This window comes from Hydra vulgaris, chromosome 01 (assembly GCF_038396675.1).
Source record: "Hydra vulgaris chromosome 01, alternate assembly HydraT2T_AEP".
Taxonomy (NCBI): Eukaryota; Metazoa; Cnidaria; class Hydrozoa; order Anthoathecata; family Hydridae; genus Hydra; species Hydra vulgaris.
Genome location: NC_088920.1, coordinates 71661672 through 71716320, shown reverse-complemented (window position 1 = coordinate 71716320; position 54649 = coordinate 71661672). Strand labels below are relative to the sequence as shown.

At 27.8% G+C, this 54649-nt stretch overlaps 2 protein-coding genes across 2 annotated transcripts; both read left to right on the top strand.

Annotated features, from left to right (window-relative positions):
- Positions 1–3051: 3051 nt before the first annotated feature.
- On the top strand, positions 3052–21773 carry LOC136075578 (uncharacterized). Its single transcript, XM_065789096.1, has 3 exons — positions 3052–3394; positions 3502–3569; positions 17283–21773. Exons 2-3 carry the CDS (start codon positions 3566–3568, stop codon positions 20309–20311), a joined length of 3033 nt encoding a protein of 1010 aa, XP_065645168.1. The 5' UTR covers positions 3052–3394; positions 3502–3565; the 3' UTR covers positions 20312–21773.
- LOC136074695 (uncharacterized) lies at positions 20345–21968 on the top strand. The gene is made up of 5 exons (XM_065787036.1): positions 20345–20537; positions 20664–20789; positions 21042–21167; positions 21294–21671; positions 21949–21968. Exons 1-5 carry the CDS (start codon positions 20345–20347, stop codon positions 21966–21968), a joined length of 843 nt encoding a protein of 280 aa, XP_065643108.1.
- Positions 21969–54649: the final 32681 nt, after the last annotated feature.

Below are 54649 nucleotides of genomic sequence, written 5' to 3'. Positions count from 1 at the left end.
GATAAAACTCAATTTTTTTCAGCCAATCGTAATCGCAATAATTTAGATCTTCCTATATTTATGAACGGTAATATCTTCTGATGTTTCTTGGAAACCATGTATCAAATTCTTAGCAAAATTAGCATCTGTTAAGAATGCAACTTTTTATCGAGCTCAACACTTTCTTACTCCGGATTCTATTCTCTATCTCTATAAATCTCAAATCTGTCATTGTATGGAATACTGTAGTCAAATCTGAGGCGGATCTCCCTTCTAGTGATGCCCTTTCCCTTTTAAACAAGCTGCAGGATCGCATTGAAACATAGTTGGATCTGCTCATGCAGCTAACCTCCAACCATTATCATATCATCGTAATGTTGCTTCTCTTTGTCTTTTCTACAAATACTAAAATAGGCACTGCTCCAAAGAGCTAGCGTCTCTTGTGCCGTCTACTAAAATTCTCGTGTTACTCGTCATTCAAATAAGTCTCATCCTTTTTTCTGTGACTGTTCTTATGTGCCCCATAAACTCTTATTCCTCTAGTTTTTTTTCCTCGAACATCAGGTCTTCAGAATTCGCTTCTTTCATCTTGCTTTCCTAATTCATACATTTTGCAATCCTTTAAGTTGTCTGTCAATCTTTATCTTGCTCTACAATCTTCATCTTTTCTCTTTCAGTAACTTCCAAATCTAATTAGTGGTTGATTGCAGCCTTGTTGAAAGCAAAGATGTTTAAAAAAAAAATTGTTGAGTCTGTGAAAGAGTCTTATGAGAACTTGAAGCAAATTTTAGAGTTGCATTGATTTGAAAGTGTTGCTTTTACTGCAGCTGTAGACATTAGGGTCAACTGCATCCACATATTCCCGCTCTTAGTGTGAAACTTCAAAGAATAATTTTGTAAACCAAGATATGATAGAACAATTAAGGACACTTGGGAGGATTAGTTCCAATGCCAATAAATATCAGAACGATCTCATTCGTTGTGTTCATCTACGAAAATAATTTTCAAGAGGTTTTGGGTTTTGGAGTGAGCGAGCATCCGAATCAGTTCATTCAGATTTTAGTCGGTTATGGGAAACAAGTGTTTGAAAAAGAAATTTTGTTCATCCAGAGTACAGCAACAAACTAAATAATTGTATAATTGGGTATTGCTAAAGGCATCTCTAAAAGTCGATAGTGAAAAACTAGTCAAAATTTGTAACTTCGTTGAAAATAAAAAACCGTGTTAAAATAATAACAAATTTCAAATTTTTGATGTAAAGCTATTAAGTTTTTTGGTAGTGTTCTATTTAAAATTATCTCTGGGTAACTAATATTTAAGATAACATTATATTGTTCTTTGTATATGAGTCTGATTTGGGTAATTGATGAAAATTAAAAAAAAATATTTGAATTCTAAATAGCCCAGAACATTTTTTTCAAAATAAAGCAGCCAAAAAATATAGTTTCTTCAAGGATTTTGATAGAAATACTAAAATGACTATAACTTTCTTGGACGTTGCAAAAAAAATTTCAAAATTTTAAAAAATCATGTTCATGCATATACCTAAGACCTCGTGCAAAAATTTTCCAAGGAAATTTTTTTCACCTTATTTGTAATTCCATGCTTATGTGTAATATATACTTCTTCAGGTGTCCTTTGAGAAGTTCTTTGTTTTCCAGGTGGGGAAATAAAGGTAATCCTATAGACAGCACACTCACTAGTACTATTAAAAACTTTTTCAGCCATAATTGATGAATAAGAAGGAAATTTAGTATAGCAGCCACAATCGTATGTTTTTGCCTTATATGACTTTGCCTTATTCTTCCAGTATATGCCTCTGAAACAAAAAATATGAAAGAACTTGATTTAACTGATCAAGGAGCTTCATTGTATTGTGACGCTTGTACTCAGACCATGTTACACTTTGCAGTTCTAAATCTTTTTGTGTTTCTATAAAAATATCACAGCAGTCAAATATTCCTAACAGACTATTTTTAAAACAATCAGTGTGGTTTAAGCAAACCTTTTATTTGTCTGGAAAGTAAGCAAATAATTAAAAACATTGTGATATGCTTATTTTTTAACCGGTACCAAGAGAAAGATAAAATCTGTCAACTAGGTCGTTGCTTAAAAGTCGAAGAAATAATTTCACCGGATAAGTGAAAATTCATCTTGTAAACATAATTCTTTGCATCAACAACGTTTTTTTGGTGTCTTTTTGTTCGGGTTTTTTTAGATTCCAGTTTTGTAATTAAATAGAAAATGCTAAAAACAATCACGAAATGTTTGTATAAAAGCTACATTTCTTGTCAATTGTTAATAACTGTTTGTAGGCTTTACAATTTAATTTTAGTAACTTTTCAATAGCTTATTTTAATTATTATAATTAAACGAAATTATTTTTTTTACATATTACATGTGTAATGATCACAATCGAACAACACGAAAAAGTAAATAGCGTTTTAATTATATGAAAGCCGCTAAGTACTGCGTAAAAATTTAAGGTAAGTATACTGTTTTTTATTATAACCCCTTAAAGCCAGTTTAAAAAATCTAAGCAACTTGAACTTCACTGCTCGCAACTTAGAAATCTTCGGTATGCTCATATTTCCTATACCTATATATGAGCACCTCATATTGTGCTCATATACCCGAATCTATCCTATAGAAGATTTTCACTATATTCTTTTAGGGGTCGTTCATAACGGACGTCATTCAGAATTTAAATACTAGCAAAAAGTAGGAGTTTATTAGCTCTCATCCGCTGTGATTTTAATTGCACATAAAGCGCAATAATACTCTAAAAATCTCTGCCCACGAGAGCCAACATTCTCCTCCTTCTTTCCATTAGTTAAACTTAACGTGGCGTTTTTTATGGATAACCAGAGACGATTTTGTGGATTTTACCTTTTTTTTTTTTTTTAAGAAGCCAGTTGGTACTTTTTGAGGATTCACCCCCTCCCCTCCCTCATTTTATTCGTAGAATCGCCTCTGTGGATAACGACTTACATAAAGTCAATAACCAACTCTAAAACTTAATATAGTAAATCATTTACACGTGATTATTAACAATGTAATTTACATACTCTTAGTTGAAGTGTCAAATTTCGCATCATGAGTTTTTCACCTTTAATGGTAAAAATGTTCATCATTGTTTTATGAAAAGTCAAACATGCATTGTATTTTCGACAAATAAAAACATCTAAACAAACAAGGCTTTGCCTTCAGATATTAAATACTTCATGTAATTTTATTTTTCAAAGTTGAAAACGTTAACTTTACAAATAAACTCAAATGTTAAAAATGTATATGTTAATAAGTATAGTTATAAAGTTTTTGGTGCACATACCTAATTGTTTGTGAAGATTAAAGTTTTTGGTGCACATATCTAGTTGTTTGTGAAGATTAAAAAAGAAGTTTGTTTTTATTTTGTGTGAGTTAATATTATCTAATATTTAGATTTTTGTAAAGTTTTTATAGCTGTTAAGTTTATTCGAACTAATTTGATAACATTTATTAATAGTTTATATCATTTTTTAGCACAACTGCGTTTCAAAACTAAATTAAACCAAATCAAGAAGATTGTCATAAAAACAGCTGTTTTATGGGTAATTTTTTAAATAAACGTCCGTTTTTTTAATAATATGTTTCAATGATGCTTTCATTTATCAGTAGTAGTAGTATAAATTGTTGCCGGCATCGTTAATGCTCGTGAAAGCAATCGTTTTAAGTCTATACGTTTCATGTTGATCAGTACTGTATACTTTATTTTAGCACAGCTGTTGTTCAAATTTACTAATTAAAAATTGTTAATGACTTTGATGAAATTGAAGTGACTAAAAAAAGTAGTAAACGCCATTATTAATAACAAAGATACAAATGATGAACATAAAACTGTGAATGTATGATATGACATAATAAAAAAATACCTTTACATCTCAACAAATTTTTGGCATAAAAAAAAGTAAAATAAAAAAGAAAAAGGAAAGTTTTTTACTACTTTTTAATAAATGTAGAAAATACTTTTACATAATACGTGAAATATTTTCGAAGTCTGATTTGGACCTCTTTGTTGAAATGACTAGTAGAAGTATCTTCGGCATATTCGTGTAGATCAGACACGAATAAAATGTTACAAAACATGCAAAAAGTTAGCAATAATATTTATACAAAAGTTTATGTGGACATATAAATCAAATTAGCGGTATTTTGAAGTTGGGAAGATCATTTCTAGTCAAATTTAGATTTTAAGAACTCTAATAGGCGCACTATTGTTTACCTACTATACTTTAGGTAGAAACTGTTTTTACGTGGAACATTTTAATTAAATCTAACTTAGAGAGAATTTAGGTTTAATTCAATATATAATTTATATATATTTAAATTTAAAATTTAATTAACTCAGTATATAATTTTTTTTTCTTATATATACATATTTTTTTTTTTTTTTTTTAATGTTTTATATATTTACAATCAAGACATTACATTTAAAAAAATTGGCCAGAGCAAGAAGAAGACATTGACAGATTTATCAACAAATATTTTGTGTAAAAGATAACTACATCTGTCCAACACAGAGACGTGGTGGCACCTAAAAAGCAGGTACGAATTTCTAGAAGAGGGGCCCAGTGAAGTACTTTTAACGTGAGAAAACTAACTGATCAAGGAAAATTATATTTATACTAAAAAAATTGTAATAAATAAATGAAGAAAATGTAGAAATTGGGACAATTTCCACATTTTCTTATGTTCCACTAACAAGAGAACACGATCGCCAACATAGTTTACAGCATAAAATTGTAAGTGGTGAGGAAAGAAGGCAAAGTTATGTTATCCTTCTCAGCAACCTTTCTGTAGATCTCCACAAAATCAACCATTTCAGTAGTGAATTCCTTTAAACTGATACCAATTTTGAATTTTTTAAGCACTGATTGAATTTTTTCTTGTGAATTAGAGTTATGAAAATTATGACTAATATCTTCACTCATATTATTCAATAAAAGATGTCTATGCTTTCTAAAAATTTCCGCTGTAAAGAAAATTTGTCAACAAGAATTGCAGTTGCTGAATCCACTAGAGTATAAAACACTTCTGCCAGCCACCGATCTTTAGCCTGAGTAAGTCGCTCAACTTCTGTTGCATCGAAGTCCAGTCGTTTCTTTCTGCCAGTCCTATTCTCATCAAATATTTGCTGTTCAAGCTGAGCTTCAGTTGCAACTTTAACATTAGATAAAATAGCATTTTGGTCAGCACTGTCTCTTGATACTTGAAGCTTTTCCAGCGATACATCGACAGTCATTATAGCAAACAAAAAATCAAGTGTTTTTTCTTGAAGAATTTTATTTAGGGGACCCAAGATAGTAAAAATTTCTTTGAAGAGACATAAAGTCACAATTGTTTCATATGACTGAAATCGGGATAAAAGACTTTGTGCTTCACTTCGAATATACATTTTAAGTTCCATGTCATTTGAAATTTGTTCAAGGCAATCGATTACTGCCTGGTATAGTGTCAGCAGTTGGTCGGTAGCATTTTGTAAGGCACTGAAACGAACGCTTTGGGTAGCAGCCAGTTCAATAGATTGATTCACATCCTCAAGAAAAGATTTGCACTTCTCAAAAATATTATTTCGTTTCCTTGAGTTTCCGTATAGAAAAGTCTTTAGTTTCTGCACATTACCAGGCTTGTTTTCTGTTCCAAAAAAGTGAACAGAAACAACAGAAGATTTTGCACAAACTTTCATAACCAGATTTGTTCCATAAATTCCACAATAAATATTTGTTGCCATGGAAGAACACTGCTTCAAATGTGTTGCAACTCCTTTGTTTATTCCTTGCATATTGCTTGCACCATCAAAAGACATACCTATACACTTTTAAATATCTACGTTAACTGATTTGATTTCATCTTTGATTTTTTCACTTTTTCCTTCACCAGTTGTTGTTCCAGTTTGAACCATTGAAATCAGATGTTCCTTTAAAACGGCCTCTTCTGCAGCAAGTGTAACATAACGTAATACAATAGAAGTTTGGTCGTTGAGTGTAAAATCATTGTTGCCATCAGCTGATGTTGAAAAGAATACTGAGTTATTAACCTCTTCTGAAATACCCTTCTTGACTATCTGAGTCATAGTATAAATTAGCTTTTTTTGTGTATATTAGAAAGAAGCGTAATTCTAGCAGCCCTTCCAGTAGATTGTTTTTGAGTACTGTGAACATTTGAAAGTTTTTCATTCAGCTCATCATACTGACTGAGTAAATTTAACAACTTTAAAAATTTAACCGCGCCACATTGAAAGATTTCACTTTTTTCAGAGTCATTGTAAAAATTGGCTTCTTCATTTCCACGTAAAGAAATACTCTATGCGATCAAATACCTAATAGCATCAATAACTTGTGTTAGGTATTGATGTAGTTTCTCCGCTTCTTTACGTTTCATGTTCAGATGTCTCGTGGTTTCAATATTTAATATTTTATCTATTGTGGAGTCTGATAATGCATGGACCATAGCTTCAGCAGCATTTCGATGGTTTTTCTGGGTGCAATGCTTTGTTATGATGTGACGTAAGTTTGACCAATTATCAAACCCATAACGTAAAAAATTTCTGTCCTCTCTTGATCCAAAGCATAAACAAGCAATAGTAGAGAGTAAGTTAGCCATGACTTTTTCTTCACAACTTCAATGTTATTAATTTTAACTGATTCAGTGTGATACTTAGATAACCTTGAATGTTTTGTTGGCTGATTTGGCCCTAATACATTAAATTGCTTTTTATCAATCGTCTTTGCATTTTTTAGCTCTAGAAATTTTGCTGGATTATTTTCAGTGACATTTACAACGTTATCTGGTTACTTCTAAATAATCTTCAATGGTAAAGCCGCTGAATAATCTTTATTGGTCCGCCGCTAAATAATCTTTATTGGTCCGCCGCTGCATATTTATCAATGTAAAGCAAATGAATTCATGGATTTTATATATTTATTGTTTTGAACTTTTCACTAACAATTTTCTCTTTTTTTTTTATTGATGGGATGGTTAATTTCAGATAAAGAGGAGACATTGTTTAATCGTTCTTCACTAAAATGGTTGTTTTCGGGATTCTTTTAGTTTAACAATACATCTGCCTCTACCTTCTTTTGTTTCAGTCGCCATACATATCGTTCTGTTCTTTTTTTTAGCCTAGATGTTCGTTGTTCTGCTGATTCATTTGCTCTAGCTCGAAATTTCCGTTCTCTTTCTCGAGCAAGACAATCGATCATATTCAGTTTCCAGATTCTTTTTTATATTTAGCTTTCTTCTTTATATTTCTACGTTTATAAGATATTTTTTTTATTTATTTACTTTAGAAACATTAATTATTATTTTTAATTACTATTTATAAATAAAGTATTAAAACGTTACTTACTTTTTTACAGTATAAAATCTATCAATTTCAGGTCAACAACGTTTTTTGTTATTATTATTCATCATCGGTTTTATTTATTTATGCTAAACAAAGTTTGTTGTTTTTTGTTTCTTTTAATTACTTTTCTTAACGATTTCTTTTATTTGCGCTAAACTAAAGTTTAGCGTATTTCTTTTATTATTACCGCTGACAAAGTATTTGTTTTGAGCGGACACCAAACAAACAAACAAACAAACCGACGTGAAAGCAAGTTAAATTAAATGTTGTAAAAAATGCCCTGATAGAAACTTATAGAACTGAAATAAATTTTTTCTGTTTAAGGATTGGGGGCCCAGTTTCCTGAGCCAGATTAAGGGCCCATTACAAGTCCTCGTACCCTCGCACTGGGCCACCACGTCTCTGGTCCAACAACATATGTGGAGTAGTGCAAGATCAACTGCACACTTTTTTCCAAGATCATCTGTATTTTTCTTTTACTCTAATAACATCTGTTCACTATCATCTGAAAATTCAACGACCCCAAACAACATCTTTAGAAAAGATGTAACTTTTTTTTTTTTTTTTTTTTTTTTTTTTGTTCTTCATTACAATATTTATTACAATTTAAAAAAAAACAAACTTTATTACAATAATAAAAGTTAACAAGTCAAGATATCGTTAAGAAATAAATAATAAAAATAAATGTAAAGAAGGTGGATACTCAAAGAAGACCATCAGGTCTTGTCACAGAGAAACCGCTATTGAAAATATTTGAACGTTTTTTTATTCTTGTTATTTATTTATTTTTGCTCAATTTTTTTTATTACAAAATTAAATTTAATTATAAAAGTATATAAAGTTCATAATATAATATTATAAATTAAAATAAAAATAAACATACAATATTACAATAGAAGAGTTCTAAAACTTAAAAACTAAAACATGTTTTTAATTGCTTGTGGATAAAAAAACAAACAAAAAAATAAATAGAAAAGAATATACATTAAATATATACATATACTAATAGAGATAAGGGATTTTCAAAAATTTAAATATTCAAAAGTAGATTATTATATTTTCAGTTGAAAAAATGAGTTTTTTAAGATTTTGTTTAAAAGAATCAAAATTACATTTGAGAAAATTACTTGAGAAAAATCTTTAGAAGTATTTAAAACTATACTATTCCATAAAAATTGAACTTTACTCATTTTTAAAGAACTTTTTTTTCTAAACACAATTAGTTAAATATATCTTAGAAATAACAATTTTGCATATAAACCGATTTGAAAAAAACAATATTCTTTATCATAAACAATTTGGTTTTTGCAGTAACCATTCACGGAACATGCAGTAATTGATCTTGCCAGCCAAATTTTAAATGATTTTGACAACAACAGTTACACACTCGGAATTTTTCTAGATCTATCAAATGCATTTGATACAGTCAACCACAAGATTCTTTTTTATAAACTACGCAATTATGGAGTAGTTTACTCCAACTTAAAGTGGCTGCAATGTTATTTACAAAATCGTAAACAAGGATTACCATATGACTTAACATGTTCCCCATTTGAATCAATAAGGATCAATACTTAGACCTTTGCTGTTTTTAATTTACATTAATGATATTTATTTGTCTTTAAAAATACTTAATTATATTATTTTTGCTGATGGCACTAATGTTTTCTTTTCTGACTCAAATTTAAAAAATATTTTTGTAAACACAGTAAACACAGAAATAATGTAATAATAATTGTAAATACAGAAATAATATATCTTAATGAGTGGTTTATAGCAAATAAACTTTTATTAAATATTGAAAAAACGAAATAGAACCTTCCACTTAAATTATCTGAATTAACAATTAACAATATTAAAATAAAAAGAGTATTTTCAATGAAAATACACAGGATAATTTTCGATGAACATTTAAATTGGAAAAGCCAAGTAAAGCTAGTCGAGAACAAAGTTTCAAAGACTCTGGGGATTATGTACAAGACAAAACATCTTTTATACAAATTATATTTAAAAAATTTATACTTTTCATTTATACATAGTCATATTAACTATTGTAATATTGCCTGGGTAAACAATCATTCATCTTTCCTAAAAAATTAATTACACAAAACAAAAGCAAGCAAGTCGATTAGTTTTGGGCGCAGATAGATACGAAAGTGCCGAGCCGTTATTCAAGAAAATAAATGCTCTAAACGTAAACGAACTAAATATATACCATAACTTGTTATTTATGTTTAAACTTTAAAATGAAATGATTTCACAATATTTTTTAAAAGTTTCATTCGAATTAATCATAAATATGAAACCAGACACTCAATGAGTAATTACTACATCCCACTAACATCACTCAAAAAATCTGACTTCTCGACTTTATGCCGGGGATCACGCTTGTGGAATTCGGTTCTTGACGAAAATATGAAAAAAATAAAATCTATAGATACATTTAAAAGAACTATAAAAAAACACTTACTAAATTTAAACATTACGTACGTTCTATCATTTATTTTTAATTTATTTTATTCATTTTTAGTATTGTGTTGAATATGTATACGCATATGTACCGATATGTAATTTTTTTTTTTTTAATATTGTATACGAATATGTACTGATTTGTAATTTTTATTTGTTATTTTTAATAATTTTTTTCAATTTTTTTTTCTTTTTTTCTTTCTTTTTTAACTTTAAATTCTTTTTAAACCTTTAAATTTTTTTTCAAACTTATTAATTTCACTCTTTTATATAATATTGGAAGATATAAAATTTTATTGTATTTTCCTGTATTTCACGAAGGGGCTTGATGATAAGACAATTTGACTTCTACCTGCCCCAGTCAGCTTGTAGCTATATACATTTGTTTAAATTTATAGATAATATTGTAAAATGTGTAAAATGACGAAATAAATAATAATAAAAAAATATAGTTTTCTTAAGAATTCCATCTCGTAGCACATTCTCACATCTTTCCCTAAAATATTTTTTATTATGTATACTGACAATACTAACAGATTTTAAAGGTAGAAGGGGTGACTGTTTTGCCAACCAAGCCCAAAAAAAAACTTTTTTCATGACTAAACCTAAAAAAAAAAAAAAGAAGTCCTCGGTAGCTGACATTTGCTAACTGCGAACAATAGATCCAAATTTGCCGGCTCTGGATACTAACTTGTTGTTTAATCACTCCAATCAAAATACTCTGCTTAAAACTAAGAACTTCAAACTCAAAAATTTAATCTCTGGTTTAAAGCAAATAAATTTCGTTTTTTCTTATACTTTTATTATAAGAAAACCTGTGTAAAATATAATTACGTTATATAAATATGCTTATAAATAAATAAATAAAAATGAGATTTTGACCATATATGTAAATACTTTTCGTAATAAACACGTATTTGTCTTTTTTATTGCAATACTTTTATTGTATTTCTTATTATAAAGAGATGTATTTATTTTGTATATATATATTTATATATTGTATTTACATAATATTTGCTCTTTTATTGATTCTGTCCATAAGATCTGAATTTTTATTACATATAAGTTTATTACATATGTATTTTTATTACATTTGGGTTCTTCTTCAGATTTATATATTTAGTTTATATATAAAATTTTATATAAATATAAAAAATTTTTTATAGCGCGAAAGTTCTTTTTATGTCTTAAAAAACTAAGGAACATGTCAAAATGTTTTAAACTTGTAAAATGTTCTGATGATAAGATCGTCATTATCTTCATTCAAAAGCCTTGTTTGTTTTTGTAAACAAGCAAAAAAATAAAAATATATTCCATAATATTTGTTTTTAATGGAAAAAAGTATTTTATAAAAATGCAAAATTAATATGACATTTATTTAAGGTGGTACATTTAAAAAAAAAAATTCAGCAATATGATTTAAAGTTATATCTTTCTGGTATAGTATTCAAAAAGAAAAACAAAAAAAAAAAAAATTTTTTTTATATATATTAAAAAAAAAATTATTTTCATAATTAGTACTTTTTGAGCAAAAAAGGGGGTAATTACTATTAAGGGGGTAATTACTATCAAGAATAACTTTAAAACAAAGAATATCTAAAAGCTCAAAGTTGTTACTCGTAATGTTAAAATTAAGTAGCACATGCTGGCATTTAAAAAATATATCATAAATATTTTACGGATATTGCTTTGAGACATTTTTGATTTTTAATTAATTTTAAATAAGGGGGCAAACTTTAAAAATAGTAATAAAAGTTAAAATTTCTTTTAAATGTCAGAACTTAAACAATAATTACTTAGGAGCAGTTGTGCAAAATTTTAAAACAATTGATAGAATAAATAATTTACAACCTTCAACTGAGAAAAAATAAGACAATTTGTAAAAGCAGTAAATAAAGAAAAATATCATATAAATAGTATATAAAAATAATTCATAACTCTCTTTTTCCATAAATGTCACTCTCTTTTTCATTAGTCTTATCATCAAACCTTTTTCTGTTGGCTCTTGACTTTTTTCTTCGTCTTTTTCCTGAATCGCTTGACTTTTTATTTACTTGATTAATACGCATTTTGTCTTTTTGAGTTAAACTTTGTAATTGAACTATATGAGAATCAATAATTAAGTTTTTAAAAACTTCCAAAATACCACTTGATCCATCGTTTAATAACAATACTGTTAACGCTACAACAGTGTCAATTATATTTAGACCAAAATAATGTTCAATGTTTCATTACCGGGTTTCGCATCCATTTAAAACAACCATGGCATTAATTTAAAACATCGTAACAATCAATTAAAACAATCGTGATTTTCAATCAAAACATTTAACGCAAGCGCAACCTCAACATTCTATATTATTCAAAAAAAAGGTTTTGTTTACATATTTATTTATTAGAAATATATAAATTTATATTTGATTAACATCATGTTAATTTACCATAATTTAGTGGAATTTATTTTAATTTTAAATGGATGTCATATTTGCTTTAAATGGATGCAAAACCCGGTATGTGTGTACGCCTTACTTAGAAAATACACCGAGAGGCTTGATGTTGAGAGATGTGTATTCTATAAAATAAGAATAGGGCAATGGTGTACAGCAAATATACGAGCAAAGAAATATTAAATGGAAAAAAGTAAAACAAATATGGCATCCATTTTAAATTAAAATAAATTCCATTAGAATAAAATAAATTATTACAATAATAATTAAAAAAAAAAAATAATATTTAATAAATAAATATATAAATAAAATCTCTTTTTTTTGAATAATTTAGAATGTTTAGATTGCGCGTGCGTTAAATGGTTTAATTTTGAAATCACGATTGTTATAATTGATTGCCACAATGTTTTAAATGAATGTCATGGTTGTTTTAAATGGATTTCATGTTTGTTTTAAATGGATGCAAAACCCGGTAACATTTTGAGTCTGAGCCAAGATCTTTCCGAGAAGAAAAAAATATTGGTTCAATCAAATTACTTATAGACTTAGGTTAAATATAATGTCTTTGTATTTAGAAGTATTGTTTATTTTATCCAACTCGTACTTACACCAAGATTCAATGGTACGAGGGCAAAATCACCTTTATTTTGACGAATAACCATGCCATACTAATTTTGAAGCGTGTTAATCACTTTATCAGTCATTCTTCCCTTATCAGTTAGTAGCTTACCATTACTTATTAGTTTTCCCTTGTAACTTTTATTGCTCTCAATTAACACTTTCATTGCTCTCAATTGTGATCCAACCACTTTTCTAAACATGTCCAACGCACTCACTCTTTAAAATTTTGTATCCAGGATAAGAATCTGCATTAAATATATTTTTAAATGATTTACTATTACCATCACCTTAGTATTTTGTATATCGTAACCTGTTTATTCTAACGGAACGTTTAAACATTGTAAGTGCACCAGCTGATTCTATTGCTCCAGCACTTTCTTTATGGATAATGTTAAAGCTATGTAAAGCATGCCAATTATAATAGGCTTGAGATTTTTATTTTTGACTCCCTGAACTTGCATCCTATATAATTTTTGAACCGTGTTTGGGTATCAACACATATACGGTTAGAAACAACACACATCACATCATTCAAGGATAATTATCCTCATTTCTCCCATGTACCGTCTACACTGAAAGTTACATTCCTTACTGTCTAGTCTTTCACGAACATGGGCGAATCAATTTGAATATTGTTTTCTATGCATTCTTATGATGATATTAACATTGAACTCTGGGCAGCTTTTACATATGACACTTGCAAATTAGCTGTAATACTATTTCATGAAGTTAAACTCATTAGTGGTGGCATTTTCATAACGCTACAAAATGTTTTCAAGCTGGTTAGACTTTTGCCAATTTCTTTAAATGCCACTGTCGCACATATTCCAGGAAAAAAAGTTTTATAGAATTTCTACAAACTTTTGGAACATATGGTCTATAGAAATTCTATAGAATTCGATAAAATTTCTACAGAATCTCTTTTAATTTCTATAAAAATTCCAATAGAACTTTTTTTTCTACTTTTTATTTTAAAGAAAATAAAGTTTTATAGCAATTTCTATAGAAATTAATAGACATTCTATAGAAATTTTATAGAATTCTATCGAATTTCTATAGACCATATGTTCAAAAAGTTTATAAAATACACTTTATTTATAAAATACACTAACATAATTTACATATATATATATATATATATATATATATATATATATATATATATATATATATATATATATATATATATATATATATATATATATATATATATATATATATATATATATATATATATATACTAAACTTCCAAGGTTCAAAAATCTAGTCGCGCAAAAATAATCTGAGAATTCTAGAAATTTGAAATTATTTCTTGGTTAAATTTTAAACCACGTCATTTTTTATGAAGGTCAAATAAAAACTGTGCCAGTCTTTTGCACCTTCGCATAAAAAAAAAGATTTATAATAATTTAAGGTGTTTTAAACCCTGATGTTTGTTTATAAAATAAGAAGTTTGGTTAACTGAGCAAATCAATTAGCATTACTTAAAATTAAAAACGCATCCTTATCCACTGGGTTTGAAATTGTCATTTATCTGTTTAAAATTTTACATTTAAATTTAATTTAATTTAAATTTATCAACTGAAAGGCAATTTCTTGAATAAAAGATTGTCCTTTATTTCTTCTCATAATGATTGATGGAACATTGCATTCATTGTATTCATTAAAAAAGGTATGTAAAACAAAATTAAATATTCTAGAAAACATATTTTTTCTTTTGCTACTCCTGCTACAGGTTCTCACATGATGTCACATGATATCACATGATGACTTTGAGAACTCATTAATTAAAATATTAAAATAATAGATCTAAATAGATAAAATGTTCAAATTTTTTCCAGGTTAAGTATAAAGTTTTTTTTACCAGGCCTTTTACAATATTTTCATAAATATGTTAAAAGGTCTTTTGCAATAATTTCTATACATGATTTTCCAGTTTTTTTTATCTTCCAGTCAAACTTGAGTTACGCTTTGAAAGTTTCAAAATACGCCTTAGAAATATCTTTAAAAAACAAGCTTCGAAGTATGTGACATTCCTAAAATAACTTTTGCGCTAATGAGACAAACCCAAACTTGGTTTTTTTAGTAGAGCATATTACATTCTATGTGAAGAATTTTATCTTTTCAAAAAATAAAATACTTCACTCAAATAATCCAGTAACATAGTCAACTTAGCTGCATTTTTAAAACACCCCGGCTAGACTTAAACCAGTTTCTTATTTAAATTATTCTTCTACTTTGCATAAAAATTATATGTAAAATAATAATAATAAAAATAATAATAATAATAATAATAATAATAATAATGATAATAATAATAACAATAATAATAGTAAATTGAAATGGGTTTATTTAACCAAATGTTACACTTGCTACACTTTAATTCCACCCTGCAAACAATATTTATTGCCTTACCTCTAAACGTTGGTCTTGTAATTGTTTACAAAGTTAAAAGTTTACAAAGTTAATATCTTGTTGAAAAATAATCATAACATTAGCAAAAGGTTCAAAACAAATTAAAACAACGTCTACGAAGTAATACAAATATAATGACCTAATTTTAAGAACATATTACATATAATGACCTAATTTTAAGAACTAATGTTGAGAACAGGGGGATAATTAGTCTAAAAATAAGCAATAATATTAAGGCATTTATCAACTTGCAAATGAGGTTTAAATCAGGTTAATTAATTATTCTTTTTCTAGGTGTTTCTAAGTGTTTCTCTTTCAGGTTAATTAAATAATCTCTAAGTGAACAATTTGAAGAACTTAAAAAAAAAAAAAAAAAAACTTCAAAAAATTGACCTAACTTTATCATCGAAACAACGGAGAATGTTTGCTGGGTACGTGATCATTTATGACTATAAGAAATACGTACAAGTACATCTTAACATTTCATTTAGATATGTAGGCTCTATGGTTTAATCTAGATTCGCAAATTTTCTTATTTAGAGCCTCAGAGTAAAATCAATGGGCAGTTCTAGTCCATCAATTATCTGCAATTCAATTTCCAAGAGTAAAATAGTATACAATGATACAGAGTACAAAAGTATACAATGGTCTGAAGGTGTACCGAGAAATCATTTTTCAGTACTTTAGCTGAAGTTTCATAAAATGTTTACTAAAACTTTTCAAGTTAAACTCATAACCAGAGTAAACTGCATATTTTCGGGAGTATATTAGGTTTACCATCAGGACCATGCAATATGCTGGAATTAATGTCCGTTAAAGGTTTATAAACTGCTTCTGGTGAAAAAATTACAATTTCAATATCTATCGAACCATTTACATTACTATTAATAAGTGTAGAGCAATTGTTATCATCTGTAAAATCATTTCCAAAGTGATTGTTAAACGCGTCAGCATTTTCTTGGTTACTAGAAGTTACCTTATTATTGTTATTATCTATTAAAGGATAACTATTATAAGAGTTATATAGTTTATTATTAATATAATTAAATATATTCTTTAACTATCTTAACTCAACTCTTAATTTGTGAATTTTTTTGCATTACAAACATAATTATTATGTTTATTAATTAAATAAATTATACACTTTTTAGAATTCGAAACCCCCCAAAAATATATATATATATATATATATATATATATATATATATATATATATATATATATATATATATATATATATATATATATATATATATGTATATATATATTATATATTATATATATATATATTATATATTATATATATATATATGTATATATATATATATATATATATATATATATATATATATATATATATATATATATATATATATATATATATATATATGTATGTATATATATATATATATATATATATATATATATATATATATATATATATATATATATATATATATATATATATATATATATAAAATCTATATACATTAAAAAAAGGATAATTTTATAAAATTCAAACATTTGTACTAGGGGTCAGTAAAACACATGCTATAAAAAATATTTTTCTCATGAGCCGAAATTTTAAAACTCAGAAATTTAAATTTAGTGCAAATTAAATTGTATTTTTACGTGTATTCTCTAGAGTAACAATAATTGCTTGACGTTTTTTCAAAATGTTAAGCTTACAAAGTACATTCAGTATTGTTTACGAAAACTTTTTAAAATTTGTAATCTTCTTATAGTATAACATAAAACTTTTTCAAATTTTTTTTTTTAAACTTTATGATTTTATATTTTTAAAGACTTTTTTGAGTTCGACGTATTACGCTAATAATAACGCGTTGTATTTGAAAAACTAGAAGAATTTAGTAAAAAATTGAAACATTTTAGTAAATAAACGATATTAAACTTATTTTAATTGAGATAATAAGTATTTATAATAGATCTAATCGTGCGTATATATTTAGGTGTTCAACCTTTTTCAGAAAATTTATTTTCACGCGAAAAACTACTTCGTGAAATTCATCAATGTTTTTTACAAGATGTAAATAAGTCAACTTTAGTATTATTTGGAATGTCGGGTGTCGGAAAGACACATATTGCCAGAAAATATTGTGAAATGTCTTATAACTTCTATAAAAACTTTGTTTGGATTGACGCAGCATTTGGAGTGTTACAAACTTCAATGAGAAACCAATGTCAAATATTAGGATTTGAAGTTCATGATTCGAAAGGTGAATATTTTAATATAAAAGTGATTGTTGAAAAAATTCACAACTATTATAAAAAGGAAAAGATTTTGTATATTTTTGACAATGTCGACGATGAAAGTGTTAAAAATTTATCAATGTACATTTCAAGAAAACCGAATTCGTTCACGTTGATTACCACCCAATGGAGAACGTGGTCGAATAATGTAAATAAAATACTAGTTGATGTTTTTTCTTCTGAAGAAGCATTTGATTATGTTAAAAATGATATTAAAGAAAACACAGATGAAAACATAAAAAACTTAATTAAAGAACTAGGTTATCATCCGTTTGCAATTACTCAGGCAATAAAATATATAAATATACATAAAATTTCAATAGAAAAATATATAGATCGATATAGATCAAAACCATCAGAAATATTAGACAATAATGACTTTCCAACCGAAGAAGAATCGAAGTCTACAATAAAAGCAATTAACTTAGTTTTAATAAAATTAGAAAAAACTCAACCTTTCCTATTTAAATTACTAAACTGTTTATCTCATTGCGACGGTCAAAACATCAGTCAACATTTAATAATCCAAATCTCAAATCAGTTGGAAATAAACGATGAATTTTTAATTGATAAAACCATTGGATTACTAATGAGTTATTCTTTACTAAACTGTTTTGAAGATAAAAAATATACAATACACGAACTTACACAGTTGACATGTAAATGTTTTCAAAAGAGAAATTCAACAACAAATACATATCTTGAGTTAATCGAAAACTATTTTAAAGTTGAATTGAATGAAGTAAAAGATCACGTGGATTACGGAAATCATTTTGTTTTTCATTTTATCTATTTGTTTCGTACTAACAAAACAAAATTTTCGAAAACCTTCCACAATATGACAACTTCTATTACAAAATTATTAGTATGTAAAGGTTTATTTGAAGAAGCAATCGAAATATTAAAAGTTATTCGAAATTTTAATGCAGAAACTTTTGGTGAAAATAACGAACTCACGCTTAATACAAAATTAAATATCTCACTCTGTTTGCACGATATGGGAAAATATAACGAAGCTTTAGAAATTAATTATTCTGTTGATAAAATACAAACTGAAATTTCAGGTATCAACCATCCGGATACAATGTCAACAAAACATAATATCGCAATCTGTTTGTACGATATGGGAAAATATAACGAAGCTTTAGAAATTAATTATTCTGTTGATAAAATAAAAACTGAAATTTTAGGTATCAACCATCCGGATACAATGTCAACAAAATATAATATCGCAATCTGTTTGTACAAAATGGGAAAATATAACGAAGCTTTAGAAATTAATTATTCTGTTGATAAAATACAAACTGAAATTTTAGGTATCAACCATCCGGATACAATGTCAACAAAACATAATATCGCAATCTGTTTGTACGATATGGGAAAATATAACGAAGCTTTAGAAATTAATTATTCTGTTGATAAAATAAAAACTGAAATTTTAGGTATCAACCATCCGTCTACAATGTTAACAAAAAATAATATCGCAGTCTGTTTGTACAAAATGGGAAAATATAACGAAGCTTTAGAAATTAGTTATTCTGTTGATAAAATACAAACTGAAATTTTAGGTATCAACCATCCGGATACAATGTTAACAAAACATAATATCGCAAACTGTTTGAACAGTATGGGAAAATATAACGAAGCTTTAGAAATTTATTATTCTGTTGATAAAATACAAACTGAAATTTTAGGTATCAACCATCCGTCTACAATGTCAACAAAAAATAATATCGCAAACTGTTTGTACAAAATGGGAAAATATAACGAAGCTTTGGAAATTAAATATTCTGTTGATAAAATACAAACTGAAATTTTAGGTATCAACCATCCGTCTACAATGTCAACAAAAAATAATATCGCAAACTGTTTGTACGATATGGGAAAATATAACGAAGCTTTAGAAATTTATTATTCTGTTGATAAAATACAAACTGAAACTTTAGGTATCAACCATCCGTCTACAATGGTAACAAAAAATAATATCGCAAACTGTTTAAGCGAAATGGGAAAATATAACGAAGCTTTAGAAATTTATTATTCTGTTGATAAAATAAAAACTGAAATTTTAGGTATCAACCATCCGTCTACAATGTCAACAAAAAATAATATCGCACTCTCATTGTACGATATGGGAAAATATTACAAAGCTTTAGAAATTAATTATTCTGTTGATAAAATTCAAACTAAAATTTTAGGTATCAACCATCCGGATACAATGTCAACAAAAAATAATATCGCAAGCTGTTTGAGCGAAATGGGAAAATATAACGAAGCTTTAGAAATTTATTATTCTGTTGATAAAATACAAACTGAAATTTTAGGTATCAACCATCCGGATACAATGTCAACAAAAAACAATATCGCAAGCTGTTTGAGCGATATGGGAAAATATAACGAAGCTTTAGAAATTAATTATTCTGTTGATAAAATAAAAACTGAAATTTTAGGTATCAACCATCCGTCTACAATGTCAACAAAAAATAATATCGCACTCTGTTTGTACAAAATGGGAAAATATAAAGAAGCTTTGGAAATTAAATATTCTGTTGATAAAATACAAACTGAAATTTTAGGTATTAACCATCCGGATACAATGTTAACAAAAAATAATATCGCAAACTGTTTGAGCGAAATGGGAAAATATAACGAAGCCTTAGAAATTTATTATTCTGTTGATAAAATACAAACTGAAATTTTAGGTATCAACCATCCGTCTACAATGTGAACAAAAAATAATATCGCATTCTCTTTGTACGATATGAGAAAATACAACAAAGCTTTAGAAATTAATTATTCTGTTGATAAAATAAAAACTAAAATTTTAGGTATCAACCATCCGGATACAATGTCAACAAAAAATAATATCGCAAGCTGTTTGAGCGAAATGGGAAAATATAACGAAGCTTTAGAAATTTATTATTCTGTCGATAAAATACAGACTGAAATTTTAGGTATCAACCATCCGGATACAATGTCAACAAAAAACAATATCGCAAGCTGTTTGAGCGATATGGGAAAATATAACGAAGCTTTAGAAATTTATTATTCTGTTGATAAAATACAAACTGAAATTTTAGGTATCAACCATCCGTCTACAATGTCAACAAAAAATAATATTGCACTCTGTTTGTACAAAATGGGAAAATATAAAGAAGCTTTGGAAATTAAATATTCTGTTGATAAAACAAAAACTGAAATTTTAGGTATCAACCATCCGTCTACAATGTCAACAAAAAATAATATCGCAGTCTCTTTGTACGATATGGGATAATATAACGAAGCTTTAGAAATTTATTATTCTGTTGATAAAATACAAACTGAAATTTTAGGTATCAACCATCCGGATACAATGTTAACAAAAAATAATATCGCAAACTGTTTGAGCGAAATGGGAAAATATAACGAAGCTTTAGAAATTTATTATTCTGTTGATAAAATACAAACTGAAATTTTAGGTATCAACCATCCGTCTACAATGTCAACAAAAAATAATATCGCACTCTGTTTGTACAAAATGGGAAAATATAAAGAAGCTTTGGAAATTAAATATTCTGTTGATAAAATACAAACTGAAATTTTAGGTATCAACCATCCGTCTACAATGTCAACAAAAAATAATATCGCAGTCTCTCTGTACGATATGGGATAATATAACGAAGCTTTAGAAATTTATTATTCTGTTGATAAAATACAAACTGAAATTTTAGGTATTAACCATCCGGGTACAATGTCAACAAAAAATAATATCGCAAGCTGTTTGAGCGAAATGGGAAAATATAACGAAGCTTTAGAAATTAATTATTCTGTTGATAAAATAAAAACTGAAATTTTAGGTATCAACCATCCGTCTACAATGTTAACAAAAAATAATATCGCACTTTCTTTGTACAATATGGGAAAATATAACGAAGCTTTAGAAATTAATTATTCTGTTGATAAAATCCAAACTGAAATTTTAGGTATCAACCATCCGGATACAATGTCAACAAAAAATAATATCGCAAGCTGTTCGAGCGAAATAGGAAAATATAACGAAGCTTTAGAAATTTATTATTCTGTTGATAAAATACAAACTGAAATTTTAGGTATCAACCATCCGTCTACAATGTCAACAAAAAATAATATCGCAATAAATAATATTAAAATCTGTTTAAATTATTTAGAAAAACAGCAAACAAGTTGTTTAATTATTTGAATATTATTTTAGTTTTAATATATATAAAGTTATATTATAAATAATATAAATATATAATATAATATATATAATATAATATATATAAAGTTATATTACATTTAGTTTTAAAATAAGGTTGAAAATTTTTATATTGTGTAAATTGTAAGTAATATTTATTATAACTTAAGAGATGAAACTTATGGTTTAAACTTACTTTATACAAAGTCTAAAGAATTTTGAAAGTATAGATTTTGTTATTGCAATATTATATATATATATATATATATATATATATATATATATATATATATATATATATATATATATATATATATATATATATATATATATATATATGTATATATATATATATATATGTATATATATATATATGTATATATATATACATATATATATATATATATATATATATGTATGTATATATATATATATATATCTTTATATATTTATATATATATATATATATATATATATATATATATATATATATATATATATATATATATATATATATATATATATATATATATATATATATATATATATATATATATACTTAGTTGTTTAAAGTATATTTAAAAGGTGATCCAATCACTTCAATTCCCTCAGGCACTATAGTATGCAATATTACAAAAAAAAAAAACGTTAATTTATATAATTTTTAACTCTCGCGATAATAATTTATTTTATGCTAATAATGATGATTTACTCTTTTATTCCCAATATTTTAAATTACAAAAAAAAAAAAAAAATGCATTGTTTATTTAAATTTAAATATAATTTCTTTTTCTGCTAAAAGAAATAATGCCTTGGTTTTTGTTATTCATAACAGTGTCGGGTGTAACTTGGAATATTTTTTATCACGCGTGTTTAATTTGTCTTACTTTAGTTAGAGTAGTTAGCTGTTTTTTGAAATCTTATAAAATTAGCGACAAAAATGTCAGAAGATGTAAAATAGGAGTTTGACGCAACTTGACCACTTTGTCCGCTTAAATTTTTTTGTAACCTCCTCCTAGAGCTTTTGATACTATCTCTAAGAGAACATTTTGTTAACCCCTCAGAAAATATTTTCCTTCATGGTTAAGTACTATCAAGCCGCCATTCCATGGAGAAATAAAAACGAATAATATTTTAGCAAATATCTTTTTTTAAATTAAGTTAATAAGCAATATTACGGAAGCGTCTTTTCTCGAACTGAGCAATAGCGTGAATGACAAAGAATCCAACAATGTCTACTGACCCAGTATCAGTTGATCAGGAAATATTTGTTTCGTTACCATCTCCTGTGTTTTCTAATATTTGACCACTTCCCGATAAATGCTGATCACTTGCAGATCTATTGCCAGAAATCTATTGCCAAAAATTGTTGGTTGTCAGCATAAAATTCTTTGAGTGCAACAGCTTGAGAAACATCTTCAGTATCTAAAATATTTGTTTCACCGCTTGAGATAAGGTACGAATCAGCAAGGCAGCGGAATATTTCTTTGAAGAAGTGGTATGGTAACATCTAATTTGAATAGAGACGGTTAGGTCAACTATTTATAAGGATATCTAATATTATGATGTTCATTACGACGTTTAACTTTTCAGGCTGTATTGCAAAATTGGCGATGTTGTTGAGTGAATTATTTGGACAATGGTATTCAATAAATACAAGATAGCTCAAATTCACACAGTTTGTTGGACTTCAAATTCTACTGTAACTTGTGCATTAACAATTTTGTTAATGATATCAATCTATTCAGAGATCGGACTAACGGGTGATGCGGAAGTTATCGGACAAAATAAAAAAATCAATAACTTATTTATAAATAAAAAAACAAAATACTATTATATTTTTTTTAAATAAAGCATTTATCTTTTAATAAAGATATAATATTTTTTATATGAAAAAACACCACCATCTGCAATTGATCTCAATTTTGCTCTGACGCCTTTCTTATGCGACTGTAAAAAGTTTTAAATCAATTTCTTGTAGTTTTAATTTAATGCGATCAATCAAAAATTGCTCTGCTGAAGCTTGCCAATGTCCCTCGTAAACCTTCTGTGTCAAATGTCCCCAAAAATTTTCAATTAGTCGTGCTTGAGGCACATTTCGGGGATTGGATTCTTTATCAACGTAATAGACATATTTGTCCATCCAATTTAGAGAATCTTTAGAATAATGAGAACTTGCTAAATCTGGCCAAAATAAATAGTTAAAGTCTCCATGATACTTGTGAATAAATGGAAGAAGTCGTTTTTCTAAACATTCATTAATATAGATTGATGAATTGATCGCTACAGCCTTGGAAGTGCGAAACAATGGCTCGGACATACCACGGTCAGATATGGCTATCCACATTAATAATTTTTTTGGAAATTTCTCTTTTCCTATAAAACGAACACTTTGTGGGCATGTCTTTTTGTTGTTTGTGTAGTATCCAGAATTTCCAGGCATGTTGTCCCCTGCAAAACAAAAGTATTTTTGTCATCGATGACTAGAAGCGATTTTGTGTTATAGAGTTGGTTAACTATTTTCCTGCTTCTTTTCTTTGCCTTTATTTGTTGTTCTATAGTGTATTTTGGAGTCTTTTCACGTTTTCTATATTTAATATTCATTTTTTTTAACTGACGACCAATTGTTGATTGATTTACACTGAATTTAATACCTATTTTTCTCTGACTGACCCCTTTTCGATTGTTGACAAGTCTCGTTAATTCGGATTTCTTTTCTCTAGTCTAGGATGTTGGACAACCAGGGAGCTTTCTATCAGAAAACGATTGAACAGTTTCAAGTCTTTTTAGGTTATCATATATTGTACTTTGAGCAAATCCTTCCTTTTCAAAATGATTTACGATTTTTTTTTTTTTATATTAGGTTTATTTACAAAAAACATTTTTAGTCGCTTTCGAAAAGATTCTCGTTCAGCTGCATTTAACCTCATTTACAATAATTGTGTTTCAAATAATAAAGTTTATATTTTATAGAACTTTTATGCCTACGCATAAAACCACCAAAAATAATTATTATGCTCAAATAATGAAATTAGGATTTGTCCGATAACTTCCGCATCACCCGTTAAAGCGAATAATTTAGAAAGACGGCCTAGACTCTCCAAGCGTTTCTATTAGTTTTATTGAGTGCGACATAGTACCTTGAAACACAGCAACATATCAAGACAATCCAAGAAGAATATTTGAGACCTTACGCTTTGGAATTGAATAAACGAGTACTAACAAGTTTGGGAACCTCAAAATTTAAACTGACGTTCGTTAAAACCATTTCAACTTATTGACCAGTTTAAGTTTTATTAAGCTGATGGAACATTGATCTCTTTTTGCAAAGCTTTTCTTGTATTTGAAACTGGAGAAAAATTTTGCTGCAAATTGTACAATACATAAATGATAAAATAATAATGGAAAAAAGTGAAGTTCGTTTATACCCGGTGTTGCCAAAGATTAACGAAGGATTTCCAACTCTGGCTCCTTTGTCAGAAGAAGTTTTGCTTTAGCCTATAGTAAACACTTCTTTGAATTGGCAATTTCAAACAGCTCTGTCATATTTTTAGAGAGTTAATGTGTTAGAAAATGAATTTCCAAAGTAATGTTTGTAACACAAAAAAGTTCCAAATGTTTGTCTATTGATGCGGCAATCTGTGGTAAAATAGGTCTTATAACAGGATTGATTGCAGGTTCAATTGCTGTTGCTGCCGTTGCTGTTCCTGTAGGCATTTCGCTTGCAGCAACTGGTTCTTTATGTGGTAATGTCTCTGCAAGGCTCGGTTTAATGTAAAAAAGTATAACAGCAGCAGGAAACGCTCCCTCATGCTATAAATATCATCCCCAGTGGCTGCACTATTTTTGCAAGAAGGGGTATCCCAAAATCTTATCAATGACGAGCCAGCCGTTGAAGAATTTTCTTTTCTTTTAAGAAAAATTTCGAATATTTTAAAGACTGGTTGACCAGATGGTGCAAAAAACAGCATACAACAAGGTTTATAATTGTCCAGAGACGCTCTAAGATATAAATACATATCTTACTATGAGACGAGCTGAAAAAACAGTACAGCAATCTTTTACAGATTAACCTGGTATTTTATTTGGCTTGTGATAAGCTGACATAGGCGCCAGCTTTTTTTTTATTGTTTTTAGAGGTAACTCTTTTTTTTCAAATAAAAAAAATATACAATAATATACAACAATAGCTCCTACTTCTATAGAAGCATAAGTAAGGTTAATATTTTTAAATTCAAAAATTAAAGAGGTTTTACTTTTATTTTATTTTTAAGCTAAATATTCTTTCGTCTTTGCTTTTTTTTTTATCCATTTTCAAGAATTTTTTTTTTTCTTACTTCAGAGAGTAGAGCCTGCTGTTTCTCTTTCCGTTTAGCAGCAGCAACTTGTACTGCTGGTAATTGTTTATGGTAAGGTGGGTGTTTCTTCCATTGTTATTTATAAGTTCTTGGTTTGAATAGCTAACTATTTGCTCATTATTTCTCATTAAACTTTTAGGATTGATATACATTTCTTGAGGTTGCTGTTTAATAGCCCAATACAGGCAAGCAATGTCATCATGCGTGCAATAACCAAACAGATTCTATGGTAAAACTTACTAGCCAAAATGTATAAAGCTTGCTGAAGCACTGGAACTTTTATCAAGATTTGCTCTTACACCTTCTTTATTCCCAATTGGGAAAAATCTTTTTACTAGCTTTGTATAGGTTATTGTTGCCATTTTTGAAACTTCTGTACCCATGTTTTTAGTCCATCCGGATTGTGTATTTGCCATATATTGAAACTATTCCATCAGCAGTTACATTATTTAGCTCTTCGTGAGCTAGTCTTCTTCCAAGAAATTTTAATCTGTTTCCTCTTGAAACACAAGCTATTAGATTTTACCTATACAAACTAACAGAGCTATCTTCTGTTTCAACTGGGTTTACAACTAGGTTTTTTCCTCCCCCATAATTTTTTCTAAAATTCATTCCATCATACAACTTTTAATATATGTAAAAACTACTTTCCTCAAAATAAATGTAATAACAACACTTAAAATAAGAATACCAAAAGAAACTGAATTTATTACTGTTAGAATCATCGCAGCTCGAATCGCTTATGTGCGTGTGAGTTTGTATTAAGAACGTGAGCATTTGTATTAGAACAGCAGCGTGGGTTAAGGATGGAGAAGTTTTTTTATCTGTTCTAGTAGGGTATTACTTATAAGTTGATCATTTTTTTTATCTAATAATTCTGAAGCTTGACCGATTATTTAAATGTAATATACCAACAAAGTTGAGTTGAACAGCTTAGCTGAAAAGCTGAGGACAACTCGAGGTATCCATGTATAACTTTGAGCTCAAAGCCACAATGAATGCTTTATGTAACGGTCTGATATAGCGAGCTTAGCTAGTAGTGATCTCCACGAATCCATGTCATTTTTACAAATACAATCATCAACAATAAAAATGCGTTCGTTTCTCTCCATAACTTTGCTAATAAGTTCTAAAACACATTAAACACTACATCGATTTATCCAAAATGGAGGCACGTCGTGAAATCTTTGGTTGTAAACAATTTTTTTTATTACTTTTGTATGTTCCATTGTATCCAACGGTTGGGCATATTAAAAATATCAAAGCGTCTGGCCGTCGGTTGAGCAGGTGGAGCACGAGCTCTGTTTTTCCTGAACTTGTTGCTCCAACAATAAGTAGATGTTCTTCGATAGTATTTTCCATCTATTGAAGATAAAGTTTTTTATATATTAATGAAAACTTTCTCAAAATGAAAAACTCAAGCTCATTACCAGCTTCTATACCAAACATTTATCAAGCTCATTACCAGCTTCTATACCAAACATTTATCAAGCTCATTACCAGCTTCTATACCAAACATTTATCAAGCTCATTACCAGCTTCTATACCAAACATTTATCAAGCTCATTACCAGCTTCTATACCAAAATTTATCGATGGAGTTTGCTAAAAATGTGAGTAAAATTTATTTTGAATTTGTCTGAAAGTTTTGAGTTAACTTTACAGTAAAAGAAAATCTCGAGAACGTTGATTTTTTTAAACCTAGCTGGGATATTACGATTGCTCGATATCAAATGCTTGAAAAATGTCTTGGAGTAACATTTAGCTTTTATTTAGAGCAATGATAATATTAATATAAAGTTACAAAATGTCATCACAACCTGGAGCAACAACTAGAACAACAACTCCTAACGTTCCCACAACTAGTAGTGGAAATTCAGATCGTTTCAGATCAAAAATTTTTTTTGCGGCAAACAGACGTGTTTTATTCAGAGGAAATAATTAATTTTTGTAATTATTTCCTCTTTTTTTTTTTTTTAATAAAAAAACAAATATACTATAAAATGGATAAAAAAATATTTATGTTTGAAAGAAATCTAACAAAACGGGGAATACAGATGAAACACAAATATCAACAAATGTTGTTCGCGATATTTTTTATGAAATGTTTTCAAAACAGCAGGAAAATATCTTTAAGCTCATCAGTGATAACCTAAAAATCACTAACGATAAAATAAATGAGCAACTTAATAAAATACATAGATTAAAACAAATTTGTGACTCTTTAAGAAAAGAAAACGAAAAGTTAAACACTAAACTTAAATTAATTACCGAGAGAGTAAGAATCCTAGAAAAGACAAATAAAGATATCGAAGAAAGCCTAACAGTTACTCAAGACATCCAAGAAAAAAAGATATGCAAATTAGAAAAGAAAATTAAAAACAAAAACATTATAGGTGAAGAGGAAAAGAATAAATTACGACAGCTAGAAGATAGTCTCAGAAGGAATAATCTTTGCATCGACGGGCTTTCAGAAAACAATCAATAAACCTTGGATGAAACTGAAAAAAAATTAATAATTTTATTTGAAAACGAATTAAATATTAAGAACGTTGATATCGAGAGGGCTTACAGAGTTGGAAAAAAAAAAAATAAAACTAGAACAATTGTTGTTAAAATTCTATATTATAAAGACAAAATAAAAGTACTACATTCATCTAATCGACTTGAAGGATCAGTAATATACATCAACGAAGACTTCTTTTTTGAAACAACGGTCATAAGGAAAAAACTCTTAGAAAAAATGAAGATACATAGAAAAAATGGTCAATATTCTGCTATAAAATATGATAAACTTATAGTTAGAGAATTTAGGAAAAATAAAGCCAGTGCTTAATTACTTTATCATTTATACTAGCAGTAAGCAACCCGTAATACGGGTTATTAGTAATTAAATCATAAATAACAATAAAAACGCATTAATAACTTGATATATTATCTAAAAAATAAAATTAAATACGAGTTTATCTATAAATAATATTTTAAGTTTGACTCCATAACAGCAATGGCATTGCTTATAGTTAACGACATAAAAAGACTGCATTAACATCAGTTAAGTTCTTTATAAAATATATCACAACACAGCAGGTACCAGAAAAGGAAAGTCAAGTAAAGCCTGCCTATACCTAAAAAAAGAAAAATAAAATTTACAATTTTCAATTACAAAAGTATTATTTGCATTTTATTGTTAGTAGAAGAATTAGGATAATAACAGCCTAGTTCTATCAACACAAAACACAGTAACAATACCACATAGCATAAGGTATTTGTAAGGGCACAATGATGTGTCTCCAGAATAATTAACAAAGAAAAGATTAAATTAGAAAAGAAAAGATTATAAGGCTAAACAACACAACGCAAATAACACCACAACTTACGAAGATATTTTATTAACTAAAATACCTGAAATTAAAAAGTTTTTATTTATTACAATATTTGAACAATTAAGGGACAATTATAATGAAACAATTTGAACAATTATATTTTAAAATAGAAAGCAGCTCGTAAAATATTTCTTAAACAAGGTTATTGTTGTTTTAAAATATACCCAAGAGCTCAGTAATTACATAAGTTTTATCAATTCTCCTTGTACTAATTCTCATTAATTCTCATTTAAGTCTTATCTAAGAGAGAGAGAGAGAGAGAGAGAGAGAGAGAGAGAGAGAGAGAGAGAGAGCGAGAGAAAGAGAGAGGAAGAGAAAGTGTTTCCAATGCAGCATGTTAAAAAAATTAAAAAGACATGCAATAAATAACTGGTTATGTAACCAATAAACAAATTTATTTTTACCCTAGCTTAAATTAATTTCCAGCATTCCTTAATTAGGTTCCAGCTTCTCTCAAACTGTTGACTAATGATTAATAGAGTAAATTTCACATCTATCTCTTTCATTTGACAACAATTATTTTCAAGTTTCCTATCCATCCAGTCGGAATCACGGGATTATACGCGAAATCAAAAGTAACCATATTGAATTGGGAGAACTCAACTATTTTTCTTATACGCCAAGAAAATGTAATTTAACAATAACTTTATGTCTTACAATTGAAAGTTAATCAAAAGAAAAAACGGAACAATGTCTGGGACACAAGTCTTTTAGAGGGTTTTACTTTGTTTTTACATGCTTCTAAATTTCTGTTTAAACAAAATGTTGCCTTTCATTGCTGTCTACATATTATTTTGGTTATTTTAGGGTATAAAAAGTACCGGTCTTTCGATATTTATCTGTAAATACTAGATTAAAATGTAAATTAAAAGTAACCCACCAGTAATAAAAGGCGCTAAACAAACATAAACATTTGAAAATTTAGGAGACTATTGCTTGTTAAACACACTACTATCTACAGCACGATTTATTGTGTTCAACCACTTTCTTCGAAGTACTTCAACTTAAGGAAAACTTAAATTCTAAATTTTTTTATGTTATTAGTGCAACCTACTGCACAATAACTTTTTAGCATTTTTTTATAAAACTAACTCTGCAAGCCGCTACCGATTTTTTAGTTTGTTTTTCCCCAATTCAAGATGGTTAATTTTAAAACGATGCTTTTTAATACGGTGTGACGTAACGCCGACTGGTTGGATTACCATTTACACTAATAACTTCTTCGAACCTAATATTATCTATTTCGATTTCACTGTTATCATTAAACATACTACCAGTAATAATACTACTGTTAGAACTGAATAATAAATGAACGTAAAAGAATTTTACGAATTGTGATCTTTTCTAATAAGTAACAATAAATGCAAAACCTTGCATAAAAAATGAAGCAATGTTGGTCAGTACACACACACACATATATATATATATATATATATATATATATATATATATATATATATATATATATATATATATATATATATATATATATATATATATATAATAAAATATGGAAAAGCACGATGATTTTTTTTCAAATACTTCCAGCAGGAATTTTTTTTTTTATTCTTTGTTATTTTTCTTAGAGATAATATTTATATAGATACAGAAAAAATCTAACATAAAATAAAACAAAATATTAAACTTACTCAAATTAGAAACGGTTCCACTGTCTAAAAATTTTTATTATTAACAACTCTTCTCTTTAAAAAAAGAATAACAATTGATTTGAAGTGACTAAAAAGCACTTCAGCTTTTTCTAATTGCACTATAAAATAAAACAAATCTTGCTTAGCTAAGTGGTCTACTTCTTAAGAATCTGAAAACAAATAAGTAAAAAACTAAGAACAAACAAACATTTATTAAAACTACTATATTTAGACAAATTAAATTAAACAGAAAACAACATTAATTCTCCTAGAAAGCTAATTAAAAACTTTTCAGCTCAAATTTGCTTGCAGACCTTGCTTTTAAAACCACGTGAATAAGAAAAGCATTTAGAAAAGCCTAGAAACCACTTAAAAATTACATATGTAACATTGAACTTTTTACTTATTTTCTGAAAAAGAACAAAAATAGGTAAATGTCAATGTCAATAAAATAATAATTGACATAATAAAACAAGCAAGGTTTGAAATAATTGCATTCAACGTATATTGGATTATAATAATTTAATATTTCTTAAAACTTTTTTTTTCTTTTCTTTAATAGATAAATTTAAAAGTAGTAATAAACAATTTGATAACAAAGTATTGGTATAACTCATAAAAAATTGTTATTAGACCTCATCCATACCCCCTCTTACTTACTTTCCAAACCCCCTACTTACTCTACTTAGCTCAATAAAAACAAAACTGCTAGAAAAAAAACTATAATAAAAATTGTAAATAAAGATTATAAATAAAGATTATAAATAAAGATTATAAATAAAGATTATAAATAAAGATTATAAATAAACATTATAAATAAAGATTATAAATAAAGATTATAAATAAAGATTATAAATAAAGATTATAAATAAAGATTATAAATAAAGATTATAAATAAAGATTATAAATAAAGATTATAAATAAAGATTATAAATAAAGATTATAAATAAAGATTATAAATAAAGATTATAAATAAAGATTATAAATAAAGATTATAAATAAAGATTATAAATAAAGATTATAAATAAAGATTATAAATAAAGATTATAAATAAAGATTATAAATAAAGATTATAAATAAAGATTATAAATAAAGATTATAAATAAAGATTATAAATAAAGATTATAAATAAACATTATAAATAAAGATTATAAATAAAGATTATAAATAAAGATTATAAATAAAGATTATAAATAAAGATTATAAATAAAGATTATAAATAAAGATTATAAATAAAGATTATAAATAAAGATTATAAATAAAGATTATAAATAAAGATTATAAATAAAGATTATAAATAAAGATTATAAATAAAGATTATAAATAAAGATTTTAAATAAAGATTATAAATAAAGATAAAAGAATAGCTAGTACAAACAAAATATAAACGATTTAAAAAAGTAAAAAAAGTGATCCATTCTACTTTTTATATAATAACTATTTTCTATTCTTACTTTTTTATAATATGATCTTAATATTGCTATTATAACTTATCTAATATTTCTAAACTAATAAATAATAGTTAAATTCCAAAAAGTAGAAAGTTTTAACTTGCTTAGCTTGCTCTTGCTCAAAAGACCGCATGCATTTTGAGAACGCGCTTTTCAAAATCAGAAAAGTCTAGTAACTAATTAAAACAACTTTAAAAACGAAAGTGAAACTACACTGCTACTAATAAATTACAGTATTAATATTGGGATTTAGAATTTTTTTTTTTTTTCTTACTATTTTTTTTCTTTTTTTTCTTTTTCATATAAATAATAATTTAACAGTTTATAAAAAATATCCTACTTATAAATGAAGATAATGTTACACTCAACTTACAATTTAATTCATTACAAAATAAAAATAGTATACTTCTAGATAAGCATTCTGACCCGGATATTAATTTTTTTAGTAATAACAAAGTATTTCAAAATTTTAATACTTTATATTACCCTATAAATTATATTACCCTTTATATGACCCTAAAACTGAAAACATAATGCAAGGACTAGATGCAAATTCATTTTCAATTTTGCATTTAAATATTAGGAATTTTTCAAATAATTTTGAATTATTTAAACAATTCTTGGAGTTATCAGTCTCAGCGAGATATTGTGTACTGATTAGTGTTTAATCGCCAAAGGATTCAGATTACCTCAAAATCCTTCTGAGGTGAGACAATTAATGGTGGAATTTTACCATAGCAAGAAAGAAGAGATAGTACAGATTATAAAGAAACTAAAGGACGAAGAAAGAAAGTTCAGCGTATCTATTGACGAATGGACAAGCGTTAAAAATTTTTGATTCATGGGTGTTTATTTATACAGAAATAATGAAAATAATTCGGAAAAACTGTCGCAAAAGTTAGAAGAGTTTGGTCTATCTTTACGCAAAGATATTGTGACTGTTATGAGCGATGGTGCTGCGATTATAAAGAAATTTGGTAGATTATTGCCTGCCTTGCAGTAATTATGCTACAATCATGCCATACATCAAGTAGTTTTGAAAACATTTTACGCTGAACCGAAAAATGAAATATATAAATCTGTAGACCAGCAAGAGACTGTAGATAGGACGATGATGCTAGCATTGGAAGTACAGAAGAAGATGACTTTAATTTGGAAATTGACGTGTTACATAGCAAAAACTTAAATCCCAAATTAAATATGCAATTATAGGAATACAAAAAATTGTAAAATTCTTTAAAAATTCTCCTGTGAAAAATGGCGTTCTACAAAAATATGTAAAAGACCAAGTAGAAAAAGAATCGGCTTTATAACTGGACTGTAAAACACGCTGGAATACTATTGAAATAATGGTGAAATGGTTCTTAAAAATCAAAAACGGTGTGCAAATGGCATTAAGTGAATTAAATTTAAACCACTTGTGGAAAGATAATTACATATAAGGGGCCAAAATTCTATTAGCGGTATTAGAACCAACACTAATAGCTGTAAAAGCTCGAGCAGATGCAACATTAACGGCCAAAGGAGCCTTAAAATTTTATTTAATAAATTAGAGGAAGAGTATAGGAAGAACCAAATAAGTTGAGAATTCTTAAACAATATCAAAGAAGAAATAAGTAAAAGGAGAAACGATAATGTTGTATTTTTATACAAACTTTTGCATAACCCAACAAATGATGAAAAATTTTCTTCTTCTTTTTTAAAATCTTCGTCAAAAAATGATATTTATAAAACTGCTAGAGAAATATTCGGTAGATTGTATGGGTCATCCAATTCTGAAAAAGATCTAACTGAAGAAACGTCCACTAGCAGCAATGTCAACACTGAGCTATCACTTTAAGAACAACTAAATTTAGCTAAAACAAATACAACAAAAGAAATTATGCCGCGCCAACGTTGCGATAATGATAACGAGAATCTTTATCAGACACTTAAAAAATTATGCAGCATATTCCAAACAACTGGAAAATTACACAAAATTTGGAAAATCTAAAAGATGCATTATCTACGATAAAACCAACTTCAACGCAAAACAAACGTAATATCTCGATTGCTAATGATTTTGTTACAAAAAAAAGGAAAAGATCATCAAACGTGTCATTGAATGCATTATGTTTTTTAAAATTAAAAAAAAATAAAATTATTACTTATGCGCTTATAATTTGTCTAATTGCTGTTTTTGTTTCACATTTTTGTATTAGTATTTTTTTTCTTTTACAAATTAACTTATAAATAACAATTAAAAACTTGTTACACTGGTATATTTTAGAGTTTGTTTTTTTTTCGTCATATTTTTTATACCATTTTTTTCTTATATTAATTGACTTTTATATTTGTTAGTCTGCTATTTTTTTAATCCAATGTTTGTTCATATACATTTTATAAACATAAATTATATTAAAATTTTAAGAAATTACGATTTTGACATTTCTCGAGAATTCTCGAGAAGCTCATTCTCAACTTCTCATTTCTCGAGAATTAAAAATCATCGAGAAATCTTAAACACTTGTACTGATGAATTTATCGAAACAAATTTTCAGCTACCAAGTTATAAAGTGATTCATCAATTTAGAGGATTTGGGAAGAAAGGAGAGGGTTTGTGTGTATTTATAAGTAATTCTTTATTATACATGCTTAAAAAAAAATTGTGCTCAACCACTAATAATTGTGAATCACTATGTGTAGAAATAATAAATGAAACCACGAAAAATATTAGCATCCACGTTTTATACAAACCACCTTCCAGCTCAATAAAACAATTCGAAAATCATATTGAAAGCATAATTAAAAATAAATTAAGCAAAAATAAAACCATTTATTTTGAAGGTGATTTTAACCTTGACCTAAACATGAGTCATTTAAATACAAATATAAATAATTTCTTAACGTCATGTATCATAAAGACCATTAGTTCAAATACAAATATAAATAATTTCTTTACCGTCATGTATCAGACGTCATGTATCAGACGTCATGTATCGGACGTCATGTATCATGATAAAGATTCCACTAATTAATAAACCCACAAGAATAACTAGAAATAGCGCAACAATTGAAGATCAAATAGTCATCTATGAATTCAAACAAACAAAAAAAATAACCAGGAATATTTAAATGCGACATTTCACACAACTTCACTGTATGTCTTATCTCACAAAAATGTGATAACATCTATGTACAAAAAGTTAAAAAAAAAATACGCAAAATTTAAAATCTATGAAAAATTTTTATACTCTTTTATCAGATTTAAATTGGGATGACCTCCTTGATATTGAACACACAGATAAGGCATACAATAAGTTTAAAAAAAAAAAGAAAAAAGCAGCGACTTTATAATAAGTTTCTCAAAAAAAAACTTCCAATAATGAAACTAATTACAAAAATTATAAACGTGTTTTGAGATGGTTTTTAAAAAGTCAAAAAAATATTACTATACCGAGCATTTAATAAAATATACCAAAAAATACTCGGAACATAATTAAGGAAGAAATTGACGGAAATAGTCTTCTATGATGATTTATAGCAAGACTATTTCGGTTTGACATCGAAAATAAAACTATTAAAAATGAATCTTTAACTGCTGAAGCACTTAATCAATATTTTGTCAGTGGAGTTTCCACTTTAGCGTCGAAAATAGAAACTACTGAAGTAAACTTTGAGTCATGTTTTACTCCTAATAAGACCTCTAAGATGGATAATTATGAAATTACTGAAAAAGAACTCTTAGATGCAGTATATCTTTTAAAACTAAACAAAAGTGTGGGGTATAATAATATTAGTAGGAATGTAATTAAAAATCGATAAAATACTCTATAACCCCTTTTTTATATATTTTTAATCTATCTTTATAACTAGGTATTTATCTGAAGAAACTTAACCGAATTTTAACTTTTCAAAATATAAATAATATTCTATATAATAAACAGTTTGGGTTTCAGCCCGGGTATTCAACTGACCATGCCATTATTAATATTGTTCACGATATATTTTAAGCATTTGACGAAAGTAAGTTTACCCTCGGAGTTTTTATAGATCTAACCAAAGCCTTTGGTACAGTAAACCATAGCATTCCTATAAAAAAAACTTGAAAGGTATTGAATTAAAAGCACGTATTTAGAATGGCTCAAAAGTTATTATTAGTTAGTTAAAAATCTAAACAATAGAAAACAATACATAGGACACGAAGAAGGAAATACCCAAGGCTCAATTCTGGGTTCACTTTTTTTTCCTATTTATGTAAACAACTTCCATAAGTTTTCAAACATTTTAAACTCTGTTTTATTTGCAGATAACACGAATTAATTTTATTTTAATGGAGTTGTTAACTTTTATTTAAAATAGTAAATAGGGATTTTTTAAATGTAGCGGAATGGTTAAAGGCAAACAAGTTGTCCTAAAATTTAAATAAAACCAAGTATACTTTTTCATTGAATTCACGATAAAGAAAATATTCCATTTAAACTGCCAGATATTTATATTGGCAACTCTAAAATAATTAGAGAGTCATCATTAAAGTTTTTAGTAGTGAGACTTGACGAAAACTTGACTTGGAGAGAACACATAAGAACGATAGAAGATAAAATTTCAAAAAATATTGGCATTTTATACAAAGCTAAGCAATTATTAAACCAAAACTGCTTAAAAATCTTATATTTCTCCCTCATACATTATTATATAAAATATACAAATATTGCATGGTGCAGTTCTAATGTAAGTAAAGTTAAAAAATTGCTTAGTAGATAAAAACACGATGCCAGAATTATTTCAGGTACAGGTCGATTCACACATTCTAAAAAACTATTTAAAAATAATCACATACTTAATGCTTTTCAGTTAAATCTTTTTCAAATTCTTATATTTATGTACAAACTTCATAATAAAATAACTCCTATAATATTTAATACACTTTTCAATAAAATTAATCACGTGTACCCTAGAAGATTTTCAAATTACAATTATGGGCAACCTAAAAGGCACTTTTTGGTTACTAAATTTTTTATTACCATCAGAGGTTCTAAATTATAGAAAACTTAATTAAATAACTAGCTGAAAAGTTGTTCTTTACTTTCTCTATTCAAACAAAAACTCAAACAAAAACTTCTTAACGATGTTAATGAATTAAATTCTTTTTAAGATTCTTTTTTTCTTTTTTTTTTTTTAATTTTTTTTTTCTTTAATAACAACCATCTTATTAACTGCTCTTTAATTTTCTTTAAATTATCCTATCTTCTAATTTTTAGTTTCAAGGTGTAATTATTTTTTTATTTTTATTTTTTTTTACGATTTTCTTTTGATTATAGATTAGTAACTGATCTTAACATACTTTTAAAATTTGTATTTATTTTTATATGGTACAAAGAAATTTTATGTTTACATTTTAATGATTGTACACTAGGGTGGAGCGATTTTCATAGCAAAAAAAAAAGAGTTTAAAAACCAATATTACTGAGACACGAATCAATGTCTATTAATTATAAGATAAAAGTAAAAAAATATATTTTGATTTTGATGAGATCTTGAGGGTCCTCTTTGGAATTTAAATTCTTGACAGGTCCTAATATTTTTGATTTTTTTTTTTTCTAAACCATATCAACCTCGGACTCAAAAAAAGCAGAAAAAAATGCTTGTTTCATAAATAATAATTTTATTAAAAAAATTTTTTAGTGAAAAAAATACTTGCAAAAATATACCTTAATACCCCCGTTTTGTTGAGGACGGGGTTTTTTAATGAAAAAAACAACTCTACTTTTTTTTATTCAATTTTTTAATAAAAACAAATATTATTTTCAAAATCAGCATATTATTTTGCTTCTTTTAAGTATCAAGTTGATATAGTTTAGAAAAAAAAAATTTAAACAATATTAGGACCCATCAAAAATTTAGAATCCAAAGAGGAACCTCAAGAACTCATCTAAACTAAAAAAAAAAAGAGTAAGGTTCTTTTTTCACCAAAAGATATTGATTTGCTGCTCAGGCAAATCAAATTTCAAAAATTTTCAAAATCGCTCCACCCTATTGTCCACGGTTGCTAATGCATTTTTAATTGCTAAAAGCACGTCGGGGCGTAGTGATAGGCAAATATTGTCTTCTTTGAGCCCCGGTCATGCAGGTTTTATTTATATAAAATGGCATTGTATTGCTTTTTTAATGACGAAATAAATAAATAAATAAAAATTTTAAAAAACAGGCTGCAGATGTATTATATCACAGCGTTAGTAGTAGGAGCTGGAACACTTGCAGCCTCCGTTATATTTGAAAAAATTAAAAATTGCAAACGGATTGAGATCGATTACGAATGCGTAATTTTGGAAAGTATTTTGTCTTTCACTTTTTGGGAGAACTTTTCAGAAAAAAACTAGTAGATTATGAATGGATACCTGTAACTATGGTAACTATGAAAAAAACATTTAAATAATAACTTGAACAATGATTTTTGTAATTATATTTAAAATGGCTGGTATAAGGAATTGATATTTTTGGAGCTGTTGCTAACGCAGTGGCATTTACAGGGTCTGGGCTTATAGCTCAGTCTCTAAAAATAGATATTCACAAGGTCTGGGCTTATAGCTCAGTCTCTAAAGAGACAAAAGTGAGTAAATGGTTGAAGAAGCTAAATGACATAATAAGGCTGTTAAAAATTGCAAAAATTAGAGCTAATAGGAATCAAAAAAGGCTGTAACTATTGATAAAATTAATGCAAAACTCCAAGCTGAAGGAGCAAGTCGAGCTTAATTAAAAAACTATGTTAAAGGCTCGCCGTATTTATCGCAAACTGATAGTTGAGAAAGGTCTAACTGAAAATGATGAACTTCTAAATTACATCCACAACCAAAACTCATAGATTTTTATCAACCAAGTGAAGAACATAACACAAATGAGTTTTTATTTGTAGCAGGATTTGGAGTTATAGGAGGTATAATGGGTATAACTACAATAAAAAAAAAAAGTCAGCCCTACGCAACCCGTCCGGATCTCACGTAAAGCTAACAGTTTTTAAAATTTTTATTTTATTTTTTTATTTTTTGACGAACATGGCTTGCCGGTTAACAATATAGTTGCATTTATCTAATTAAGCATAGATGCAGCGAGACAACAAATTCCTAAGCAACAAGTAAAAACTCTCATGCTAAAGCAAGAAGCTCAGGAACAATATATTTAAACTATGGGTTCAGGGGGGGGGGGGGGTAATAAAGCATGATCAGCGTTCATTCCTAGAGCAGTTCGGCAATGTTAAAATAATGCTCAAAGATTATCTCCTCCTATTGGATCCAAGTTTCCTCGTCTAAGCAGTTAGGTATAACCAGCTCAAAGTTGTAGGTACCTTTACTAGAACTGTCCTCTAAGCAAAAAAAATGATATTACTTGGCAAATCGAAGCTTTTTAAAAAAGCTGTGCATATTGGGTCATTAGATGATGTGAAATTTCTGACTGATAAAAACAGCTAATGGGATTATTCTATTATCAACTTAGCTGTGAAAAAAAAAAAAAATAGTTACTTTGTTACATAAAGCTGGTCACCCATGGGATAGATATACATGTCTTACCGTTAATAATAACCCTGACTCTTATTAAACAAGGGTATCTTTGCGGATAAAATGGATTATAAAGCAGCTCTTTAAGATGCAGTAAAAAGTGATGTTGCTGCTTTAAAGAAACACTTAATAAAAAAAAATGCGTGGAATACATTTTTTAGAGTTGATGCTGATAAACAGATTTGGAGTCTTTTACTTTGAATAATGACTTGTGTGTGTTTTAGTTCAATCTGCTCGTCGAGACACTTCTTGTATGGCTCGCGCTTAAGATCTTTTGTCACCACAGTCCTGCAAATCCCATATGCTATTTTCTTGTTATACCCTCAGGCTTTGCAAACAGAATCCTTTTTAGGCCGTAAATCGAAAAACTCTTGGGTGGGGCGGTCATTAGACTCATCCTTAAATTTACTGACAACCTTTTTTATTAGTCTCGTTAAAGCATGGATGATCTTTTTAATACTCATAAATTCATAATGTTTAGAATTTTCTATCATATCTTTGTCTCCTTATATATCTTCAGTCTTTCCTTGAAACAATTAGCTATCTGTGTCAGTGTACAGTAGTTATACTATTCGGTTATATTTTGATTTAATCTAGTTGTACCAAAACTCATGCATAAGGCGTTTGCTGAGGTCTAAGACAGCCTGTCCGACATATATTGGTCAATTCAATTTTAGTTAAGATTTTGTTCTGTGGATTACCAATGCTGAAATATTTTATGACTTTGGTAGCTGTGTCATTAAAAAGCTTCTCTAGCTGCTCTTCTTTGTTCTCACGTCAGGGTTAGGGTTAGGCTTAGGGTTAGGGTCTACACGTATTCGCAACAATTACACACAAGGTCTACACGTATTCGCTTGAGTAAGTCTTCCATTGTAACACACTATTGCTCATAAGTTTAACAAAATTTTTTTCGAAAGCTGTAGTAGCCTTAGCCCTTAAATTAGCATTCACCTGAATACAGGGAGCCATCTGAAATTTAGTAACTCGCATTCAAAGCGATTGGTATAGTTTAAGATTGCGATATAAAAAACAATGCATTTTTCCTTGTTTCGCAAGTTGAGTACTTTTTCGTACTTTGTAAATTTTACGTCCACATAGTAGAGACTGCATCATTGCCCAACGGTATTGATTGTTTGCCATTGGCATATCTCCACGTAACTCTTTTTCTTAGAAGTGGCGCATGTCAGTATCAGTAAGTAGCTTGAGTTGGACTCCAGTCTTTTTCATAAGGGCATCCCAACTCATTCCTGGATCGCTAAAGTAATAAATTGGGTCCAGACCGTAATAGATCATGGAGAGTGGTCTAAGTTCTTCAAAAACATCTCCAAGCAATTTTACAGCCGTCTTGAGATAGATATCATGATAATCATTAAAGTGTTCCAGACATTTTACGCATGTTGATAGTTCTCAATATTAATTCCACTCCTCAAAAGTTTTGAGTAAAATGTTTCTTGAGATGGTAAACATTGCTTATTAAATCTGTCAAAGCTCTCAACTTACTTATAGGGGTAGCTTTCAACGTATAGAGGTAAACCCCCTTGCGTTTTAGAAGGGCTAGCTCTTTTTCTGTTAAGCCGACTCGGGTTATTTTTAATTCACCTATTTTTTTGCCAAAAAATCAAGAGACAAATTTTTGAACTGCAAAATATCAATAAATTGCAGCTGCCCTGTACCAAACGTCGTGTATATCAAGAGAGTGTTTGGGATGCAGCTAATTTAACCTCCCTCGGCTTTACCGAGAGCCTACATAATCAGATACGAATCAAAACCTCCCAAATTATAAAATACTACCGGGACCTTAGTTACACCAGGTCTAATGCAAAGCTTGAGATAACAATCTCTGTGAGCAGCGCCTCGGTATATCCACGTAATGTGGCAGTGGTCACAAACTATATCATTGCCAAGATTTTTACTGCATATATAAGAAACTGCTGCTTCCGCAAATGAAATCTTGTCAACCTTAGTCATAACTATTTTTTCTGGACTTCTAAAAACAGGGTTAATTCTTTTCAACTCATGAAGTTCATAGACTTCAAAGTTTAAAGGCTCGCAAGAAAGTGCTCCACTGCATTCTTACCGCAATATAGTGTTGAAGCTTCGTAAGCCGTCGCTCCGGATTTTTACGTAATAATAACTGCAAGGTAGTTGTTTCGCTATCAGTCGAGTAGAGCTTTTAGCTGAATCTTTAGGAGCACCTTCTACAAGTACATTTAATACTTTAAATTCAGCATAAATGATGTATGGTACCCACATCTGTTTCTGATAATTATTCAATTTTAAAATATTATCCTTGTCTTTTTTTGGCATCACTGTGCGGTTGTGCCTTTTCTCCGATATCTAAACATTCATCGCGATGAGCTTTCAATAAGTCAGCGGTGCTACAGACATGAAAACATCATCGATAGTGGTGCTTAAAACCGTTGTGTTTGCTGTTAAATTGAATCATTCTAGGAAGGTTTTTAATCCAAACATAATAAGATTTCTCTTCTTGAATAAGTAAAAGATCAATTTTAGCCCATGCCATTTTGACCCTCATGAACAAATTTTAATACGCGGAGTGTCATAAAATATTTCCAAGGTAATGTTTTCTTAAGAAATTTTTTTAGATTTTATTTTGGATGACTATTTATACTCGCGCTATTCTTTTAAAGTTTAACATTTTTACATTTTTCAGATTTTAAGGGCATTTTTAAACAATTGGCGCGAAAAGAATTTTACAAATCATTAGCTATATAGCATTATATATAATAACCTCATTACAAATGATAAAAGATTTTTGTGTATACTGGTTGTGCGCATTTTTTATTACTATTATTTTTGCTGACTGGTGGTATTTATGAAATTAATAAAACGTGGTTTTTAAACGTTGAGGCCTAATACACAGCAATTAGAAATATGTTAAATGCTTTTGATCTCATAAAGTTCACCCACTTTAAGCCCTGGCTATTTAAAAGGGGTTTGTACAAGATTAGCTAAGTTTCCTGGTCGACCATTATTGTTGTTAACCTCCTGCCATCATTTCGGAGAGCTTCATATAGTCGTAGCCGTAAATAAAACTGTTGAGCAGGAGAATAAACTATTTCTATCATAAAATCATAAAAGCTTAAAAAGTAGTAAGGTAAAGATAAAAACTACTTCACTTTAAAATGCCTTTTTGCAAAAGCAAAATGCATAAGTTTCTAATTTTAAAACTATTTACATTTAGATTTTTGAGAAGTGCAGAGATTATTGTGAACTTGCAGAAAAAAATCAGACCATTAGGTGAAAATTAACAAATATGGAGTTGTTTCACACGCCTTGAATTTTATTAAGTTTAAGTTGCATTTCTCTAAAATCAGACAGGTTTTTATTCTGAGTAATAAAATACTCAAGAGATCAATTGAATTGCTAACTGCATTTCTCTCTGCAGGGCATCGCGGTTTTTGACCCGCTACTTTTCTTATTCTGTAATTTTTAAAGTAAACCTTAATTTTATATGTTTTGATATTTTAGTCTTATTATTTAAGAATAATTTATGTCATAAAATAACAAATTGTTTAAAAACACTGGGTCGCAAAATGGTTTAAAATGTTAAAATACAAAAACAATAACTTTAATCAAATTGTTTTTTCAATGACAGAATTTTCTTAAAATCAGAAGAAATGTAATAAACATGAAATCAATAGAAATAGCGCTTTATTTTATCTTGTCAAAATTAAATGTAATAAGTTTTTAGCAGTGTAATTTTAAACCTTATTTTATCTGATTGCATTATTTTTAATTTACACTTTTAAGATCAACAAGACTATTAGCAGATGTATATTGATTCTGCTGCAGAGGTGAAATTCAAATCATGGTAAAACCATACACTGTTAAAAAGTTCCTTATTTTTAAGGAATTATTTTCCGTTGTTTGTACGGAAAAGACCCATTTAACAAAATTGAACAGAAATTTTCCTTCTTTTAAAATTGATTTTGAAACACTGAAACTTTTGTTGAAAGATGGTTTTATTATGGAAGCCTAAGTAAAGTTTTAGCAAACAAACTTGTCGCATTAAATAGCAATTTTAGATTTTTTAGCTGGCGTGTTTTTTAAATATAACCATGTATATAGTGTAGGTATGTATGTATATATATATATATATATATATATATATATATATATATATATATATATATATATATATATATATATATATATATATATATATATATATATATATATATATATATGTATATAAATTATGTCAGTGTATTCTACAAATAGAGTGCTCAAGGTTCTTAAAGAACAAAGCATTAATAAATTAGCAAAAACACTTATCTAACTTTTATCTTCCACATCATGTTTCTCCATTAGTAGGTTCATTAGGAAGCCTTCAAGCTTCCTGATGAACCTACTGATGGAGAAACATGATGTTGAAGATAAAAGTTAGATAAGTGTTTTACTAATTTATATTTACACACACACACACACACACACACACACACACATATATATATATATATATATATATATATATATATATATATATATATATATATGTATATATATATATATATATATATATATATATATATATATATATATATATATATATATATATATATATATATATATATATATATATATATATATATATATATATATATATATATATATATATATATATATTAGGGAGATTCTAAAAACAACTTTTTTTGAAATTGTCTGCTGCCACCCCCTTAATGTATTCTATAAAATAAATTAATACTAAATTTTTAAAAAAAAAAATTTTTTTAAAATTTTTAAAAATTTTTTAGTAAAAAAAAGTTTTAGGGGTCGCTCAATACCCTTAAACATTAGACGGATCCTTATTATTAAAAAAAAAGTTCTTCAAAAGAATATCATGTTGGGTCTCAAAAGAAGTGATATGTTTTAAAAATTTCAAAAATAATAAAGAAAATTTATGGAAACACAAATAAAAAAAGTTATTTGAAAAAACTATGAAAATATGTACTTTTTTTATTTTTTGTTAAAAAATGTTTATATAAATTGATTATTATTTTTAAAATTTTTATAAAATTTCAATTCTTTTGATACCCAACATGGTATGCTTTTAAATAATTTTTTTGTCTTCAAAATATTAGGGACCTGTCTGATGTTTAAGGGTCTTGAGCGACCCTTGAAATTTTTTTTTATTCGAAAATTTTTTAAATTTAGTATTAATTTATTACATAGAACACTTTTAGGGGGTGGCAGCTGACAATTTCAAAAAAAGTTGTTTTTAGAATCACCTTAATATATATGTATGTATATATGTATATATGGATAAATCTTCTGCGGCTGAAAATTACCATTCTGTTAGCCAAAGACTTAATGTGACAGTTGCTGCATACAACAAGAAAGTAAACTGTTATATAATCTATTAATTTCGCTTGTATCATTTATGCTTCAAATAGCCAATAAAGTTAAACTATTGTTGCAAAGTATTTATCACTTATGTATACAGTATCCATTTTTTTACCGTGACGCGAAAATATGTCCAGAGTTCGTTTTGACCCTCGATCTTCTAAAGCAAACGCTATAACCACTGCGCCACGGCCGCTTCAGCATCCACCCACGAATAATTAACCTAAATCTTGTTCAATTGCAGCTTATGTTTACTTTTTTTATAACTTAATATTCTCTTATGGTCAACTATTCTTCAATTAATATACATCATCATACATCCGCTATTGAAGTGATAAGATGTGTTTTTGATTTGAATGCTCAATACACAAGAAATATTAGAAGTCGTGAATACTTGGTTTTATTGCTTTTGTTTGAAGTTTTTTAGATTACATTAACTTAACATATATTTTGTTGTTGTTGTTGTTTTTGGTGCTGTAAAAAATAACAAAATACAATTTTTTGAGTGGGAAAATTAAAAATTAAGTTAAAAAGTTTACATTATTGAAACTAAAACTTGCGATTTACGTCAGAGTGCATCATTAAAACTGTTTGCATTGTTAATATTATCAACTGATTTTTAACAACAATGGATAAATTAAAAGGAAATGAAACTTTAAAAACTATTGATATAATTGTAGTCGTGCGTGCTCAACAAAAAATAATAGAAAAGTTATTAAAAAAAAATTGAGGCATTGGAGGCAAAAACAACATCTGCTCCTTCGTGGGCGGATGTTGTTGTTCGTGGAAAAAAAAGTGAAACACAACTAATCAACCTAAACGCGTCAATTATAGAACAAAATGAACGAAAAAATAAGGAAGCTGTATAATAATATTTGGTGTAACAGAATCTGATGCAAAAAGTGATTTGGAAAAACAAGCTAATGACTTTAATGTTGTGGAAGAGATATTTAATACGATTGGAAAACCATCTTTACCGGTCTTTGTGAGAAGATTTAAAAAAAAAAATTGTTAGTCAAAAACCTGCTCTACTTTTACACATGAATATTTGAAGGATATATTCATTAACCCAGATAAAACCTTTGCCGAAAGAGCCTTTGATTATATTTTAGGTCAGGAAAAAAAAGGAAAAATAAATCTCTGCAAAATACGGATACCTTGGTTTATGGGATTTTGAGGGAACAAGTTGTCAAGATTACCAAACAACAATAAGAAAAACCTAAAAATTTTATTCACAAACGCAACCTCATTAAATAATAAACTTAATGAACTTTCAGTATTAGCACAGTTAAATAAAATAGATGCTATAATGGTGACGGAAACGTGGTTTACTGTCGAATCAGTGTCAAACCTGGATGGTTTTAATATCTTTAGAAAGGACAGAATTAACGGACGAGGAGGTGGAGTTTATATCTATACATGAAAAGATCTTATAACTTTTGAAATTAACTCTATTGAACTATGTTATCCAGATATTGAACAAATACGGTATGGACTCAAATTTAAATTTGAAAAAATATTAGTTGGTTGTGTTTACAGACCTCCTAACTCAGCAAACTGTTCAAACCTTTGTAAATCTATTCTTGCGGCTAAACGTGTTTACGATAATAGTGCTTATACAGGTTTTTTGTTGACGGAGGACTTTAATAATCCGAATATAAAATGGATTGGTGGTATCTTCACTGGTAGGTGGTCAGATCTAAATAGTTTAGAATTTCATTTTGTTGAAACTATAAACGACTGCTTTTTGTCACAAAATGTATTTTTTCCAACATTTCAAATAACGGATAAAGATTCGACTAACATTCTTGATCTTATATTTACAGAAAACTCAAATCGTGTTTCTGAACTTACATCAAATCCTCCTTTAGGAAAGATTTTTCACGCACATATGATATTGACTTGGAACTACTTGATAAGCGCTAATGATATCAATAAAAAATTTATTTCAAGTTATATATGTAAAAAAGGTGATTATATTAATACGATAAAATATTTTAATTCAATTAATTGGAAAGAAGTATTAGGAGTTAGAAATTTCAATCAGTGATATGAAAAATTTTCAGATTTATATACGGTGGCTTGTAACAAGTTTATCCCACGTTCTAAAAAAAAAAGTCAACCACGACAAGCTTGGATTACATCTGACATAAAGAAATTAATTACTGAAAAAAAACAAATATGATCTAATTTTATTGTATCAGGCAGAAAGAATCTCGAATTAAAGCGTGTACACGAAATAAATGTGAAAGAATAAGCACGTCATTTTTTTTTCAGTGGTTGTATTAAAATCTTTTTAATTGTTTTGTATTTTGTTTACAACGTGCTGTGGTTTCAAAAAACTATGTTAGTTTTTGGATTTAACATGAAATTAGTTTAAAAAATGACAAATGAAGAAGACGTAAGAGAAAAAATTATGCACAAATATTTACATAAGCCTAATAGTAGCTACAGTTCGATAGCAAAATCGTTGCAAATACATCCATACACCGTTAGTCGTGTTATTCAACGTTTTTCTCAAACAAAAATCAATCAAACGCAAATCTGATGGTGGAAGAAAGGAAGGTTTTAAAGATATAAAACTAGTTAAAAAACTGGTTAACAGTTTTAAGAATAACCCAAGCCTGTCACTAAGGGAACGCGCAAAAATATATGGATATTCTCATAGTTTTGTTGCAAAAGTTAGAAACAAACATGGTTTTTTATTCTTTCAACGCAGAAAAAATGCCCAACCGTTCTGAAACTCAACAAAAAAGTGCAAGAACCACCTGCAGAAAGTTGTATGACAATTTTATTTCTAAAAATTTCTGTAATATTGAAGACAATGAAACTTATATCAAGTACATCAACAAATTCCTGGTGCTGTTTATTATATTGCCAAATATAGAGGAAAAGCAGATGAGAAATTTAAATACGCAAAACATGACAAGTTCGCCAAAAAAGCTTTGATTTGGCAAGCTATTTGCAGTTGTGGCAAAAAATCAGCACCTTATATTTCTCAGTCCACACTTTCTGGTCAAATATATGTTAAAATATGTTTACAAAAACGCCTTTTACCTCTCATTAAATCACACAATAACAAACCTGTGTTCTGGCCTGATTTAGCTTCAATTCATTATTGTAAACTAGCTATGGAATGGTATAAAAAAAATAATGTGAAATTTGTGCCTAAAACAGAAAATCCTCCAAACTGCCCAGAGTTGAGAGTTATTGAAAAGTACTGGGCTATTATTAAAAAAAAATGAAAAAAAAAAAAAAGCTTTTTTTTTTTTTCATTTTTTTTTTAATAATTTCAGAAACATTGATTATATTAAAATATCAATTAAAAAAAACATCAAATAGTTTTGATTCTTATTCTGTGCGCAAGCTTTTTTTTTTTTTTTTTTTACATTCTATTTTGCCTTTTAATAAATATAACAGTTTCCATAAATTTACAATTAAGTTAATGGCAAGTAGAAAGCATTGATTTGCCTTATCGCCGAGCACCGTGTTAAAATTTATAATTTTTACAAAGTTGTTTCAAGAATATATAGTATAAAAGAAAAATTAATGGGTACCACTAAAGCAAACCACAAGCTTATGGAAACCACTAAAGCAAAAGTTCGAGATTTTATTAGATTCCCACAGGAATAATTAATTTTTTTTTTAATGTTTGATCTTCTTATATTAATTTATTAAAATTATTACTTGGTTCGAAATAAAAATTGAGGAGTACTTTTTTTTAAATGTTTTTCTACTTTCACATTTATTTCGTGTACATCAGATCCTAAGAGATTTTATGCATATGTGAACAACAAACTTGGAGCTGTGAGTGATAACCTTCAAGATATTACGAATTTGTTAAAGACAAATTTTCAATCTGTATTTACTGAAGACGATAACAAAGCCTTACCGAATGTTGATCCGGCTACTCATAATCAATGTGAAAATGATATAAACAAAATAATCAGTTTAAAAGAAATTTTTATACAATTAAAATCATTGGATAAATATAAATCCTGCGGGAACGATGGAGTCCATCCGTATGTATGTATGTGAGTACCTGTTCTTTTAGTCTGAGTATTCCTATTGAACATATTTTTAAGCCATCTCTTAAATCGGGAATGTTACCAAAAGCATGGAAAGTTCAAACATAGTTCCGATTTTTAAAAATCGCGATAAGCTAGGACCTTCCAACTATAAACATGTTTCTCTTTTGTCAGTTATATACAAAATTTAAAAAAATATATTAAAAAAAAAAAACCATCATTCGGCATCTTTTAGATAATAATTTGATAAATAAGAATCAACATGGTTTTCTACCAGGTAAATCTTGCTTTACAAATTTACTTGAAAGTCAAGATATTGTAACTCTGGCAGTGATCAAGATTATCCCATTGATATCCTATTTACTGACTTTTCCAAAGCTTTTGAGAGAGTTCACTATAGAAAAATTATATTAAAAATTGAAATGTACGGTATAAAGGGAATCGTTCTTAAGTGGGTTTAGTCTTTTTTATCAAATAGAAGGCAAAGAGTTGTTATTGAAGACATTGCTTCTACGTGGCTTGGTGTTTTAAGTGGTGTACCGAAAGGCACTGTACTTGGACCAATCTTGTTTATATTGTTTTAATTTATATCAATGGTCTTCCGGTTAAACTAAAAAATAAGCTTGCAAAGTTTTCCACATAATCCGTGATAAAAGTAGTAATAATCTACAGGATGACATAAATTATATTGTTAATTGGTGCAATGACTGGAGTATGCAACTAAATATAGAAAAATTTAAAATAATGCAACTAAATATAGAAAAATGTAAAATAATGCATGTCAATAAAAGTAAGAAATTAAATAAAAATATCAATAAATATTACATTTCTGATTATCAATTGAGTACGGTGGATTGTGTAAATGATCTTGGTTTCATGTTTAAAAGCAATCTGAAATATGATCATCATATAGCTGGGTGTGTTTCTAAAGCAAATAGAATTTTAGGTCTTATCCGACACACATTTTCATTTTTAAATGCTGATATACTTAAGTTGTTATATATTTCGCCAGTACGCCCTCATCTAGAATATGCGTCTTCTATTTGGAATCCATTTTTAAAAAAAGTCATTAATCTTATTGAAGGAGTACAACATAGAGCAACAAGAATAATTCCAGGATATCCAGAGCTTCTATACGAGGAAAGATTAAATAGACTTAATCTAACAACCACATCAATGAGAAGAGAAAGAAGCGATTTAATTAACTTTTTCCAATATCTTAATTATTCTTATCAGCTAAATACTATCTTCCCTAAAAAATTTTTGTCGACCAACTGGACCAGTCTTGATGAACTTTATTATGTGAATTAAAATTACAAATTGTAGTTTTTAAATTTGCTGCTAAAGTGAATTACCACTCAGTGAGCATTTGCTCACCGCAGCAATTAAATAAATAAATATATAAATAATGCATCAAATACTTAGCTAATATAATGAAAGAGTTTATGTAAACTGATTACTGAATTACACTATAAATATTTAATGTTTAAAATTGGTTTCTTTTTTTTTTTGTATATTCTTGTATTTATTTTTAATACATGTTGTTACAGATTACACAAAAATCATACTTATTACATGGACAGTTTATTTCCTTGCTGTTAATTTTGTTTTTGTCATTTAGTTATTAAATTCTTAAATTATATCATTTTTTATTTTAATTCCACTATTTTTATTTGAATTGTTACTAGTACTGCTATTATAGGAGTTACTGTTTTTATCTGCTAAATCTTCTATTATTTATATTTTTATAGCTCTAACATTACCAATATTAATTGTTTTTATTATTATAATGATATTTACCAAAAATTTGTACTTCGTTTTAACTTCTCAAGAAGCATACTCTAGCTTTGCTGAGTATGCTTCTTGAGAAGTTAAAACAAAGTATTTTAGCTGACCTTAAATTACACGATTTTAAATTAGTTAAACATTTGTTAAAAGTTGCATTGTTGCTATGAAAATATTGATCAATTCGTGAAATGATTGACTTACCAGAGTAGGATGAGTTTGCAAATGGAAAATCTGAAACTGTTGTCGATTTCAATTTTGGTGTTATAAGTGGTTACAAGATTTAATTTTCTTTTAGCTTAGTAAGAGTGTTACTAAAACTATTCACAATAAAATCAACATTTTTTTTTCAACTGGATTGACCAAATATGCAAGCTGCTTATCAGGAACAACAATTTCTGTTTCTAAAATAAAAGCGTTTCTTAGTAGCAAACTGTGAATTGCGTTATTTTCTTCAGCACCATTTTGTAACTATTCTAGAAGAGTAGCAACCTTTTCAGCGTCCATAGAAGCATCGAAGTCTGAAAAATTATTTTCTTGAACTATTGATGATTGGAATTCCTAAGAAAACACTAAATAATACTATTGAAATAGAAGTTAGTAAATTTTATATTTCATTCGGAATTTTTATCAATTTGTACATAAAATATGAGCATTAAAGTTGCTAACTATAGTTTTAAATAATGATTTTTATTGTATAGTAGTATTAGCAAAAATAAAATAGTCTAATGCTAACCAATTGATTTCAGTAACTTCTGTTTCTTCTGTTAATGCTTGATTTTGATGTTCAGATATATTTTTTGACATGTTGTTGAGAACTAAACGTTTCAGTGCACACCAGGTCACAAACTCGTTGTCGCAAGCAATATCAAAGCCGTTTTCAAACACATAGTTGTAGCTTGTCAACTGAGCAGGATTTATTTCAGTTTCCATTATTTATAAGCATTGTGATGTATCCTGAGTCATGACATTATTAACATTGATAAGAAGTCCACCATCTGCTGCACTCTCATGTACATTCAGATTTTCATTCTCGTCTATGCCAATCAATGATTAACCGGTACCATTGTGCAAAACTTTTTCAACACCTTTATCATTATCTGCACCAGGTATTATAAATGTTACCCAGTTGCCTCTAGTTTTAATATTTTAAACCCATTTGCGTTTAGTAAATGCTGTTTTTAGTCTGGCCCACCATTTGTGGATTAAGAAAAAAGCTTATTGAATGGGACTTGTTCAAAAAAACGACCGTTTGTGTAGTAAAAAAAGATATTTCGGCAATTTGGTTGTGGTCACTCATATATTTATTTATTTAACGTTTATTTTATTAACAATACTCTTGTTTTAAACAAATGTGACCAATGTTTTTATAAAATTATATTAAAATTCCATCGTTGTGAAAATTTAAAAAAAGATATCAAGAAAAATATGTTCTTTCATATTCTTTAAACTCGAGTTCATGAATTTAAGAAATCTTTATTTAAGAAGATTTATTTTAAATATTTCCATGAATTTAAGAAATCTTTATTTAAGAAAATCTATTTTAAGTAATTAATTGGATATAAAGAAAAATAATAAAAACTTTCTTTTAAAAGTTTTGACAAACATTAAAGATTTTGTGGATTTTTTAATGGTTCGTTAAAATGGAAAAAATTGTTAAACGAACTATTGTGACACTACATATATATTGACAACACATATTTAGTGCGTAAACACGCACTACATATATATGTATATATATATATATATATATATATATATATATATATATATATATATATATATATATATATATATATATATATATATATATATATATATATATATGTAGTGCGTGTTTACGCACTAAATATGTGTTGTCAATATATATGTAGTGTCACAATAGTTCGTTTAACAATTTTTTCCATTTTAACGAACCATTAAAAAATCCACAAAATCTTTAATGTTTGTCAAAACTTTTGACAAACATTAAAGATTTTGTGTAAATTGAATCAACTCATTTCGAGATCTTCTCTATTTCGAAACTGTTGATTCCTCATATGATTATCCAGGGCCAAAAACAGTCGCTTGGCGCAAGGTCTGATGAATACGGAGGGTAAGGTAGAATCTCCCGTTGTAAACATGCTAGAGTTTCCCGCGTGATTTTTGCGGTGTGTGGTCTGGTGTTGTCCTGGTTGAATACAACACCTTTTCTGTATGCCAAAGCTGCTTGTTTTTGGTGAAGAGCAACCGAAACTCTGTCCAATTGGGCTGAGTATATCTTAGCAGTAATGATTTGTCTACTTGGTAGCAATTCATATCGAACGATACCTGCTGTAGTCTACCATACACTCATACACTCAGTAAAACCTTTTGTTGGTGAATGCTTGGTTTAGAAGTCATCGGTACTGAATCGTTACTGGCTAGCTAATGATATGTTCTTTTTTTGTTGCAGTACACAATCCAATTTTCGTCGCACGTCAACATCCGGTCAAAAAATGGCACTAAATTGTGGCGGGAAAGCAATGAAGAACAAATGGTTAGGCGCTGAAGCTTGTTTATTTCACTCAACTCATAAAGTACCCATTTGCTCAACTTCCAACGTTTTCCAAGCTGGTGCAAATCTAAACGAATAGTTTCCTCACCACACATTAAATCTTAAGGCAAGGTCCTGACATGTTTGACTATAATCCTGCTCGATTGCCAGCTTGATATCCTCGTTATTTACGATGGATGGTCTTGCAGATCTTGGTTCATCTTCAAGGTTTTCATTTCCAGAAGAAAATTTTTTCAACCACTTTTGACCCGTCCGTTCTGCTATGGCACCTTCCCCAAAAGCAGCGCATATCTTACGACAAGCTTCTGCAGCTTTGGTTCCAAGTTTGAACTCATAAAGTAAACAGGCGTGAACTATCGCGACTGACACAGCCATACTCCACTGAAGACTTTTAAATTTAAAACGCACTAATAAAACTTATGAAACACACTGTATATATATATATATATATATATATATATATATATATATATATATATATATATATATATATATATATATATATATATATATATATATATATATATATATATATATATATATATATATATTTATATATATATTTATATATATATATATATGTATATATATATAGATATACATATATACATGTATATATATATATATATATTATATGAGATTTAGATACATTTGATCTTTGTAAAGTTGTAAATTTTATTTTAGATGAAACCAAACACAAAATTAATATGAAAAAATTCTTTAGATGTTGAAGATGCAGTCAAAGGTGTACTTAAGGGTATGCCTATTCGAGATGCAGCTAAC

What these genes read in the sequence shown, in the direction of transcription:
- LOC136074695 (XM_065787036.1), top strand. Translation starts at nt 20,345, where the DNA reads ATGAGAAAATACAACAAAGCTTTAGAAATTAATTATTCTGTTGATAAA. An exon ending in AATACAGACTGAAATTTTAG is followed by an intron (nt 20,538 to 20,663) that starts GTATCAACCATC and finishes CTGAAATTTTAG; the next exon opens with GTATCAACCATCCGTCTACA. An exon ending in AACAAAAACTGAAATTTTAG is followed by an intron (nt 20,790 to 21,041) that starts GTATCAACCATC and finishes CTGAAATTTTAG; the next exon opens with GTATCAACCATCCGTCTACA.